The sequence below is a fragment of the Dermacentor silvarum genome, chromosome 11 (assembly GCF_013339745.2).
Source record: "Dermacentor silvarum isolate Dsil-2018 chromosome 11, BIME_Dsil_1.4, whole genome shotgun sequence".
Taxonomy (NCBI): domain Eukaryota; kingdom Metazoa; phylum Arthropoda; class Arachnida; order Ixodida; family Ixodidae; genus Dermacentor; species Dermacentor silvarum.
Window position 1 is genome coordinate 49462124 of NC_051164.1, and position 72089 is coordinate 49534212.

The 72089-nt window shown below is 47.2% G+C and overlaps 1 protein-coding gene across 1 annotated transcript; it reads left to right on the forward strand.

Annotated features, from left to right (window-relative positions):
• Positions 1–10855: 10855 nt before the first annotated feature.
• On the forward strand, positions 10856–32305 carry LOC119432571 (PHD finger protein 24). Its single transcript, XM_037699732.2, has 7 exons — positions 10856–11020; positions 14578–14689; positions 16283–16486; positions 21128–21418; positions 25241–25380; positions 28219–28308; positions 31668–32305. Exons 1-7 carry the CDS (start codon positions 10887–10889, stop codon positions 31873–31875), a joined length of 1179 nt encoding a protein of 392 aa, XP_037555660.1. The 5' UTR covers positions 10856–10886; the 3' UTR covers positions 31876–32305.
• The last annotated feature ends 39784 nt before the right edge of the window (positions 32306–72089 follow it).

The following is a 72089-nucleotide window of genomic DNA, read 5'->3' on the forward strand; positions in this document are numbered from 1 at the left end:
CCCAAGCGCGAAACACTTTGTAGCCTCATTGATTCTTCAGACTGTAAGCTCCTAGTACTAACAGAAACATGGCTGAATTCACCCGTCGATAACACAGAACTTAGCTTATTCCTCCAATATTTTGATATTATCAGGCGGGATCGTATAGGCAAACGCGGAGGAGGTGTCCTGATAGCTGCCCATCGCAGCCTATGTTGCTCGGTTGTTGATATCACTTCATCTCTAGAAATTTTATTAATTTTGTACAGTTGAATTCATACTAACAAATTCTTATCGGTCTATGCTATCGACCCCCCGACGCAGATGCTTCCTTCACTATTCACTTCCACGAGGCAATGCAATCTGTCACGGCGTCATTCAGTCATGCGCAACTACTCTTAACCTTCCCGGTATAAGATGGTCTGAACCAGCCATAACTCTGTCTAAAAATAACTTCGAAAGTAATTTCCTTAACACATGCCTCACCTTTGGTCTGACGCAGCTAGTATCCAACCCAACGCGAAAAAACGAACAGTGTTCTAACATAATTGACCTTATCTTAACATCCGATCCCGACAGTGTTTCTTCCATAACACATCTAACGGAACTAAGTGATCCCTCGTTACTGCATCCAGAATTATCTTGTCAACTACCTGAGAGCAAAAAAAAAGAAAAGAAAATAACACTTTACGATAAAGGTGATTACGTCAGTATTAACAATAGAGAGGTTTAGCTTGTCCGGTAATCGGGTAAACGCGGGCGGATCGGGCGTTGGGGCGTTTTGCCGGAACCGTGAACGTGAGCGGCCTGTATGGTGCTGCCACCTGGTGGCGCAGAAATCCAACAGACAAAAAACAGCTAATATTGCAGTAACCATGTGCATTCTACTTCTCTGCTGGTGTAAATTTTCGGCGGCAACACGATTACGCCACTGTCAAACATTTACACCAGCGGCGAAGTAGAATACACTTGGTTACTGCAACAGTAGCTTTTTTTTTTGTCGGTTTGATTTCTGTTCCACCAGGTGATAGCACCATACAGGCCGCTCACGTTTACGGTTCCGGAAAAACGCCCCAACGCCCGGTCCGCTCGCGTTTACCCGATTACCGGACAAGCTAAACCTCTCTAATGAAGAAACCGAGTTTTACAGCTGGTATATTATAGATTTCCCGAAGTGCACAGTTGACAGCAACTGGACGCTTTTTAAAAATAAAATGCTCGAACTGGCTGAGACTTACATACCAACTATCACCTTAACCGAGCGACCTTCGTCCCCATGGTTCAACAACTCATTAAAACGACGAAACAATAAAAAGAAAAGATCATTTCGCACAGCCAAACATTCCAACATCGCTCCTGCTTGGGAAAAATATCGCGCCAATGAAAAGGCATTTGATTCTTCGGCCGCAACAGCGAAACGAACCTTTATCTCACCAATAACGCTCCCTAGCATGCTGCAAAACAATCCCAAACAATTCTGGAAATACATTAACCCAAATAACTATAAACTATTATTATTGTATGATGACGACAATAACCGTGTTCCTGACCATAAAGCATATGAAGTACTAAACTCTGTCTTCGCTTCCGTTTTCAGTTCTGAACCTAACACTGACCTCCCAGACTGACCTTGCCTCAACCACCCAACCATGCCAGACATAACACTTGACGCATACGGCATCCCCAAGCTAATAGAATCCCTCAAATTAACATCGTCGGCCGGCTTCGATGGAATCAATTCCAAAATGCTTAAGAACACTGCGCAGATCTCTAGTGTAATTTTGTGTCTTATATTTCAGCAATCATTACCATCTGGAGGGGTGTCAGATGGTAATGATTGGATAGGTAAGATAATTCCAGTGCCAAAAAAAGGATCATCGTTATCGTGCCACAACTGCCGTCCAAATTTCCCTCACCACTGCTTGTTCCAAACTAATGGAGCACACAATCTATTCTCATATTGTAAAGTTTCTAGCATCAGCTAATTTTTTCAATCCTGATTTCGACACGGCTTTCAGAAAGGCATGTCTTGCGAGACTCAACTAGCTCTCTTCGTTAATGACATAAGCTCACATCTTGATCAAAACGTACCTATAGATGCCCTCTTTCTAGATTTCCAAAAGGCATTCGATAAGGTTCCTCATCAACGATTCTTCCTAAAGCTATCGCGTCTAAATCTTAACCCTTTTGTTCTCCAATGGGTATGCAACTTTCTGACTAACCGTCAACAGTTCGTTTTCGCTAACCAATGCTCGTCTAATCTATCACCCGCTATCTCCGGTGCGCCGCAAGGCACTGTCCCAGGACCACTACTCTTCTTAATATACATTAACGACTTACCGAGAGGTTGTTCGTCGAAAATTCGTTTTTGCGCTGATGATTGCGTAATCTGTCGTCCTATTACTAACGACGCTGATTCTCGTTCTCTCCAGTCCGACCTTAACATCATTGAAACCTGGTGTAATAACTGGCTAATGTCTCTCAACGTCAAGAAAACGTCGTTACTTACTTTCCACCACCGCCAATCATTTATTTCAGCTAAATACGTTATCGCTGGTGCGGAAATATGTGCCGCCAATTCTTATAAGTACTTAGGTGTTAACCTGTCCAGTAACCTCGGTTGGTCTTCACACATTTGCAACATTAGCAATGATGCCAATCGGGTTCTGTGTTACCAGCGCCGTAATCTTCGTCTTATTCCCCCTTCAGTAAACCTACTAGCATATTTAACATTTGTCCGACCCAAACTGGAATACGCATTCTCAGTGTGGGACCCATACCAATCTAACTTGGCAACAGCACTAGAATCCATACAGAATCACGCTGCAAGGTTCATTCACTCCGACTACTCTTACCACACTAGTGTCACTAAACTTAAGTCATTTCGGAACCTTCCAACCATCGAGCACCACAGCAAAACACCAAGGCTATGTCTCTTTTACAAGTTTTATCACTCGTTGCCTCACCAGACCGACATCATACCTGCGCATCGAGCTTGATCCCGTCCTAGCCATTCAAAGACTTTATCCCCCTCCAGCTCGCACCGCCGCTCATCTTAACTCTTTCTTCGTTCAGACAGCGAAATACTGGAATCATCTACCTGCCGAAGCGATGCACCACTCCAGTCATTCATCGTTCAAGGCATTCATCGAAAATGTAACCTACTATGTGCATCCACCCCTCATGTAAAACCCCCGAAAGGGGTATTTGAGGTACTAATAAATAAATAAATAAATAAATAAATAAATAAATAAATAAATAAATAAATAAATAAATAAATAAATAAATAAATAAATAAATAAATAAATAAATAAATAAATAAATGTCGACTAAGGTGGATTAAGGAGGACTAGAGTCGATTAAGCTGGACTAAGGTATATTAAGGTGGGTTAAGGAAGATTAGGGCTGGTTAAGGTGGATTAGGGTGCATTAAGGTCGATTAAGGTTGACTAAGGTGGATTAACGTGTATTAAGGAGGATTGGGGTTGATTAGGGTGGTGGTGGCGTGGAGCAGAGGTAGAACACCCGGCGTCTAATTTGAAGGTCGTAAGTTCGAATCCTCCTCCAATGCACTACATCTTCAGGCATGGAGTGGCGTTGACACCGGCCAAAAAAATACATAGCCGAGAGCTAGTGGGGCTACACTAGCCCAGGAGCAGCAAAATTCCTAGGCCCACTAAGCTTCAACAAAGTCACTCCCTCCCCAGAACATGAATTGGCCTCCCTGATGCAGTATTCGGCCGCTACCTCTCATGACTCTACAAATAATCCATGGCCTTCAGTCTCCACCGGCTGTGGAGCACCTGACCAAGGCGGTGGTCAGACCTGCAGCGCGGCAGAGGGTGCTAAGAATATCTATGTCCGGACAGGCCGCCACTGGAAACTGAACCTGGCAACGTTCAACACGCAAACCCTTTCGAGTGAGGCTAGCTTAGCAGGGCTATTTGAGGAATTATCATGCATTGCCTGGGATATTATTGGCCTTACTGAGTTTAGAAGAACTGATCAGGCTTATACAGTGCTAACGGCCACATCTTCTACTGCAGAGGTCTTCCAGATAAGAGAGAATTCGGGGTAGGATTTCTAATTCATAAGCACATAGCGGGTAATATTGATGAATTTTACAGCATTAAAGAGAGGGTAGCAGTCGTCGTAATCAAGCTGAACAGTAGGTATAGAATGAACGTATAGTACAAGCCTACGCCCCAACCTCCAGTCACGACGATGAAGAAATAGAACAGTTTTATGAAGATGTTGAATTAGCAATGAGAAAGGTGAAAACGCAGTATACTGTAGTCATGGGAGACTTCAATGCCAAAGTAGGGAAAAAGCAGGCTGGTGAGCAAGCAATCTGTAACTACGGCATCGGCTCTAGGAACACTAGAGGAGAGATGTTGGTCGAATTTGCCGAAAGGAATAGACTCCGAATAATGAATACTTTCTTCAGGAAGCGCATCAACAGGAAGTGGACCTGGAAAAGCCCTAATGGAGAAACAAGGAATGAAATAGAATTCATACTCTCTGCCGATCCAAGCATAGTTCAGATTGTAGAAGTGTTAGGGAGGGTAAAGTGCGGGGACCACAGGTTAGTAAGGTCTGGGATTTCCCTCAATTTGAAGAAAGAAAGAATAAAATTAATTAAGAAACAGGCCAACCTAGATGCAGTAAGGGTAAAAGCAGACCAATTCAGGCTGGTTCTCGCAAACAAGTATGCAGCCTTAGAACAGGAAGATAAACACAACATAGAGGTAATTAATGAAACCGCAACTAGGCTGATATCAGAAGGAGCAATTTAAGTAGGAGGTAAGGCACCAAGGCAACCAGTAGGTAAGTTCTCCCAAGTAACAAGCACTCCCAAGTGACAAAGGACCTAATAAAGAAACGGCAAAACTTAAAAGTATCAAACTCGAGAGATCAGATAGAATTCGTTGAACTGTCGAAACTGATCAACAAGAAAAAAGTAAGGGACATCCGAAATTATAACGTGTCAAAGATTGAGGAAGCAGCAAAATATAGACGCAGCATGAAATCAGTGAGAAGAAAACTTGGCATAGGAAAATGTACGCACAGAAAGATAAGCAGGGTAGTATCATCACCAATTTCGATGACATAGTAAAAGCAGCGGAAGAATTCTATACTGACCTGTACAGATCAGAGAGCAGCCAAGCTACGTTCATTCAAAGTAGTGATGAACAGGATACAGAGGCTCCTTCTATAACTAGCGACGAAGTTAGAAGGGCCTTGAAAGACATTACCAGATCAAAAGTTGCTGGAGAAGATGGAATAACCGTCGATTTAATCAAAGATGGAGCAGATATCATGCTTGAAAAGTTTGCGGCCCTTTATACGCAATGCCTCACAACTTCAAGTGCACCAGAGAGCTGGAAGAACGCCAACATTATACTAATCCATAAGAAGGGATCCGTTAAAGAATTGAAGAATTACAGACCAATTAGCTTTCTTTCAGCATTCTATAAAATATTAACCAAGATAATTTTCAATAGAATCAGGCCAATACTTTAATCAACCAGAAGCCAGCTAAGAGAACAGGCTGGCTTCAGGAAGGGATATTCTACGATGGATCATGTCCCTGTCATCAATCAGGTAATAGAGAAATCTGCGGAGTACAATCAACCTCTCTATATGGCTTTCATAGATTATGAAAAAAGCATTTGATTCAGTAGAGATACCAGCAGTCATAGAGGCACTGCGTAATCAAGGAGTACAGGAGGCATACGTGAATATCTTTGCAAATATCTACAAGGATTGCACAGCAACCTTGGTTCTCCAGAAGAAAAGTAGTAAAATACCTATCAAGAAAGGGGTCAGGCAAGGAGACACAATATTTCCAATGCTTATACAGTGTATTCACTGCATGCGTAGAAGAAATATTCAAGCTCTTAGACTGGGAAGGCTTAGGAGTGAGGATCAACGGCGAATATCTCAGCAACCTTCGGTTTGGAGATGACAATGTCCTATTCAGCAACAATCGGGATTAATTACAGCAAATAATTGAGGACCTCAACCGAGAAAGTGGAAGAGTGGGGTGAACATGATTATGCAGAAGACAAAGATAATGTTAATTTGACTGACAAGGGAACAAGAATTCAGGATCGCCAGTGAGCCTCTAGAGTCTGTAAAGGAGTCCGTTTATCTAGGTCGATTACTCACAGGGGACTCTGATCATGAGAAAGAAATTTGCACAAGAATAAAATTGGGTTGGAGTGCATACTGCAGGCATCGCCAAATCCTGACTGGAGCTTACCACTGTCGTTGAAAAGAAAAGTGTACAATCATTGCATTCTACCGGTACTAACATATGGGGCAGAAACGTGGAGGTTAACAAAGAAGCTCGAGAACAATTTAAGGACCGCACTAAGAGTGATGGAACGAAAAGTGTTAGGCCCAACGTTAAGAGACAGGAAGAGAGCGGCGTGGATCAGAGAACAAACGGAGATTGCCGATATTCTAGTTGACATTAAGGGGGGGGAATGAAGCTGGCCAGGACATGTAATGCGTAGGATGGATAACCGGTGGACCAATAGAGTTACAGAATGGATACCAAGAGAAGGGAAGCGCAGTCGAGGACGGCAGAAAACTAGGTGGGATGATGAAGTAAGGAAATTTGCAGGTGCAAGTTCGAATGAGCTAGCGCAAGACAGGGTTAATTGGGTATCACAGGGAGAGGCTGTCGTCCTGCAGTGGACATAAATATAGGCCGATGATGATGATGATGATTGATTAATGTGGATTAAGGTCGATTAATGTGGATGAAGGACGATTAAGTTGGATTAAGGTGTCTTTTTCGTGATGCTGGAATTGCATATATATATATATATATATATATATATATATATATATATATATATATATATATATATATATATATCGTCTTTTTATAAGAACACATAACAGCTTCACTGGTTGTCCTTCTTTACAGAGTCAAAGGGCACTTAAGTGTTTTAGAGAGTTCAATAGCTTGTCCGTATAAGGTATTTCCGTTTACGAAATACTGCCTGGAATCGAGCGAACTCAGGCGAGCGAGAAACTAGGGGCATCATGTATAACACCCCTGTTCTGAATTCTTGATTAACCAGTTCCTGTTGGGTTGTTCTAAAGTGCCCCGACTTTCGGCCACAGCGACGGGAATGTTTTCTCAGCCGCTCAATACTTCCGTTCACGTTCGTGCCACGTATTTCCCTTTTGCTAAATTCAGTTCGATTTGTGTTTTGATTTTAATGTGAGGCTTTCCTTGATGCGTCTCAGGCACTTTACGATGGCAGGCTCCTGTCTCGCATCATTCAAGTTCAACTGAAAAGTTGAACTTAAATGATGTCCCGAGCTGAAGCCACGCCCTGGAGGCAACTCCAGACCAACACCTATCCTCACCTCACGCTCCTCCACGCGATGTACCCCACCCTTTAGCAAAGCCTTTGTCCTTTCTGTACAGAGCGAGCTACCCTCTACGATAACACATGGGCATGTCAAAAAATCACTAATAACTACCCTAACCGAAACGCAACGCACGAGCAGTGGGAGATGGTGCTGACCATCAAGAAGGAAGGAAGGAAAATAAGAGGTGAAAGGCAGAGAGTTTAACCATGTTAAGTTTCCGGTTGGATACTCTGCACAGAGGGATGGGGTAAGGTCAGAACATATTAGAAAACAAGAGAAGATAAAAAAAGAAAAGAAAAAGAAACGCATCAGTTCGCACATTTTATAGTTTTTCAATGAACCCTGTTTCTTTTAAAAAGAATGTTTGCAAGTTTATATAGTGGATAAAACTACTATCCCTACTACAGCTGTCTCCTTATTTGCTATCACAATCGATGCTTAGCCTTTCGGGCGAGACTCCTACTCTTTTTCAGCGTTACTCACTGTCCGCTGTGTAGTTTCCATCTAAAATACATCTGTACTTAAGAACAGACTTCTGTCTATATTAATAGCGAATCTATAATTAACATGAGAGGCCGAGATCCTACAACCTGCAATTCTCACGAACGGAACGCTCTGTGAAATCGGCCATTGATGCGGTGATCTTTTCACTTGTAATACGCTTTCATTCACCGAAACGTGCTTTTAAATGTGTTGTTTCACACACGAGCTTGGTCCTTCGATGATCATAACTTTGAAAGCAGCTACACTCAATAGCCAAGGGCCGTATCTAACGAGATTATATCAGTATACGCCATCCAACTGACAGGAATGACAGGCACTGCAAATCCCACGAATCAAGGAAAAAATGTGGTTGATCCCTCTTATATAGGAATCGGTATAGAACACGAAAGTGAAACGTGTCTTCATAGAAGTAGTGTAATGTTTATTGCACATTGATATATAATGTCTATTGGTTTTTTGTGGCTAAAGCGCCCTTAGGCGTTGATGCACCCACGCTGACGCCTGGTGGCACGTCTCCTCCATCACGACTACCAACGTCGATGACCATGAGCAACCGTCGTGCATATGGAAGCTGCACTACGCTGCACACGCTAGCACAACGCGAAACCCGAAGCACGTAACTTACACACTAATACAACGCGCAAGACAAAGCACGTAACTGAATCGTCACCGAGTCAAATCAGCGCGTACAGCGCGTCGTAATTGCAGCCTCCGCGATCAACTTCAGAAACATTTTCAGAGCTAATTGCGGAGGCCACGCTCCGCTGTGCTGAGTACGGTGAACGCCACCTAGGTGGCGTTGGTAGTGCTTCTTGATGCCAGCGTCCCTTCGAATGCTGGCATCGAGGCGTCGTAGTGCTGAGACCACCGAAGCGTTCACTGTCGGTGCGCGTTAGTGTCATAATGCAGTACTTCTCTTTTCTGCTCGTAGGCGGCGGCACCGCCCCGAGCAAGAGCGCGGGTACACGGAGGAGTGTTAGATATATAAGGCGCGTCTGTGTAGCTCTCTGCAAATGCGTTTGTGGCGCAATGGGTTAAACGCTCGGCGATCTATCGTCGCGGACCGAGAGGTCGTGGGTTCGATTTTCAAATTTTGCATGTTTGTGGAACTTTTTCTTCTGGTTTCTTTCTTTGTATTATGTTCGTGTACATTGTAAGCTGACGTATTTCCGTGACGGAAATACGTCAGTGAAGTCTTGGTGGACCCCGGCATAAAACACTTTCGTGTTAAAAGACCAACTCGGACCATCTCGGCATTGGCGGATCAGCGAACTCTGATCGCCAGAGCCGAAAGTGTTGCCACCGCCGCTGAGGCCCCACCCACCGCGGAGATCCACCTTTTTCCGTGCCCCAGCAAATAAAGTTCTGTCTCTCTCTCTATCTCATGCCGTAGATCATTATAAATCGCCTTCTTACTTCTGCCGTTATGCACACGCAGGCGTAACGCAGACACATTAGCCTGGCGGACACAAAAACGTTGCTGGATTACCAGCTGCCAGCAAAATGACTGGCACAACATTGATTCCCACAGTGCGTGGGTCTGCATTTTTTCTTTCGACACTAACGTCCGTATACTCTTCTCCTTCACTTTTTTGTTATTTAAATGCACTGTGATTTCTTATACTTGAACTACCCGGTTTTCGGCCAATGTCCGAAAATAGGTACGTGCCAGTGCCACTACCACAAGGAGAGTCCATCATAAGGCTACTCTGCAGGCGTAGGAATTTACTCACCATCCCTCGATTGGTCTTTTTCACTTCGCCTGCCAGATTACACATCAGTTTTTCAGGCCGAACTTCCGGCAATAGTTCTTGCATTGCGAAAGTTACCGCTAAATGTTACAAAAGTTGTTATAGTTACAGATTCCCTTTCTGTATGCAGCGCGCTTAACGCGCCTACAAATTCGACAGATTTGAACACGTTTTACACATTAGCTCCACCCCACTTAACGTTAGTTCATTTAGTATGGGTACCAGGCCACCGAGACATCCAACTTAATGAAATAGCTGATTCTTTAGCACGAGCTTCTTTAAAAGGTCCGGCGATATCTGTGCTGCCGGCAACTGCGCATATCACTGCAGCCAGATATAGGCAGTTTTCTTTGACCGAAGACAAGAAAAGCCTCGCATTAGCAAAATCTACAGATTTTATGCATCTAAATTATTCTTGGAACCGACAGTGGTGTCCTAACCGGCAATTCGAAGTAACATTTACAAGGCTGCGTTGCCGTATTCCACAACTAAATTTTTATTTACACAGGTGTGGTCTGGCGGCATCCCCATTATGCTACCTCTGCAATGAACCAGAATCCATCGATCACTTTTTATTATCGTGTCGGAGGTTTTCTAATCATCGACAACGATGTTTGGAAATCCCACTTCGCAATCTAGGACTGCCATTAAGCAGTTCAGTTATACTCTCACTTGGAGTCACGGTGTTAGGATATGACCACGGGAATGTTTGCCGATCCATTTATAATTTTCTTTGTGATACAAAAAGATTGCCTCATTAATTATTCCCATTTTCCACCATTGATTTATTTATCCTTCAATAAATTATAGATTTAACAAATTCAGAAATTAATGTCACAAAATCATAATTATATTATTATTAATATGATTATTCAAAATTTACGTCTATCCTTTACTGTATGTATTTTATTATTAAATTCATATTACTAGTCCTATCTAGGCAAGGCTGACTAACTTATTATAGACTACTTAGTTCTTTTATTATTGTTTCGTTTCCCATCTTCAATTATTCACTTATTTTCCTTTAATATTTATTACTCATTTATTTCTAAACTAATTTATCTTAAATTTCGATCACAATACCACCCGGTTCGTGGCCTATCCCCCACAGTGGTTTGTGCCATTGATTGAGGCATCATCATCGTCATCATCATCATCATCGTCATCATCATCTGTTCGTCTTGAGGCACGAAGAGGAAGAGGAAGAAGGCTGTGCCGCGGGGAGCGGCAATCAGCGTGGGACCACGCGTCCCTACGATGAGCCGTCCAGCCGGCAAGTCGACGGGCGGCGTACTCTACACGAACGCCGAGAGGGCCTCGTTCAACGAACGCTGGTCCCAGCCATCGTCTTCGCACCGGCACAAGTTCCTCAACAAATTCGGATCGCCTCTGTGAGTTGCGCCGCGTCTCTGTATTTATGCGGGCGTGATTCGCAAATTAAAGCACGCGGAATGCTGGGCACGATTTGACGAGCAGCATAGTTAAAGAGACGAGTACGTAGAAAAGAGGATCACAGCGCACGCGCTGACTCTCAACTAAAAGTTTATTAATGCGAAGGCGTATGTCCCATGAGGCAGAGAAGCCGGCGTTGTCCTTTCAGAAGTGCTAACAAAATCATCATCAGCGTGGATTAAGGTGGATTAAGGTTTGTACAAACCAGAGCAAGGTGGATTAATGTGGAATGAGGTGGATTAAGGTGAAAGAAGTATGGTACAAATAGAGTAAGGTGGATTAAGGTGAATTATGGTGGATTCAAGTGGACTAAGGTGGATTAGGGTTGGTACAAATTAGAGTAGTGGTCGTGGTGTTCGGAAAGCCAATTCGCGTTTGGCCATGGCAAAATACACATATGAAAAAACAACGCTCGGGCACAGGAGCAGCCACGTGTTCGCGCAAGCAACACTGGCACGTATCCCCAAACTGTACTCAGTAATTACCAGCGGCTGGAATTTAAGATAATCAACAAGTGTAGCTCACTCAAAGGACAAGTGAGTGCGGTCTACAGGCAAAAGTACATCTACCTCACGATGGAGTACGCTTACTCTTTAGGGCGAAAGCCTGCTCTGCCACTCTAATTGTAAGAGTCCCTCTACACCATTTTAATAGTGCATGGCGCTCTCCAACTTTACGCGTTGATTCAGACTTTAGGATTCGTGTTTTTTCGATGGGGGCGAAATGCGAAAACGTGTACTTAGATTTAGGTGCACGTTAAAGAACCCCAGGTGGTCCAAATTTCCGGAGTCCCCCACTACGGCGTGCCTCATAATCAGTACTGGTTTTGGCACGTAAAACCCCATAATTTAATTTTTTTTTTACGATTCGTGTTTTGTACTGCCCGTTTCGCACCACCAACTCGACGCGCGCGGCGGATTCCCCTTTCTCGGTTCGCCGTTCATCCACGCACTGAACCATACATGTAAGATATTGAATCCGCCGCCGCTTCGAGATTACCCGTTCGCAAACCTGCAACGCAATAACCCCCCCCCCCTCCTCCACCCCTTTCCCATGCCTGAGGTACGTGTGGGAGTTTTTACAACTCCCACGTTCCCGACTTGCTCGTAGTGAATGAAGCGCGTGCGTAGGCGTGGCACCTGCCAGGCCATCCTCGACATCAAAAGCCACTCAGCTTGTAAATGAAGCGTAATAAAGCATGCTCTCCATTGTTCGCAAGACATCTGTCTACGCTCGTCATTTCTTATATATGAGGAAGACGCGTGCGTTCTTCGGCTGCACCAGAGTCCAAGGTATGTGGGGAAGTTCGGCAATCTTGCAAGTGACGAGAAACGCTAATGGATATCTAGCTTGCATTTTAAGATTTCGTGTCTCAGGTTTTTAACCCGTATTGCGGTGGCTCCGAGGCTACGGTGTTCTGATGCCAGACACCCTCCAGGGCGGCCGTGATGCGATACGGATGAGAAGTAACGCGTTCTCGTATAACTAAATCATCCCGCACAGTATTGAACGCCACTTAGTTCAAGTTCCTTCGAAGCTCTCTCTCGCCGCCAACTGTGCAGCTTCCTGATGCAAGTTTCTCTTTCTAACTGAATTATTAACGATATATCACCTCGTCTTTAGGCACTACAGCTTACGTTGTATAGTCATTGTACCCGCTATAAGCTTAGGATTGCCCCGAACTGCGTCTTTCTTTCCTTTTTTTTTTTTAGTTATCTTGACAGCAAATAAAGAGCAGGTATATTACGGAAATACATGAGCTTGGAAAAACAAGCCTCTGGTACCTAATCAGTTGCAGCTGCGGTACCTTGCCGTCTATACCTGGGCCTTTGAGGACCAGAACTTTTCACAACCCCAAAAAATATGACACATGCGGGAAAAAGAAAGGACACTTAAGAACCATCGGTTTACGTTGTTCTGCTCGCTGATTTTAAAGTCAGTTGACTTCCTGTCTAGTTTATTATTTAAGAAAAAGGAATACATTCCGTTTATAAAGAACCAAAGAGTAAAACACTCCCGAAGCCTCCATTGTGTAGTTTTCCTGCGCTGAAAACACCGGAATGCGAGAGAAGACAAGAACACGTGAATTCCCAGTGGCGTACTCACGCTGCCATTTAGACGGAAATTTCACATACGCAAAATATAGGCTCCTCTTTTTTTCTACTACTAGTGAGCTTTGCTTTCTTTTTATTTTTCCTGAACAAATTAAAATGCAGTTTCGAAACAGCAATTCGATAGCCAGTGTAAGCTGATTGAGTGCTTCTCTTCAATGTCCCTTTGAAGTTAAAGGCATAGACAAATCAAGCGTAAATATAAATCTTGAAACGGTCAAAAAGAATGTTCCCAATGTTTGTTAGTGCGAGCAATAACGCGCATCGGTAACTCATGTCAAAGTACCACGTATTTGCACAGCTTCTCGTCGGTATTGTTCAATTACACCAATCCTGAAACGCCAGTCTCAAACTCCGGTGATAATGATGACGATAATTATCGATAATGCATTACGCTCAAATTTGGGTGACGACAGATAGCGACCGATAACATGTGCGCAATACTTACTGTGCTCGCAATACGGTAGTCCAGAATTTTTGCCCTATTCCTGCTTTATCTTGTTAAGTTACCTACACATATCACGATCCCATTCCCATATCTTCCCTGCTTTCTTTGCTCCAACATTACAATCGGCTCTTGCCGCCTTCAAGTGATTCCAAATTCACGCTCATATATCAACTCTGAGAACCCCGGTGCTCTTGAGAGGTGGACATTTGCTGAAACTTTAGCTGGGCTATCTTCGTCTCCCAATTTATTGTAACATTATCTCCTGTACGCCTTAGTGATCATGCAGCCAGCTTGTGTCTCCCTTTGTGTTCCACAAATTTTCGTTCAGGATTTCTTGTCTACCGCCCTTGTAAAGCCGGATGAACTTTTTTCTTTGCTACATTCCTTTGAATCCAATTTGCCATCTTCGTTTTTGTCTTTTTCATGACTCTGAATGGCCAAGTTTCCCGTCCAACTACCAGTACTTGGTTGCCAGTTCTGTTTACCTTTTCCTCCATTACGTGCCTACACTTTTGAGGTACGGATGTTTCTGCACCCTAGCTGCCCATTTCTTATCATCTATGTTTCTGACTCTGTCCTCAATACTGTGAGCTACAAAATCAACCTCGTAACCACTCATTGCCTACTAAAGAGTACTTGAAATAATAAAAAACAACAATCGGACTATAAAAACGGTGCTGATTGAGAATACAGTTCGCTTTTGCTTAGAGTACGTGTCAATGTTTCGTATTGTTGTTGTGGTGAGAAAACGGCGTCTTATATTTAGTTTTAATGTTTATAGGTGATGCTACACTCAGCTGAGCTCCCTCTGCTGTTTGCCACTGTGTCCGGCTTTTGAAACACGGGGCTTACTGGGGAGTTTCGAAAAATGATGTAACGCAAGTGCTGTGGTCATCGTGCGAGGCTCCTTTTGCATGTGGTTGTGCCTCGTGTGCAGAGGACGCAAGCGTCGTCGCAAGCACCGCGACCCGGCGGGCGACCACTCGCCGGGTACGACGGAGCCTGCATCCAGCCCGGACTATCTGGACTACGAGCAGGACTTGCCCATCGTGAGTATGCGCGGGAAAAAAAGCGCGCAGGCCGGAAGCCGTGCACGCCAGGCACCTCAAGCGAGAACGCTCGTCTCTCAACTGGCATATTCGTACTAGCAGCTTACCTGAGGTGGCAACTAAGGCGAGTAGGTATATACGCGTTCATGTTAATGATTACAGAACGGAAATACAATGAGCTTTTCTTCTCTTCAAACTGGTATTTTCGTGCAATGAATATCAATGCGAATATACCATCAATCAATCAGAATATCACAGACCCCATAACGCACATGCCGACAGGGTTTGTACATTGGTGCCTCCTGAGCAAAAAAGTCGCCGTTTAGCCTGAAAGGCGAAGCATCAATTGCGATAGCAAATTAGTAGAGAGCTTTACGGAGTAAGGATAGCAGTTTTATCGGCTGCATAAACTTGGACACATTCGCTTACTAACTGAATTAACAAGCATGCTGCCAGCGCGCACAAGCAAACATGAATAGATCACACTCGATGACCGCAGACAACCGCTGTCAAAACGCTGGCGTGAGCAAGCGCGGCAGCAGCGACGACGAAGGTTCGTGTAGTCTAACGCTTCAACGGAAACTGAGCGGCGAAAGCACAGCGCATACAAAGGTAAGAGCCGTGTGGAGATTGCTTGCAAGATACGGTGCGCCTGACAGCCCGCAGTCGCGCAAAGTACAAGTACGCGGTTGGTGACAGACTAGAAGCCGCACCTCTCCCTTCCGCGCTGCCTTCTGGCTTTCCTCCTCTCGCGTGGGAGATTGAGCCGCCAGTTCCCCTTGCGCCCGGTCGCAAGATACGCATTTGGTGCCGCAGCTAAACGTCGCCTCCCCTCCCTCTCTCACATCCCCCCCAAGGCCTTTCGCACGACGGCAGACACCGCGTTTGCTCTCCGCCGTGCGTTCGCTCTTCGTGAAAGCGCGCGTCCCTCGCGCGCTTTCAGAATATAATTGCTATCGCAGTAATATTCTAGTACAAGTACAAACACAAAAGATGCATCAAGCTGGGTCGACAATAACGAAGTGATATATTTCCTGCTCTCAGTATACATCCAGTATTGTTATTTAAGTTCTTCGCGTGGTCAGGTGTACTAAGTTGTGAGGAACGCAATGACGGAATCTGGAACAGTTCAGCTCACAACCGCCAGGGCTTGATGCCTTGGCTGTTTAAACAGCTGGCAACATTCTAATGTACCCCTTTTCATTTTCTCGCCGAGTTGACCTGAATTAATGTGTGGAGGACGCAGCCTGCAACCGTGCATCGCGAGACGGTTCCCTGTGTCTTTTCGTCGAGAGGATATCGCTCCTTACGCGTCTCTAGATCGGGCCCCTATAGGAACCATTTGAACCCCTTCGAGGAGCTTACGCACAGCGCGCCCGAAGCCTCACTGCAAGAGGGACGCAGTCGCACAAGCATGCTGCTGTCCCTGCCACTCTCGTGTAGTCCTGCGCAGGATGGCGTATTAACGAAACCGACGTGCCACCCCAGTGGCACTGCAGGGACCACCTCGAGTCCGCTGAGGTACCAGTTTATATATATATATATATATATATATATATATATATATAATCTTGACGGACTCGTTCGTTGCAGATGCGCGTGGTGGGGAAGCCGCTGTGCGAGGTGTGCCACTCGCACGGCCACCACCCGCCCCACCCGAAGACGCTGCTCGAGGACATGCTCAAGTGCCGCATCTGCGGAAACAGCTACCACCTGCGCTGCCTGCGCGCCGCCGGACTGCCCAATCAGCCGCGAGGGGCGCTGCTCGACCGCCACGCGTGGTCTTGCATGAAATGCGTGAGTCTGCTTCGCAACTGCCCACCACGGCTCCCGGAAAGCGTTAGCATTTAGTGTCGATAGCTGTGATGCAGGTCGGGAACCATTGTTTGTGTAATTGCTTTCCTTCAATTGGTCGTCCGGCCTTCCATCTAAGGAAATCGCTTCACGGAAAAAAAATACGGTAGAAATCATTGCCGTTTATTATGACAGTCATCGAGAGCTTTCTGGAACTCCGCTGCATTAACACGACACGTTCTTTTTCAATCCAATTACCTTTATTTCATGATGCAAAGATATGAGGGTGCGAGATAGAAGAAGCTACCATATATGGGCAGCGTGACGAGCTCTCACGATCAGTACATAATTCGCACTTCGGCAAGTTACATATATCCGGGAAGCGAAACAGACGTATAATGGCATGTAACGTAGAATGGCGTAGTGATGGAGCGGAATTACAGAGAGATGTCGCTGACTTTGGTAATCATCGGCAGTGGTTTTACCCAATTCTTCACTCATCGCTTCTTGACGACTACGATAATGTTCGTGTCTACGACGACGATTATTTTACTTCTCGTGTTGACGCATGGACACTTGACGTTCCTTATCAGGTTCCCCTCAACGCTCTCACTGCTCAATGCCTTCTTATCAGCCTAACAATGACATTGTGCGCGAATAGACTTATGCCAGCAGGACTGAGTATGCGATCAGGAGACATTTTTATTAAATTTAAGGGCAAACAACCGACAAGCACGCGATTCTAATATCCTAATCTAATGATTCTGATACTCTAATAACAATTCTAATAAAGAAGCCGTTGACGAGGAGGAGGAAGAAAATACAGAGAAAAGCTATAGAGAGGTTAGCCAATGTAAATACCAATTCGGGGATTGAAGGGAGTGTGCTTGAAAAATTACACTGGACGATATTGTGAGTACAGGTTTTACGTCGTTGCTTAAATGTTTACGATGAACACAGATGCGTGCTCACTGGTGCTATTATTTAATGGTCAATTCTGTGGTATTTATAGGCCGGTTTGCTGTCTACAATCAGGCGAGGTATCCACCGCCGACCCACTCACGGATGCGAAACTGCGGTGGGCTACGGCCAAGAAAGCTTCATTTTAAAACCGAGGCTTCTTGTGACGTCACCCGATAATGCCCTCCCAGCGTTGCGGCGCCCACCTATTTCCTCATCTCCCCCCTTTCACGCTCCGTCGCTACACTTTCTTGCTCTCCGCTAGTCGACACCCTTTTCACGCTCCGTCGCCCTCTCCACGTCTCTCGTCCAATAAGAGACAAGCTTATGCGGTTAGAATCGAACGACGACCACGTAATCGCACAATGAAGCCAAAGATTAAAGCTCTCGCTGTAAAGCTCTTTCTTTGGTAGAAAATTGCAACTCATTCCAGCGCTAAGGGAATGCAGTCTATACCAGCCCCGGAGAAAGCAGCATTTAAACAACTCGTTAATTCTGATCAGCAGTTTGTGATAAGACATTCTTGGTATCAACAGTTTAGATTACAAAATAGTTCTCGTCGTCTCCTAAGTGTGACGGTTGCGCTTTATATCGCAGCCACGATAAAGTTTGGGCTGTAATTTTCTCCTTACATAAAACGGGACGCTTTTTAGTAAAGTATTCGGTATGCGTAGGGGCACGTGAAATTAAAGTATTAAAGCTCTTTTTTTGTTCTTTGAAAGAGAAGAAGAATAAGAAATCTTTATTCCGGCACAGTGTAATACAATGTGGTTGAAAGTATCATCTGGATCCTTAGCCTATGTGGCTTGTTTTGGATCCATACCATAAAAGTCAGTATAAATTACAATACAAAGCAAGACCAAAGATAGGTAATGTTATATGCACGGTTTAAAGTGACGTTTTAATGATGTAACAGTATTTGGAACTTTTCTAATGATGAAGCTGGCTATTTCATTCCAGATTTTAGCACCAGCAAATGATATATAACGTTGAACGTGTACATAGAGATAGTCATAGGGCAGAGGCCACTTCCCTACTCAGCTCCCTCATCTACCTGCAGTAAATAGAATTTCACGTTAAACTTAACATTCTAATCAGAAGTCAAGACTCCAGCGAACCCTTGATCAACTGCACTCAATTATTGAAAACAGTGTCTATGAGCTCTCTTATAACAGTCGAATGCGTTTTTGCAGGATCATTGATCAAGGACTCGTGAATGTGACACATTATCCCACCAAAATAGAACAATGACACCGAGACGCCCCACCGCGCTCTCGCACACTCTTTCCTTGACAGGACACACGGGGCTCACGTGATTTATCCTGCGTCGCCGCTGAGCATACCCGGCGATAAACAGAAATATTTTCGATTTTCGGAAGCTACTTTCTGCGTACACATATCCTTCTCGGTGGCTTCAACTATATCTACCTGGAGTAACTTTCTTAACTCCAAATCTTAATTCCTCAGCTACTATGAACAAGTGTAAAACAGTTTTCATTCTGTTGCACAGTGTTTCAGCGATTTTCGCAACTATGCAGTGTTAATTTTTTTCCTCTATACTTCAATTGCTCCGTGCGCTACAAATGTCGACCATAGATACCCTCGTGTTCCCATTGTGCTCATGTAAAGTTTATTGCCGATCTGGGTGTTTTTTTTTTAACGCGGATATGCTCTTAGTCTCTCCGGGATCTGTGTTTCGCACTCTGATTATTACGCTATTCATAACTTCTATTTGGCACTTCCAGTACACTTTTCCACTATGCTTTGCAATTAACCGACACACTCGTTTCTTGTTTGCTTTTTAGACTTTTGATCTGATAAGCTTAGCTCTCATCAATTAATTTTTTTTCTACAAGCATTTAGGTTGCTAGTGGTTGATTTCGATGATTTCTTGTGGCGCCCATGATTAACCCTGATATTTACATTTTACCTGCTTGTCATACCACATGCCATCTGTAACTCTGAAAATGTGCCATCCCAATCCAAATTTCAGTTTGCCAACGCACAACACGGAGGACGCTTGACGGCTTTCATGTGATAAACGAACAAACAATTGTACGGACTGTCAGGCCGGCACGACTGGGCCGTTTCCAATAACTTATAACTGCTCTTCCCGCAAAACAAAACAAAAAAAAAAAAAACAAGAAAGAAAAAAGGTACAAAATATAGTGCACTGACAGCTCCAAAGGGAACCTTTTTCCCATCGCTCATGATCTTCCTAATGATCCCCCATCGCAATACTGATCCCCCATCGCAAAACTAAAAAAAAAAAACACCGCCCCTTCCACTCCGTGAGGATGCTCGAACAGCGAAGCTGTGAACGGCGCTACTTGCGGGGGATGGGACGCGTCGGCGTCCACGGGCGACGGCGTTCCTAGCGCGTTCCTCACGCTTTTCTACTACGTTACCACACAAGAGTCCTTGACCGAAGCTCCATATATACAACCAATGCTTACGCGAACTCCTCTCACACCCAACTTCTCCGTTGACCTACTTTTTAGGGGCGAAGCTCCTTAGCGTGTGGGTCTGTCCCTCCTCTGTAGTATGTAGTAGTTGTAGTCATCGTCGTCGTAGTAGGTAGCCACGTCTACTTTTATGAAAAAAAATTCTACTTTTATGAAAAATGATAATTCTACTTTTATGAAAAACAAATTCCGAAAGTTGCGTCCGTAGCGCGGAATCGAACCAGGGACCCCTCGCTTCCGAACGCGCGGCGCTAGCCACTACGCCACGAAGCGCACATGGACACACGCAACACGATGACAATAAATACCCAACATTAACGAAAGACTGCGCGTTTCTAACGCGTTTGTGCTAGCGCGTTACGGCCCGTGTAAGAAGCTGGTGTAAGACGCTGTGGCCTCTCCGCCTTACCCCCGTATTCATAAACGCTCCTCGACTTGAACTTGACTTGCCACCGCCTTGGGCAGCGCGTTCGAAACGCGTTGAAGGCGGTGACAAGTCAAGTTCAAGTCGAGGAGCGTTTATGAATACGGGGGTTATACTCTCTCAGCAGTCATGTGATGGCGTCGGCAAACGCGGTGCACGTTCCGGCATGTGTAAACGGCTGCGTAAGACGCTGTGGCCTCTCCCCCTTACTAGAGAGTACTGCACGTTTCTAACGCGTTTGTGCTAGCGTCCCCTTAAGCGGGAGATGGTGCAATTATAATGAAGGGCACTGTTATAAAATAGGAATGACGTCACATATGGCGCGTGTCATTGGTGGAAGTCAATCGTTCGATTTAGTGCGGCGAGACTGGGCGAATTCTACACGGAAGTTTCGCGGTTTACTGATGATTCCCTCCGGAGCTTCGCCCACTCATCATCCTTCACCCCGTGGATATGCGGTGTTTTTTTTCGTACACCGCCATTGGTTGGCGCGCCTCACGGTCTGCCACTCCAACGCGAGTATTCGACGGCGCGGCTTACGTCAACCCCCCTCCCCATTCACCTTTTCATCTGCACCCTCTCACAGCATTCTCACAGGGTTGAGCCCTTCTTTTCCTCGTCTCTCCCGCTAGGTCACGTGGGTTTTAGCGAACGGACGACGGCCCAAGATCCGCGGAAACAGCTTCGCTGTAAAAAAAAAAAAAACATTAAGCTACAAACTACATCTTCTTATTGCGCACTGGAAGTTTCAAAGTGAACCTATTCCCATCGCCAATGCGACGCCTATACGCGCAGGAGACGCTGGAGCTCCTGCTGAGCGACACCGAGCTGCACAGCGCGCTCGACGCCGTCGGGATGGGCGCGCAGCAGGCCGCGGCCAGCGCCCTCACGTGGCCCTGCTTCCTGGCGCTGCACGAGCGCCTCTACGCGGGCGCGCGGGACGAGCAAGGGTCGCTACCGCACGGAGTGATGGGCCTGCTGCGCGAGGACTTCGCGCGCTTCGACCGCGACCACGACGGCTGCATCTCGTGGGCGCAGGTGCTCACCCGGTTCGTGCTGCAGGTCCTGCGGCAGCGGCACACTGACGTGAGCGAGATTTCTCTCCCCTTGCTGCGCGCTCGCTTCGCCCAATAAACTTCCGCTGCGGTCTCTCTCTCTCCTTCGCACCTCCAATACATGGTGACGACTTGGAGCATGGCCTCCAATATACTTACGCGATGACTTGGAGCGTGGCCTCCAAGATTTCCAACGTGCGCAATGAAGATCTCGGGGGCCATCCTTGCGGTCTCTCTCTCTAATATATATATATATATATATATATATATATATATATATATATATATATATATATATACCACGTGACAGATTTTCCGCACTTCCCACACATTCACTTTTTCCACTTCGCCACTCCTAATGCTAACGCATTAAAGAGAGTCAAATAATTTAACTAATAGTGTACTCTAACTTCATTTGTAGAACTGCTAAGGTGGGTCGTTCGGCATCGCTTGCAGAACGCGTCTGTCTGGGTGTGCCACGTGAGAGACGCTGTCAGACGCCGCTCGGCGCAGTTTCAGCAAGCTTGTGGGTACGACCGCAAAAATAGGCAGGCCAAGCAACTTCCATGCGGAGGAACAGGCGCATAGGTAGTGTCTTAAAAACTTGCCGCTCCCGAGGTATTTCCGGCTGTTGCAATGCCTTCTTCTAGCTCATGTTGCGGCACATAAAGTACGGCCTCCGCGATTGGAATTTCTTACTTCGAGGGAGTCTGCGCCGTACACCTTCAAGTGGCCTTGAGCCAAAAGCCAGAGCCATTATCCGGGCGCTCAAACGAGAACATCCGCGCACGTAGGCGTGGTTTTGACACCAACTATAAACACACGAGTACTCCCGTTCTGTTCACGAGATTCTTCCCAACCTTGTAGCATTCCTTGCAACCTCGCCACTTTGCAACATTCTCGAACGGGTTCGTGGCGCGTGCTTACGCCGTCTTCAGTCGCCGATCAAGCGTGAAGGAAAGCGTTGGGCGTACGCACTTCGGTTTTCACTTTTCATCTACACCCAAGGCAATGCAGATTAGTGTACGAAACCTTTCCTCTGGAGGTTCGGCGACGTATCGGCGCCGAAACTCCAGCACCGGTGCGTCAGCGCGACGTCGCAGAGTTCATAGTGTTTTCGTGCAATTGGGTAGTGTGGCCTAAGTAAACGTTCTTTAAGCTTACTTACTTCAGTCTTTGGGCCTTTTAGAGTACACTGCGGACCACCTTCGCCTATAAAAAAATTAACTAGGACTGAGCAGGCGTCGCCAAAATCCGTGCCATCACGGTGAGCTGGTGCGGGAACTTGAATGCGGCGTCGCCATCCGTGGTTAGTCATGGCGTCTTTTTTCTTCTTTTTTTTTTCTTCCTTTTTTCTTTACTAAGTCACTTCTAACGGTATAAGTGGCCTTTCGGGCATTCTGGAAGGATAATTTACTACTACACCACAAAAAAATAATAATAATACCTCTTTAGGGTACGTTTAGATATCTAAGAGCTATATGAGTGTCACAACAAACGGACACACTCATTGATAGCTTTGAGTGTGAGTGAGGGAGGGTAGTATAAAAGTAGGTGTTCTTCACGTCCACGCCCCTGTGACGGCTCTCTCTGGGTAAATGAAACCAATCTCAAAGGCCACGCTGTTGCTGACTTTGTGCGCCGGAAGCGATTTGCGGAGTCAGAAACGCGTGATAGGTACGATGCTTTCTTTGTACACCACCTACGGCGCACAAAGATCAGGAATGGCACGCAATTTTAAAGAGGTAATGGCGAAAGTGAGGCGAGGACCAGGCTTGTGTGTTGAGGGGGAGGGAGAAAAACAAACTGGGGGCGTTTGTCTGTTTTGGTTTCGAGTGCGAACAGTGGAAAAAAAAAGCGATAAATTGGGGTGTTGGCAGACGCGGTGGCGCACTGATATTGTAAGCTCACGCTCCGTTCGCTGTCTTAGCGCAAGGTATGTCATCTTGTGTTGGTCAAACGATATGGGCGGAACGATCTACTCGGGGAACTTTTTTGTTTGTTCGTACTATCTCTAGTGATAGAAAGCGATAACTTCGCATCTCTCGATCCTTACAGCTAAGGAAGCAGGTAAATCATCCCCTCCCTATTGCTATACAATTCACTCACAGGTGACGGATAACAAGTTTCTGAGTTAACTTCCTTCAGTGCCGCTTTTTCCAGCGCTCTATGCCCTGCGACTAGAGCAGCACTTGCCACACTGCAGTGGTGTTTCGTTCCTCAAAACAAAATATTGCTTTCTCCGTTACCCGCTCCGAGAGGAAAATAAATAAAGGAAAGCAAACTGTCGTGGCGAACGTCTTGGCGCTAAAAGCTGACGCAGCTGAAGGCAAACGTCGGGAACGCGCTCTCCGAACGATGGGGCGAGAGAACAAAGAAAAAAAAATGAACAAAAAAATACTTTTTGCAGCGGCGAGAGACAGCGCTCGCTCTACTCCTGACGCGAGCAGCTGACGCGCACTTAGAGCCGCGCGCGCTCGCAACGCCGGTGAAACAGCCCGCGGCATTTGCATATAACGGCACGAGCGTCTCGTCCTCCTCTACTCTATCTCTCTCACTCGCCTTTCAGCCGGCTGTGCCGTTCTCACCCTCTTCAGCGTTTCATCCATTTCGGGCCCTTGGGAAGAACCGCAGCACCGGCGGCGCTGAGGCTCATGCTGTCGCCGACAAAGTGCATCCGCCACTCGGCGAGGACACTCGCGCGAAAAATGCGTGCCGCGTCGACGCGCATGCTATCAGAGCGGGGCGTCCGCAACAGGTCTTCGTTTCAGCCGCGAAGCGCCAGCTATCGAAGCTGCCACGCTTCCGTGCACGTTTTTGTGGGTTTCGGTGTGCGTTGACCGCCGTCTTCGAAGCAACATGTCCCTTGTACAGGATGCCTAACTATAGCCAAGCTGATCAAGGGAAAAAAAAAGAAAGAAAAGAAAAGCAAAAGATTTAAAAGACACGGTGCAACATACAATTACAAGACGTACGGTGTTCGTTTGTCAGACCCTGGGCGACCGAACATCGCAGGTCTGAAAATCATGTCTTGCAGCGTGGCTTTCCTTTTTTTTTAACAACTTGGCTAGAGTTGGCTGGGACACCCGACATATACCATCCTGTGAAAGGGACACTACGTCGAAAATACGTTGAGTTGGCAATTACGCTTCTACACTACCAAAAATGCCACTCTAGCAGCGAGAGAGACAAAGAGAAAGAGTGCATAGAAAGGCAAGGAGGTTAACCAGCTGTAGTTACGGTTGTTATGGTAGTTATGGTGTAGTTATGGTACCCTGCATGGGGCGAAAGGCGTTAGGGCATAAAAAGATAATGAGAGCGGGAGAAGAGAGGCATGGTAAGTAGCCGTTTCATTTCCCTCTATTAAGAAGTAGAAGTAAGGAAGTATTTGACATTCGATTCGCTATATTCCAAGCAAATTGTCTCAAATATTCGCATTCTATTTCATAAGGAAATTACGCTCTTCGAACAGCCCTCTATCTCAGTATGCGCGGTCTAAAGTGCTGATACAAGAGCAGTTGGCCGCACACTGCGAACTGGGTCTGGTACCGTCAACCGCAAAAGTTCACGGGATGCAGGGCCCACCAGGAAGCTGAATTCTCGCGAAGCTGGGTACAAAGCCTCAAATTAAATGTTCCAGCATGCAGTATAGCCTTCGCCACCTACACACCGACTCATTAATTTACAAGTAACATGCCTTAACAGTGCAGGAATTCCCATTTGCACGAGAAACCGCATCCCGTAATCTTTTGGGGTTGACTGCACGTAGTATACACTGAACCTGCGGACGCGCAGAAATTCCATTGCATTAGGCGAGTGGGTTAGCGTGGAAGTGACCTTTTACGCCACGCAGAAGGAGCTGGTGTCGCTGCTGAAGCCCGCGGAGGTGCGCCTGCTCAAGGAGGAGTTTGCCCTTCGAGACACCCACAACGGTGGCGCCATCAGCGTGGCCGACGCGAGGCGCGTGGTGCACGAGTGGCGAGACCACATGGCGTAAGTGGCCGTGCGTGATGCTCCATGCAAGCCTGCGTTGCCGACATTTATCAAAAACCGTTTGCATGAACTCGACCAGCGAACTCGACCCGCGAACTCGACCCGCGAACTCGACCCGCGAACTCGACCCGCGAACTCGACCCGCGAACACGACCCGCGAACTCGACGCGCGAGTGGGTCGAGTCAGAAGTCGTCGAGCTCACCCAGACGGACCCGTCCGCGTTTACACGCATCTTGCCAAACAGGATGCGTGAGTCGAGTCGACCCGCTTCTTGTATAGACGGGCTCACCAAACTCGCCTCGACGCTCGCTGTGATAACATACGTCCAACCCGATATCGATTTCAAGAACCCGACGACAGGCTTTCGGCCTGAAAAAAAAAAACAATTCGGCTCGACTTTTATCGATTTGCGTAAATGTATCTTACGAAAGTGCTTACTTGAGCTGGACAAAAGCGGGTCGAGCCGTCTTGTCGGGATGACATTTGTTTCGTCAAGCTCTTGTGGACGCTGGCCGGTCGAACAGAGCGAGCGTCGAGTCGCACCGAGCCAGCCAGTCGTGCAGGAGTAGGTTGATTCGGTCCGACCCGCTTGCAACGCGCATGTAAACGCGGGTGCGTCGGTTCAGCGGTTCGCAGAGCGATGAACCTGACCCGCTCGCTGTGGCAGCAATCTCAACTCGTAAGGCGCGAGTTCGGGTCGACACTGTCGAGTCGGGCTGTCTGAGCCCAGCTTCTGACTCGACCCGCTGGTTCCTGTAGGCTAGGAAAAAGGTGTAGCAATCCTAGATCAACGCCACGACTGCCTCGATCTTACACCTTATTGAAAATGTTGTACATAGTCGACACACGATGGCGTGCAAGAAGTACCGAGTATAATGAGCAGCAATGCCGATATGGATCGATGGTTAATCAATTAGTAAATGAGAGCTAGGCGATATCAGCCCTATAGGGAAGTCCCAGCTTGGTTCTGGGCAAACAAGTAGCATTGATCTCTTGTCGTGTGAAATAATAAATGAACCACATCACGGCTGAGAAAAGGTTATACTCAGTGTTATGCTATAACCAGATTTACATGTCAAGCTTATTTGTGGACGAGGGCTTCTCTATAGCAGCCTGCTTTGAATTAGTTCTTACCAGTCGCAAGACGTGGTAAAGTTATGTTTTGCAATTCCAAAAGCTACTACCAGTCGGAGGCATGGCTCACAGAGACTTTCGTTCATATAGCATGTAATTTGCAAGGACTTGGTCACGATTTATTACTTGTTGTAACGACTGACCTGAAAAACTATTCGTGCTTCAAAACTGGATTGTTATTTCATGCTCGCGTGCACACAGCCCTTCGTGTTTACACGCTCGCTCACACGTGACGAACTGGCGCAGCTAGCGATTTGATTCCGTAGGTCGTACGCTTCGTGCAGTTCGAGAAACGTGTCGAAAACAGTGCCTCATGATGATGATGATCATCATCATCAGTAGTAGCCAGTTTAGGTACACTGCCGGCCAGAGTCTCCCTTAAGTTACTCCAGTCGTCTCTCCCTGTGTGTCCTCGCAACTACCGTAAATGCTCATTTAGTACACAGGCCATTTTAATTTAATTTTTGCAAAAGGCCGGGTAGCCAGGGTAGTTTGTACGAATTGCACCAGTATTTAGAACTGGTGGTAGGCTGTGAGCGGGAAATTACAGGTCAATATCCTTAATGAGCAAAAGGATGGATAGTTGGGCGAGTTGGTACAGTAACATATTCTTGGTATAAGCGCGAAGAAGACACAGACGGTGGCGGAAGAAGACAGGACGAGCGCTAACTCACAACTAAATCTTTATTGGAAATAACAAACATATATAAGTGATTGCAAAAACCGTAGCAAAGAAAACATCACATGGTCGAAAGGATAACAGTTACCAGGAAAAAAAAGACAAAGCAGAAAATGGCGAAGTCGCTAGAATTTAAACAAGAAAAAACTACTTCGCACTGACGCACCTGCCGAGAAAATATTGAACTTCACCTTCTGACAATGATAATGATGCCTGGCTAACACAAGTTTCTCCTAGTCTTTCTATGTGAAATGCCTCAATTATTTCGCGTGTAGTTTGGCATTTGTGTTTAGAAAGGACTTTTGTGTCATCAAACAATGGCCTACAACCGCACGTAAAACAATGCGAGGCTAGATGAGAAGCATTGGGATTGTTAAGAGAATGCTGATGTTCATTTAGTCTAACATTGAGGCACCTGCCGCTCTCTCCAATATAAGCTTTACCGCACTTGAGTGGAATGTGATAGACTACGCCTGTATCTTCCGCCCCGTCCGTGTCTTCTTCTCGCTTATACCAAGAATATGTTACCTTAATGAGCCCTTGATGGAAATTATTAGAGCATACTATAGGTGGCCACAGAGCATTCAAGGTTTGACGCGCAATAAAACACACACGAAGATGGAAACAGGGCAAACGCCTTTTCTCTACGTGCGTTTAAGATTGCATGTAAAACTACGAATTGTGCTTATGGCACTGTCCACAGATAGGTACCCAGGTTCTGTTTCACCACGGTAAATGTGGGTTGACTGTGAGTTGCGACTGCGGACTATTCGAACTGGTCTGAAGCTGTGATAGTTTTGTAAAGGAAATGCCCAGTGGCACTATATAGCCATGTGCATACTCTTGACATCTTGTTGCCCTTGAACCAAGAGAGCGAAAGCGCATGACCATGACACCCAACGTCCGCATGGAAAGGGCACGAAATCGCGTATGTCGCCTGCGAGCTTTACGTAAGCGCTGAGGGCAAGGGCAGCCATTTCGCTTGCAGGGTGTGCTTTGCCTAAATGCCACTCAATCCGCGCAGTCTGACCACCAGCGTGGAATTTCTCGTGGATCGGATTCGCGCCGCCAGTGACCATCCGGACCCCGACAGGCATCTGGGTGACGTCGACAGGTGGGCAAACTCCTGACCCTCAATCAATCAAGAGTTAACCCCTTAGGTGCCACTCAGAAATAGGTAAACAGGAGTTCAGAAACTGTCGTTCTGTTTCACCAGCCGACATAAAGTCACTTTCGGGGACAATTACGCAAGGTATCGGTGTAGAGACAGACTGTGTCGGGAAGAAGGCACGCCCTTTCGTTCAAGGCGGAACGGCCTATACTGTGTGACAAACTGAGAATACCTGTGAACCTAGGAACCATCCGTGCTTCTACGCCCCGAAACGTAGCCCCCCGAGAGACGCCGATATTGAGAGAAGTCATTCGTGACTTGACGTCACAGAAATCAGCCGTGACGTCACAGATATGAGCTAGCGTGATTGCCTGGCGCATCTATAGAAATTATCGGTCAGTTGGATAGTGCTGCACTTGCGACTGCATTTTTAGGCTGTCATCGACTAAGAGCATGAACGTTTTCGCATTACGATCCCACTGGCTGCTGGTACCAAGCCAAAGCGCAGCATTCGTGTTTCTTTGTTATATTTATTTTATAAGGGATAAGCTGTGACACCGCAGCAGGAAGAAAACACAGATATGGTAGCTGGGCTAAAGCGTAACCTTCAATTTTTCCCATAGAGTTTCGCACAATAACCACCAGGGGCAACTGTGGCGCTAGTGTTTACGTGAACTGCAAACAGGACAGTTCAGCCAGCGTGAGAATGATGGTTAGCTCATGGATTTGTCTAAACTTCGTCCTTCTGGCTTTGAATGGCTTCGTGACATTGCAAGGGGATCATTTTTAGGAAATTACTGCGTTATAAATATATAAATAAACAGCATTAAAATTGTCCGACAGCAGGATTCGTACGCAGGACCTCTAGCACAGAAGCGCAATATTGTAAGCGTTACGCCATGGAGGCCATAGACAAGCAGACGCATTGCAAATAGCAGCAATTATGCGTGTTCGCAGAGTCCCATTGCCTTCTGCATTTAGAAACGTGTACATCGCTTAGAATACTAGGCCAACATAGGCAAACAAAGCGTACCATAAACGAAGCCACCGGAGCGTCTGAATCCACAAGCACGAAGATCAGACAAATACATATACTGCCCATCATTCCCCATGGGGGCTGAACAATCACAGCGCCAAAGTTCGCTGTAGTGGTTATTGTAGGAAAACTCCATGGATTTTCCGAGAGAAAGACGCACATCTCGATCTAGATTACAATATTTTTTTTTCGTTTTTTTTTGGCTTTTGTTTCATCTCCTCGGTGCTCTGTGGCGTCAGATGGGATATATTCACAACTATGGGATATAATCGCTCTTCAGAGTAGTTTTTATTGTCTACTGTTACGTTATGGACATGACAAATATTTTTTAATTGAAATACCATGGTTGTATGTCGAAAGCTGCGTCTCCAAGTACGTGAAAAAAATATCTCCATCATCTCCTCACGTTTGCTATGGTAAAAGCTTTCGTTGCTTAAACACAGAGATGGATATGGAACTATGTGTAGTACATTGTCATGTTACTGCCGCGTCCGATATTTTCACGCAATCTCGGGTGATTTCAAAACAAACCTCCAGGTTGCGCTCGTCCATCTGGGACGACACAGATGTCTAGACCAATTGAGTGTCAAATTCCTCGAAAGCGGATGACACGAATATGAGTAAGGCACTTCTTGACAGTTACACATGCACCGTACTTCATACCCAGAGTGAATTTTTTGCGTAATCACTTGCGAGTGAATTTGGAAAAAAGAATGTTGGAGGCAATGTGCAATGTATGGTCTTAGGAGGATATCACTGCCAATAAAGGACTGTAATTGAAGGACCCCGTCAATACTATAGAAGGTCCGCGAAATGCCTACACATTGTCAAAATGTTCATAAACTGTAGCCGCTGAAGTGACACGGTCACTTCAGCTAATTTATGGCAGCCGGAATAAGAACTCTCGGGTGTGTTAGCGATTCCATTACGCGCCCGCCTTCGCCAAGCTGCACTAGCTCCAGGCTCCACTAGCGAGGCCTCTACTTTCCTTGGCTCCGCACATCACCCACCTCGCGCATCTTCTTCAGAAACCAGCCGGTGCCTCCTTCGCGTTCTTGTTATCGTGTTTTTCAGTTCTTTTTTTCAACTTCGCATACTTTCGACGCGTACTAAAGCGATCGATGGTCTCACGTACGCGGACTTCAAACTTCCTTCCAAGAGTTCCCTAGAGCCAGTTAAGGCTTCTCGCTCACTAGACCACAGCTGTTATAGCCTGCTTCTCGCCACACGGCAACGGCTAAGCAAGGGGTGTCGACCCAGGAACCGCCGCAAACAGGAGCTTCGCTGTGAATTTCCTAGGGCGCTCGGGGCATTCGGTGAGAGACGAACGCATGCCGGCTGCGGGCGGGGGCCCGCGTCGCGTCAGCTTGCAAGTTGATAGCAGCCCGCCCAGACCCTGCCGCGGCACTCTCGCTTAAAAACTGCCCCGCCCATCCTTCCGTGCACGTCGAAAGCGTCGCCATCTTGGATATGTACAACTATAAGCTCGCAGGGCGGCATACAAATGACTGTTTTAAACGTCGCAACGAACCCGAAAGTCAACGTCTCAGTTTCGGGCTGCGTTCTTTACGTTCGTGTCTGTTTTGTTCTCAGCGATCTTCGTTTTAGTTCTTTCTTATACGCGACAGACGACGATATATAGCTGCGTAGTGCACCCGAACTCGGCGTCTTTCGCTTCCGTCAAGCAGCACATGACTCCCAGAACCGATTAAGACGTTACAGTGCATATTTTTTCTTCTTCTACTACTTTTTTTTTCTCTTACGCGTCTTCTTTTTTTCTGTCGCCCCTGGGTGCGTAACGTCGTTCAAGGGAAACGTGCCTCGCTCGGTGCGATTATCAAAATCCTAATTCGCTGAGAAACCAACTATTTCAGTATAGGCTCCGCGCTAAAGACTACACTGCATCCGCCCACTGCGCCTGCGCGCGCTAGAGGCTTAGTTTCCGAGAGACGCCGATACTGAAAGGAGTTCGTCTCCACCGTGACGTCATAGAAATGGGCGAGTTATTGGCTGGCGAATCTGCCATGTGTCCCAGCTAACGTTAGCCAAGGTATTCAAAGAAAGGATTACAAAATCACGGTGCGAGGTATGATTATAATACCTACGGTGTTCGATCGTCAGAGGTCTCACGACCGAACACCGTCGGTCTTAAAATCGCATCTTGAACAGTGTTCTTTAAATCTTTTTGTTCATTGAACACCTCGGGCAAACGTTAGCTTCAGGGGCACCCTATATAGATATTCTTTCTGAGTCTTACAAAGGTGAGCTTGCGATTCCATTCTCGGGCTGTCGCCCACTGTATAGCTGGTCATGGCTTCCCGCGCAGATTTGTGACGTGGAGCCGCTTCCTGTGCGTCATGGCGCTTCCGGTGATCGCCGCGCGGCCAAACACGTGGGGAGGTCCCGACTACGTGGCCTTCTTGGAGGACGACCACGTCGGTCTTCTCGGCTCGATGCGCTTCCCATTCGACGGGGTCTTGGAGTCCAAGAGCGAAGCAGCGGCGAGCGCCGAGTCCGAAGACGAGGACGACTGAGAACGGCGCACTGCGCGTCAGCGACTGTCTTAAATCTCCTGTTTCGAAGGGCGTCGCGCATTAACGCTTTAAGGACCTCTCTCGCGAACCAGAAGCAGCGAGAACTTCGGGTGGCGCAGCTTCGGCCGTCTTAGTGCCGTGACGTCGCTCGCTCTTCATGACGTCGCTTGCTTCGCTGTGACGTCTTTTGATCCCGGAAACACAACGTTTATAACTTTACGCGGTAAACTTCGAGGCTGGCCACGGTATGACGGCCGTTTATCTGCAGTGCAAGGGCCAGAGCGATAATGTGGAACAATTTGGAATAACGACGATCAGAATATGACGGGGCTCTGTTCAAGAGTGTTAGCACAATATTTTTCGTTATGTTTTGTACAGGTTCGTTAAAGTATCATGCCGCAAGTAATATGATGCTTCGTGTTGATCAATTATTAAGTCGTTCTCTAGCTGGCTTTTTCGTCTCCGGATAACCCTAGTCATAAGGGATTAACAATTCACGGTGCGCGATTCACCTAACAATCCCAATCGAACACGATTCGTACTCGCCAGTCATACAATCTCACTTGAACAGCTTGATTTGGTGTGTGACACGCACGTTCGGAACTTCCAGCTAACGTTTTGCAGCAACGAATGGAGCCAGCAAAGCTTCGACTGTCCACAAAACAAGTCTGCTGTCGAAGTCGCTGCGTACGGGGTCTGTTTATAACTAAGAGCATTTACAATTACTTTGCGGGAGTGCATCTAAGCTTTGAATGCTTACCCCCATTTTCGACAGCTCACGTGCCTACTAATACGGCAAGTTCACTCTAATTTGGCACACAAAAAAAAAACACAAGAACAACAACAACAACAACAACAAAAAAAAAAAACTAAAGTAGCTTGCAATGGAGGCACAATGCTAAAGGGACAGCGGAGCTGATGGACACCTAGCTAGTCCTGGCTATTGGGCTAGATAGACTAAGCGCTACCAAGTCATCCCCAGAATTTTCCGGAATTTATTGATTATTGATCAACTATTGATTAGCTATTGATTGGCTATCGCTTGGCTACCGATTGGCTATCGAGAGGTATTGGCCACATATTTGGGCTAGGCTAAGCACTACAAAGTCATCCAGAGCATCTTACGGAATTTATTAATTATTGATTGATTATCGATTAGCTATAGATCGGCTATCAATTGGCTATCGATGACTGACTAAGCTTTAATCCCAACGATGCTTAGCTAGTCTTAGCCAAGCTCAGCTTCGCTAGTTCACAGGGGTATGTGACTTTGTGCTTGGATCCTTTGTGTACTACCACCAGGATCGGCCCACATTTTTTGTGGATGACTAACGGAATAATGGCGGGCTTAAACAGCTCCGCTATTAAAAAATAAAAAAAAAACGTGGTGTATATTTCAGTATTCCTCTACGTATGACAGCGAAAGCGGTTTGTGAGGAGTTCGTTATCCAACAGGATTCGGCGCCCGATATCGCTGATCGCCACTGCAATCTACCGGAAAACGACGCCTAACTCGGAGCTGTGGATCGCTTGCGGGGATTCCTTGTTGTTGTTGTTCAATAAAGATATGGCTCGTACTCTCTATGAGATTGGCCAAGAGTTGCAGGGACTGTTCCGAGTGGTGACCGGAAATACATTTTCAGGACTGCGACGTGGTAAGCGACGTGGTAAGCGACGTGGTAAGCGACGTGGTAAGCGACGACGTCGTAAGGGTAAGCGACGTGGAAAGTCGAAATTGCGTCTTAAAACGAAGGGAACAGGAACTGTATGAGAATCCGCAATGACGTAGAAAACAAGATCGGCATACAGAAGCACTGGCCTGCCAAAGTTAGAGCAATGTTCCACTGCCCACTTTATGCAAACAATCCCACTTGGCTGCACTAACGAATGCTGGACCACCGGCAGCTTCCCCCCGCAGTGGAAAAAAAGTCCAGGGGACTCTCATTCCTAAACCAGGCAAACCACTAAATACTAACAATCTTAGGGACGTTACGCCTGACAGAGGCATACGATTGGCACTACTCTCTCAAGGCTGCAGCCGTGTAACTCAAGCACAGCACCCGCTTGTTCTTGTTCAGCGACAACCATTATGGAAGTGCGATTCTTTGGTGTTTACAGGTCAGGGATTTCTCTCTCTCTATCTCTAAGAAGTGAAAATTTCTCTGGCAGCATTCCGATTACACAGACCAGCTTTTTCCTTTTTTTTTCTCTGTTACATATTTGCATTTCTTTAATTGTCTTAAATTCCTCTCCAACTAGATATATTTTATTATATTTTTCGCGCATGCGCACTGGTTCCTGCGGAGGGCCCTCATGGGCACGGACAGACGTTTCGCCTAGGCATAGACAGCGTCGCTGGAAAGCACGTATAGCATACCTGATTAAAACAAGCAGGCTAGGTGACTATTTGTCACCGCCCCGTTTCAAAGGGGATGCCATTAAATCATCATCATCATCATCACCTGAAGTTTCTCTGGCGTGAGCGACTGCAGACGGTGACGTTCTTCCTCGGACTCGTGGTCCTGCGACGCATTTTCGGCTTTTGCATGGTCCCGCTTTCGCTGTCTGTCTTCACGTTGTCTGTATTCACGTTGCTGCATTTGTCCTCCGCTGTGAACCCGCTACGCAGCAACCCTGCCTTTTGCAGGTAACGGTAAGAGGCAACCGGGTGCACCCCGAACGGGAATTAAGTTAATCAGTTGCGAAGGCGCTAAGCGGGGACATGGGCATGCTTGACAAAAGGGACGTGCCCTCATTCGCTCGACGCCGCCGACGGGACGAGTAAGGCACGGCCGGCGCCATGAGGTCCAAGATGTTCGTGAGAAAGAATAACTGCGGCAACTTCGCGACGCCACACCCCTACAGAAAACAGCTAAGCTTGTGAGCGAGCTAGCTTTACTTCTGCATGGCTGCTACCACTGGTACTTGCGAAAATACCCTTGAAATACCCATACGTATTCGTAGTGTAGTGCATGCAATAATCGAAATATCCAAGTAATGGATATAAAGAAGTAATTCTGGTTCCCCCTTCAAATTCGTTATAACGAGGTTTTCCTCTATGTGCACTCTCAATGACATCTTTCCGAATATGCCAGAGCATTTTAAGAATGCTGGTGGTCATAATTGTTTTTTTTTGTTTTTGTTTTTGCGACAGGGCCATCGCCCTGTCAGCGAGGGGTGATGCAGAAATTGATGCAGGGGGGGGGTCAGGACATCCGGCCATCCCCCCCTGGATCCGCGCGTGCTTGCGGCGAGCCGCCGAAATCGCCATCTCGTTCCTCCTTAATCATAGAGCAAGCTGCTCCGCGGCAAAGGTTTATAAAGCTCGAAAAAGGCACGTTGAACTTTGCGTTTGCTCCGTGCAGTCGGTGTTAATGAATCATGGATAGACAATGAAAGCCTTTATGCATGAGTTTGAAACACCACTTCAACCACCGGCTCACATTCATAAATCTATTTTAGGTGTGCTGATAACAAATTACCTTTTTAAAGTCGCATAGGAAAGCTTAAGCTTCCGTGATCAAAGTCTCCTTTATTGGAGGCTTTGATCAAGGAACCTGCAATGGTACACTTCAACGCTTTACCGCGCCATCTGAACTGTTGCAGAGTACTGCGAAGTCTAGGCTTCTTTTTCCTAAATGTTATATATTTTGGCTACTTATCAGCTTCCTCGCTAACTGAAATCACCCACTAGATATTAGCGTGCAAATTGAAGATCAGCGTCACCGTTGATCCAGATTAATTCACCTCTTTTCTATATAGGGCACGAAACGAACCGGCAGCCTGGGGAAAGAAGCATCGATGTAACATACGAGTGGGGTCCGCTGTCGACACGGCCGGTCCTCGAAAGAATGATTGGCAGCCCAACGAAATCGCTCGCGCCAACACTTTGGTCCAAAACGAAAATAATAATAACGAAATAAGAAAGAATCAAGACCGCGACGACAGCGACGGAGGCTGTGCAATTTATTCACCGACCGTCCTCTCACTACTGAGCCGTATGGTAGCCGGAGCTGGGAACGGCTTGCGCTTCTAAACAGATTGCGCGAGGAAAAACGTTGAAATTCATGAGGCACCGAGCCGTCCCGACGCCGGTCCGAAGAGGAGCGCGCAAGCCTCGGCGAAATGTGAAGGGTGATGAAAGGGAAACGGTTGCGAAAGGGAAGGGCAAGAAGACTCCTTCATAAGGCCCAGAAACTGCCTAGTTTGCTGGCTAGCCGGCAGGCCAGGGCCATGTGTTCGTCAATGCGGTAGCTGCGGGTCGCGATCGCTCGACGTGCGATTGCAGCGCCCTCTGCGTGTACACTCGCAGCCGCCACTCTTCTCCGCTAGGGGGCGCGGCGGTCGGCATGTGCGCGCCCGTCAAGGCGCGCGCGGCGCCTCCTGCGCGATTTAATAACGCGGAAGGAAATTTCTTCGCGCGGTTTCTTTCGTGTTGCCTTACTTACTTTTTTTTTCTTTTTCATCCTTCTCTCGGGGTATCTTTCGCCCAGGAAGCGCCCGCCCGCTGTCGCGTCGCTATACAGCGCGCGCGAGGCGGACGACGCGTTTGAAACACGGGCTCATAATTAAAGTCCCCGGGGTCTGGGTTTCGGGTACCACCGCCGCAGGAACGACATTTTCGCTCGCTACGTTTGCCGCCTCCCCATAATATGGACGACAGTCGCGGTTTGTGTGAGCGGCCGTGACGGTTGTCGCTACGGGAGGGTCGGTGATACTTGCGCGGTGTTGCAGCTCTGCCCCCCCCCCCCCCCCCCCCCCCCGCGCGCTATTTGGGCGTTTTGCCGATTCTGTTTCTTCCAGGCTGTTTGGCGGCAGCCTGTCCGCAGCCACGAAGTAGGCGTGCGCGCCGGCTTTCTTATAGCGTAAGCGAAAAAGCTTGGCCCACCGAGTTGAGATGATTTGAGGTCCAGGTTGCGCTTGGGGGAGCGGTTTTGTTTGCGGGCGTCCCCCCCTGTGGCGGGCGACGATGGCGTGCTACGTACACCGAGGAACGGGCGATGCAGGGGAAATTGAAAGGCGCTTGAGAACCGGTGGGGAAGGGAGGGGGGAGGGGAGGAGGGTAGCGTGGATGTCTTTACTCCACGTCAAGTCCAAAGCCTGGAGGCGCGCGTGTCAACACACACACATATACGTCGAGGAGCGCCGAGTCGGTTGGTTGGGTCGCTGACGTATGCGTCGCGCCTCTGCGTCGTCGCCTGTTTTTCCCGCGAATCGGCGTCATTTCTGCCGCCTTAAGCGAAACAGATTTTGTAGCCCGGCCGCCACCGTTTTTCATTCGAGGTGGCCTTTACACCGCCCCCCCCCCTTCCCCCTGCTCACACACACACACAGCTCGCCTATTGCCTCCTCCTCTTCGTCCTCAATTTGCTCACGCTCCTCCTGTGTTTTCGCCCCCGACTTGTTTTCAGGCGTAGACAAATTGTCTTTTGAGTGGTGACTTTTCCGCGACATTTGCGCGGCTCGAGCACGTGCTTGGCCCTTGCGCGCTGCTCACTGGCATCCGCTTCGCTTATTGAGCTCGTAAAACGCAAATGCGTTTGGAAGTGCTTTTTTGTTGTTGTTTTCTTTCAAGTTTGTTGCAAGTGCGCGGGTCCCTGACCGAAACGGCGTGGCTTGTAAGCCTAAAACGCGTCGGTTGCTTGCTTCGAGATTGGGCGTTGTATCGCTTTCTTGGGCTTTATTGCGGAGCGAGAAACAGAGCCCGGATAGTTTCGTATACCTCAAGAACAAGAAGAAAATATGAGGCTAGTGTATGCGCGGGTAGCCAGTGCGACAGGTAAGCCGTCATATTAGAATGATCGGCATAATGCGTGGCTTTAATAAAACACCTTGTAACTTCTTCTTTCTGGGGTTTTACGTGCCAACTAATTTGCTGTCGGAGAGCCCTTTACCAGCCCATGCGGCTCAGTGGTTATGGCGTCACTTCTGAGATCACCCGCCACGAAGTCGCGGGTTTGATTTTGGGGCTACAACGACCCCGTTTTGATGGGGCGGAATTACAACTGCAGGTATACTAAGGTATACCTCGTTCGTTTGGAAGCAGACACGACGGAAAAGACGATCTCTCTCGTCTCCGCCAACTGCACCACTAACCCCCTCCACTCAGAAATTACCTTAACACCGATCGCATCGCTCGTGAACCAGCAGATCACAAGTTTGTGTGCTTTCTTACAACGAGGGACCTTTGCGAAAGCCTCTGACTTCGTGACGTATCGCTCTTTCTCTTAGATATGTTGAAAGCAGATCCTCTCTCTCTCTCCCTCTGTCTCTCCCTCTCTCATTTCTATGTTCTACTGTGACTGAAAACCAACTTGCAACGAAAGCTTGGACTACGTAAAGAGCTGTTGATTCAGATAGTGTATATGTAGAGCGGTCTCCGTACGAAATTTTGCGCTCGAAGTAAGAATGGATTTCTCGGAAAGCTGGCAAAAATGAACGTTCCTGATATAAAAAATAGAAGAAAGTGGAAAAAAGAAGAAATGCTGTTATTATCACCGGCCGGAAATGACGCACTAGCTACGCAACAATGAGCCCGACTCCTAGGCATAGCTTCCAAGATTCGCGGCGTCCGAGGGGCGCCGAAAATCTCGGAGGCGATGCGCTAAGATTTGCGTTACATCCTCCCCGCCGGCTACCAGACGCACGCTTTGTGCGCTTAGGTGTAATGCCTCTCAGTACGACACTTACACAATTACCAGCCTTGTAGCCTTGTCAAAGTCCCTTCAGAAGAATTTATACTCATACATAACCGATTTAGCCAAGGTTAAATTTCGGTGACATTTAGACATCTCTGCCTTGCCTCCTTCATTCTCCTATTTCCGCGTTGTCCAGCAGCTCGTTTCTCACGACACTCTCGCCGCGAACGACATTTTATTTTCGAGTGTGTTTAAGGGGAGGCGCCAGTACGGAGAAAAAAAAAAGGAAATGGGAGAAGGAGGGGTGAGGGAACTCTTTAGAAAAAGAAAACGTGAACCGCGCAGCCGTTCTGGTTCGCGCGAAACCGCCGTCGATTCAGTTCTGGCGCGCCGTAACGCGCCTATATTTTCGACGGGCCGCGCCGTCGGGACATGACTTATGGCGATACGAAAAGAGACGACGCGCGTTGCATTTATTCAAAACCTTTCTTTCCGTGTACTTAGGCACGCGACCGTCGTCGCCACTTTCTATCCCCCCCCCCCCACCCACCCCCTTTCTAGCCCTTTCCCGACCCGATAACCCCCCCCCCCCTACCCACCCAACCCTCTTTTCTAGCCCTTTCCCGACCCGATAACCCCACCTCTCATCTGAGCATCTGGAAGTGGAGGGGGGGACTCTTCCGAGCGAACGCCCTTATCTCCAACCAACCGAACCACCGGGGTAGAGAGAGAGAAATCGCGCCTCGCGCGCAACCCCGCCATTTCGCATCTGTACGCGTTCACTGCCGTGGTTCGTCGGCGCGACCTACGATAAAAAAAATAGAAACAAAAAACACACACACAGAAAGCGAGGCTCGGGTTACGCCGAAGACGCTCATGCCGCAGGTCCCACGTTTCATTTTTCTCGAAGCTTTCACCGTAAAAAACGAGAAAAGGAAAAAGAAACTGTCTGTTAAAGAGGTGGAGTATAATGTAACGTAGGAAAGAAAGGCCCGTAGAATAGGAACGGGTGTGCGAGCGAGCGCGTGTTTGTGTGCGTTTGTGTGAAGTGCGTGTGTACGCGTGGCTGGGACACAACATCGACCTCGAATGCGGATGCATCGATATGTCGAGGGTATACGAGAGAGTGAAGACAAATAAAAGGGTGGGGGGGGTGATGACTCGGGGAGGGGGGGGGGGTTATATCATGCGTCGCTGAAACACGCGATTGATGTCGGGCCGACCGGCCGGTCATTTATCATTCGCCCCATGCAGGGAGCTGACTACACTATAGGATGGCGTCCTGGCGCCGCGAGCCGCGTGGAAGCGAATGCGCGGGCGTCGATTCTGTGCCACCCGCGAACAAGAAAGATGCTCGCTTCTGACGAAGCCGCGACACTGACATGACGTGCGTACAGCTTTGAAACGGCATCTACAGGAATGCGCTGTATCAGTTTAGACTGGTAAAATAATGTTTCGCAGCTCCATTTTCGTTAACTCTCCGGTACAACGTTGTATATCGGAAGCGAAAATGAAAGTCAAAATTATTTTTTTTTCGAATTCAAGCCGGAACCTCGGAGTAGTGGATAGGCGGGAGGAACGGCACAGTTCTCACATTTGAATTTATTGCATAATTAAGTACTCTAAAGTTACGTCAGACATTCGGCTACAATAACGCGGAAGCTCTTTCTTCGAGGACGTTCACGAAGCTTTGAAAAGGAAAAAATAAAAATAAAATGAAAACTACGAAATGTAACGCACTCCATCCTTACTATCGGAAGGAGTGGGACGTCACGTTGGAGTCATGGGACACTTTATTGACCATAAAATGTATCTGCACGCCCGAATGCGCGGGCAGGTCGACATTGAACTAAAACAATTGAGCTCAGTCGTATAGATCGTCCTACCAATCGCCGCTCTGGCAGATTCGGAAAGATGCCATTGAGAGTGCACATAGAGAAAAACCTCGTTATAACGAACTTGAAGGGACAGCCAGAATTACTTCTTTATATTCATTACTTCGCTATTTCGATTATTGCATGCACTACACTATGAATACGTATGGGTATTTCAAGGAGAATTTCACTTATTTCGTTATATCCATTTTTTCGTTGTATCGCGTTTAGTTTAACGAGGTTTCACTGCGTACAGACTGGCAGAAAAGAAGAATTTCCATGTTTCTTCTCTTCATTACGCCATCGTCACAACTATATTCGTGCCATCAGTGCTCTTGGCCTTCCCCTTAAAGAAGACCACTGACGTTTACTGCAAAATCGTACAAGCACACGCGACAAAAACAAATGTACTTTCTTAAATTTCATTTTTAATCTTTCCCTGCATGAGGCCTCTCGTAAGTCAGTTGCTGCCAGGATCTGCGGCTTGTCTGGGAGCATTATATCATTTTACAACCTGGCGTCTTTTGCCGTTGAGGAAATGAATTCGCCACTCGGTCTCCCAAGCTCTCCGTCGAACGTCAACGTTTTTCGTAAGTCATTTTTTGTCAAGAATACTTGCGTGCCATAATTGCGTTTTAAAGAGCATTTAGGCCAACGCTGTGCATGTGCAAGAAGAAATGGACAATTTTAGAAAGTGTATATACGTTTAAAATAAGGACAAATGCATGCAGTGTGGTTAGGCAGCATTGACACAGCGTCTCACACTTCCCATTATTGTGCTGCCTATCTCATTCCTCCCAAGAGGGCACGGTAGATCGGAATTTATTTTGATGTGGAACAGCCATTGATTATACTGAAGGACACAACGGCAGAAGATACTACAGAAATGTGCGTTTTTCTTCGTTAAGTCCACCATGCTGCTTTGGCTTCAGAGTGGTAGCAACAAAACCGTTAGGCATACTTACTTCGCGCAGTCGAAAAGGCTATTTTTCGTTCATGCGCACTTCTTCATGATGAAGCGACCACAGATTACGACGGAGACCATATGAACGGTGGCTACGTATGGGACTGGTTCCTTCAAATGTTTAGCTCAAGGGGTGTTAAAAATGCTTGAACTGTTCCACTCCTCCATCCATTACTCTTCCCGCCTCATCTCTACGTCAGTATGACGTCACGGATTTCAATGCATTTTCTCGTACTTGGGCCCTTGTGGGCAGCAAAGGATCTCAACCTTGCTAAGTTCAATCTTTGACTCCTTTAGGGCACAATGCAATCTATCTTTGCGGATAATCATCTTTCTCGGTGCAAGTGGACGTCGTGAAAATTCATGACGTCACGCCGGGATAGTGTGGGAACTTCACGGTGGTGGCGCCACCCATGTCTCGTTTTTGCGAGTTCTCTGGCTTATCAAGCCTGTTACCGTGGTAAGAGTGTTTCGTTTCTTTATTTTAAGAACGTAGTTTAGTAATACAGCTCAACAATTTTTTTTCTGCAGTGTACAGACGCTAAAGAGCAACACTGCGTCCATTTACATTGGCAAATCATATTTAAAAAAAAACTATTATTAGTTTGGTAAAAAAATGTTGCGTGTCACTGCATAAAATAGACGATAAAATCTGTTTGTTTTTTCTGTTATTTCGGAAACCTCGATGGCATACAGCGGCGTGACATCTTCAATTACGAAGATATTTTCTCGTATATGGGCCACTCTGACACCCTTAATGTTACCAAAAAATGCCGCATTGAGTCACTGAAACATTCAAATGATACTTACTGCTTTCTTGCCCCCCCAAAAAAAGAATTTCTAGACCTTAGTACACGCTATACGAAAGTCTGTGATGTCACTGAAAGCTAGTTAGTGCGGGAACTTTGAGGCAGTGTCAGCACCCGGCCTTCGATATAGCATGCTTTTTTGCCTAACAAGACTTCTCACACGACGAGATTTCCGTTTTGCTATTGCATAAGCGTAAATATTTAATTTAGTAATATAGGTTAACTTACTGCTTCTCTTTTATCATCATCAGTGCAAACAGGATCCTATTTTTATCTCATCTGCAGGAGGGAGAGAGAGAGAGAGAGAAATAGTTTTATTGAGGAAAAATAGGGTTAAGGGGGCCGGAGGGTGGGTCCTTAGTGCAGGACTATAGTGGCCACCACCACGCGCCGTGCCTGGTCGAGGAGTCTCAATTCAGTCTCCAGTTCAGTCCGGGCGAGGACGCCTGCCCAAGGCTCCCTTAAGGACTTTTGTGCTAAACGGGGTGGATTTGAATTTTGAGGTCGTGATTGGCACTCCCATGTCAAATGGGGGTAAGGATGGCCTCCCCCCCCCCCCCCCCCACCAGGGGCGTTGATTGGCCTATCTGGTTGGCCAGATGACATGCCACCGCCCCATATGTGGGTAGGTGTTTGTCTGGATTTTTCTGTATAGCCGAACCTCCTCCACTGTTAATTGCGGGTTTGACGCGGAGACTTCTTGGCGAGAGCGATGTTGATGTTCTAAGACATCGCATGCTAGTATTTGATTGTTGTTTCCGATTGGGGTGTCATTCCTTGTTCGGATTGAAGTCTCGCGAGCAAGAGCGTCTGCCTCTGTGTTACCAGTGCCCCTGTGCAGGAGGAAGGCCTCTCCCAGCGATCTCCAAAATTACCCCTCCTAGTTGATTCCAAATGAGGTCACGTCTGCAATATACCTACGACTATAGATAGGTGCGATACACCTGACACTACAGAACACGTGTCGTGTGCCTTCCCGTGGTATGCCGAGAAAATGCAATCACTGGCTGAGCTCACCGGCCAACCTTCGCCTGAAAAAGCTCCCCTTGGGACCTTGGTCGGGCCCCTGTCACCGCCACGATATTACGAATACTATTAACAAATTCCTGCACGATGGTGGTGTGGCTTTGATATTTTTAAGTTTTTAAAGTATATTTGCTGTTCGTGTTAATTCGTACCACCGTTTTCATCCTCATAGTCCACACTTCTCGCTCTATTTTTACAGTGATTAACTTTCCCCAACCTTCAGTAGCTGGTCAGAACTTTAACAAAGGCCGACCTCTAAGCCTTCCTATCAATAAATCCCTCTCTTTCTCTGCTTTTCAAACGTCACCGACTCTTTTACACCTTCTTCGCAAAAGATAAGCTGCAACGTGGACACTCCAGTTTGGCTATGTTAGGACTATAATATGTGGCCACCTTCGAATCGATGCCGACTGTCAACAGCAGAAGCACCACTTTCCTCACTCCTTCCCCTGTCGACGCCTCAACTCGAGCGATTCGCAACGAGTAAGCTATTTGCTGCGAGAGTTCAAAACAGAAAGAAAAGAACAGTCGGCTTTTCCTGTACACGCGACGGTTCTCGGTTTTCGAGCAAAATCCGAGGAGAAAGGGCGCGCGATAAAAGGATTGCGTCGGTTTCCGTCTGTACACTTGAACACACTTTCTTTTCTCTCTCTCTTTCTTTCTTTCTTTTTTTTTTCATTTTTGTCCTCTGGTGTGTTTTCAGCTTTTCTAATAGTTCAACTCGTCCTTTTCTTTTTCACTTCTACCGCGCTCTTTGAGAGGGAGTCATTTTTCCTTGTTCCACCCTCTCCTTCCTAAAAGCACCCTTGCAGCGTAGAACAAGCACCCCTCTTGAACCCGTCGCGTGACACCCACCGCTTTTTTTTTTTTTTTTTTTTTTTACTACGCTCTCTGCGTATCGGTTCAACGCGTATTTCACGCCGTCGATGAGGGGAAGACAGGGTTTCGTGTAGGGTGTTAAATGGCTCGAGGATTATATTCGCACGCCCCAGCAACCCTGAAACCCTCCTCCCGCCCGTAAGTCGCCCATATAAACCGGCGTCCCCCGCATCGCTGCCGTGACGGCGACTTGGACACCGAGAAAAAACAAAACAAAAAGGAGTAAAATACGAGTAAGCAAAAAAAGGGAGAACAAAGGGTGTGATGGTTTGATTTCTTTCCCTGTTTTAGTCCTTTTATTTATGTATATCTATACACCGCTTGTCTGTTCGTTGTCATAGATGTCAAAATCGGAAGCCCACCCATTAGCGGTGTTCATATTGCATCTGGCCGGAAGGCGTTGATCTCCTGGCGAGATGCGACCGGATTTCGTACCGCCGCTATCAACAATGGTGGCATACAGATAATGCTTGTGCAATGTATGCGCAGCAAGTTATCAAATTCTGAATTGATAAAGAAGTATTTTTTCCTTTCTCTCTCTTTTCCTGTGAGTAAGAAAAAAATGGAAACAGGGAGTCCAGCAACGGAGTACACAGAACACTCCCCATGAGTGGATAACTATCGCCGTAGAATTAGGTCTCTGGAAAAAACGCTGTGTACTTTTGCTGCTCCTTTGTAAGAAAAAAAAAAAAGAAGACATACCTCAAATTTTTGCAGGATCCTCCAGCGAACGTTCCGCACCGATTCCGTGGCACCATGGCGTTGTATATTAACCTGTTTGGGGAAGCAAAACACCAGATTCAAAATCAGGTTTAGCACGAATATAAAGAAAGGGGCTTGCATCAACAGCCCACATGCCTAGAGACACTGCTAAAATGGTAAAGATGTTAATGTTCTAAGTGTTGCTTATCACCCAAAGCGCAAACGCAACGAGAAGGTGGGGCTCAGTTTGAATGTGCTCAAGTCTACCGTCTGCCACCTAATTTCGAAACAGGCTAGGAGGAGAAATTACGATTTTTTAATTGGTTAAGATGCATGCCTTGTGCAGTTGAAGTTTTTGCATGTTGGAAAAAAAGAGCAAATAATTATCCCTGCTCCATAGTGTGCGTCACTTTTTTAGTTTATCTTCTCACCTGGATCAATTCAGGCCCATGCCATTTGTAACACAGTAACATGTCGCTGAGGAAGACCGCCTGCGTTAACATGGCTGCTTCATTTAAACCTTATTGTACTCAAGTTGCCAATTGCATCCGTTCTAGACAAAGACACAGTGTAAGCTTGACTTTCATACCTGCGACGTTAATAGCGCACTAATTTAGGCGCCCGCGCTACCACATTAGCCGTCAATGAAGAAATTTGGCACATTTACATTGAAGATTCCGGGTGAATGTATAACCCTGGCATACAGTACACCAGGTCATCATAATCATCACCATCAGCCTATATTTATGTCCACTGCAGGACGAAGGCCTCTCCCAGTGGTCTGGCATTACCCCTGACTTCCAATAGCTGATTCCAACTTGCGCCTGCAAATTTCCTAATTTCATCCCTCTATCTAATTTTCTGCCATCCTCGACTCCGCTTCCCTTGACACCTATTCTGTAACTATAATAGTCCACCGGTTATCTTCCCCATGCTTTACTTGGCCTGCGAAGCTCCATTTCTCTCTAATAATGTCAACTAGAATATCGGCTATGCCCATTTGCTGTTTGATCCACACCACACTCTTCCGGTCGCTTAACGTTAGGCCTAACATTTTTCGTTCCATCAATCTTTTCCTGGTCCTTAACCTGTTCTCGAGCTTCTTTGTTTAGCACCAAGTTTCGGCCGCGTATGGTAGCACCGGTAGAACGCAATGACTGGGCAGTTTTCTTGTCAACGGCAGTGGTAAGCTTCCAGTCATGATTTCATAATACCTGTCCTATGCAATCCAAAATTTTTATTCCTCTGTCAATTTCCTTCTCATACGCCAAGTGTATGCGCCTAAAACCACGGTAATGTCCGAAACAAAATTAACGGAAGGATAGTTGTCCACCAGGTAGAAATGCCTGCTGTGTACGCCCGTAGAAAATCGTAACCGTGAGCGAACATAGTATTTAAAACTGAGAATAGAACAAAAGCTTAATTTCTGTAAGAATCCTAAAAGCCATTGCCTGAGGCGAATGCGAGCGGTGTGAGCGAGAAACAACGGTCCAAAAAAAAAAAAAGAACGCGGCACCTCATAAAGGCAAAAAAAAAAAAAAAAGCGCGCCAAAGCCCATAAATGGCGGATGAGCAGCGGAGAGCCACATTTGCGGCGCGAAACCCCCTCTCCGCCACCCCGTAGCAGCAGCCGCTAATTGCGCCCGCGGCGCTTTTAAGGACCTTCGGCACCGTCGGGCTCGCGCTCTTGCCGTCACCCCGGCCTCTCTCCGACTCGGCAGCTCGTCGATCTCGCCGGCGGCAACGGCCCGCGTCGTTAATTGCAGCCTCAATGGAAAGTCGCTTTGGCGCGCGCAGTGCTGCGCGCCTGCGGGCTCTGCGGGCGTCGGGCGGCCACGTGACGGGCCTCATGAAAAGCGCATCGCAGATCACCCGCGGCAACGGGAACGGAGAGTGAGAGAGAAAAGTACAGCGCCACTGCCGGCTACACGTGCAGGCGTCGACGCAGAGGCGAGGGCCACGATGCAATCCGACCTCTTCGGCCGCTCGCCATCTCTCTCTCTCTCCCTCTTTCAATGCATGCCCGGCAGCCGGCTAAGCAACGTGGCTTTCGAAAGAGCTCCGCACGCCGTACGCCGGAGAAACAGAGAGAGAGGGCGAAGACCTCCGAGAGGAGAAAGGGTACGTAGGGAAGGGCGAAAGGGAAATAGGGAAAAGAGCTTCTCGGGGCGGCGGCACGTTCGCCCTCCCATTTCTTCCGAGCGCCCGCAAAGAAACGCTGGCTGGGCTCTGGCCCATTAAAAAGGGCTCGGCCGCGAAACGACGCTTTGAAGAGCACCGAATCTGCCTGCGCTCTGGCGCGCGCGCGAGCGCTCGGATCCCGGCACGGGAGAGGCTGCGACGCGACCCGAGTCGACCGGGTCCTCGCTTCAGCCCCGCGTAGGACGTCGAAGCCCTACCGCCTCCATCGGTGGCACGAGTCACGGGGCAGGGTCGCCGAAAAAGAAACCCATACTCCCCCTCCCCTCCGCCTAACCCCACGCAGCCTGCAGTCTTCACCCTGCTTGGCACTGCTGCAACACCTACCGCAGTGCGAGCGCAGGAACCATAGGTCAGAAGTGGGAACAGCGGTGCCGGCGAAGTCCGCAGAACCAGAAGAAAGGGAGAGGAGGACATGGCCGGGGAGTGGTTCTTAAACGAAAGCTATAGCGTCAGAAAAGGCAGCGGAGAAGGAAGCGTACAAGATTCCTTTTTTTTTCTTCTCTCTCCCTCTTAGCTCGGGCTTAGATCCCGCTGCACCCAGTGACAGATTGCGCGGTCCACCCGCCCGGGGTCACGATGGGAATGCGCACCCTAGACACGTCGCCAACTACGCGGCACACGACGAACCTGCGCCGTCGGCGAGACCCACTGTCAGGGTCCGAGGTTTCTTTTTTATATTTTCTGGCTCTCTCGCGGTCAGTCCTCTTTTCCGCAAAACGAGCGGGCTAATCGCGGGAATCCATCAGCCTGTCAGTGGGGCTGACTCAGCGAGCGGCCGGTACCCCCCGCCCGATGCCGAGAAACATGGGCGCAAGACACTGGCGGAGGCTGAGAGAAGGCGTCCCGAAGCGAAACGAACCGCGGAAGCCCAAGCGAGGTGCAACGGCTCGTTCGAGCGTGCCCGTTCGTTCGGCGCACTCCTCCAGAGGCACTCGTTTTCGAAGTCTGGGCACGTCCGCGGTTTGCTCTTCGCAGGTCGTAACCGCGGCCTGGCGTCGAGCACCCGCACCACCCCCCTTCGCGTTCGCGGCTTCGCTGGTCGTTGAAAAGAGAAAGGGAGAAGTGGCGAAGAGATGCCGGGGCGATACGACGCAAGTGCGGCAGATGGGACCGCGAGCCTGCCCACTTTCCAGCGGAGGCTCATTATTATACGCCACCGATATCCTCCCTCGGACCGCTGGGCGGCTCAACCAGGAGCTAACCGCGCTCCGGTTCAGAAAACACTCCATAATCCTCGCTCCTCACCCGGCACTCCGGCCCTTCTGCAAGAAGCTCCGCGTAAGCGCCGTAGCGTTACAAACTACCGGCGCGTTCGAGCTCGAACCTTCCTCGCTGGCTATTCTGGCTCCCACCGTGCCGTTTCTTTGACAATCGCTTGCTTTTGTTTTTCAGGTTTCTCGTGCCTATCACGTACGTCCTTTTTCCTTTTTTTTTCGCATTGTTATGATGCGAGGGGACCTCCGTCCTGCTTTGATGGATGGCGACGTGGCGATTATATTGTTGGTGGTCTCGGTAACAGCGGTTAACAAGCGACCAATACCTCCCCGCAGCCGAGCCTGCCTTGAGTCACGCTGCAACTATGCTCGCGCGGATCGTTTAGTGTCCCCCCCTTGAATCGTTCGGCTGAGAGCCGCGAAAGGCGCGGCCGGGGTGGCACGGACCCTGGCCAATATGTTCTTCTTTTATGACCGCCCGCCCTTCCTGGCGACTCGGTCGTGGCAGTCTGTTCTCCCCGGTCCTGCTCTCGGAGCGTAGGTCGAGACCCGAGTGTGTTGCTCGGGGAGGTGGTGGCCCCCACCACCTCGACTGCTTGTTCTCGGACGCAGCTTAATTAACGGCCTCCCTCTTTTTCGCGCTCTCACCCATACGCACGCATTACATGAGAGTGTTCACGGTGAACGCATGAAAACGTCTAGACAGGCCCACGATTTGATTTTTGCATTATATTTATTTTTTAGTCATTTTTTAAAATTTATTTCTCAGTTGACGTACCGCGTCAGAGCGCAAAGTTGGCTTTCTCGCACTAAGGGTATATGCGCGGCGAAGCACGCTCTACAGGCGCTCAACGACTGCGTATCGGAGCATATCAGTGTCAAAGAAGGATTTTCGCTCACGACTGGAAGCTTCTGCCACTGTCAAGGCGCACACTCGTTGGATCAGTTAAGTTAATGATAACTGAAATATCTTCGCGTACATAGCGCCGACGCAGGCCTTCTTGCTTTGTTGCTGAGAGAAGTGTTTGAAATAAGGGTGAAACAATCAGTTTTCGATCTCCCTTAGTCACTGTCACCACTGCACAAGATGTTCACAGGGTAGTGGATGTAGAAACAAGGTCATACCTCTGACGTCATTGCTATAGCTTGTGCTCAGGATGTAAGGTGTCAGTTTCTCGGACACCATGAAACACGTTGCAGCCGCTGCGGCATACATACGATGCGCGGCCTTTGTGTGGCTGTACTGCTGTTCTGCCTGGAAGTCCTCAAGGTACGCTAAAGGAAAATATTAAGCCTAGCTATACTGGAAGACCAGGCTTCTGTATTAAGGAATTCGTAGTTCGTAGTAAGAAAACAGCTTTTGTTACCGAGAAAAATACGAAAATAAGAGAGGTGCCACTTGTTCTGGACTATACTACCTCGTGACGTCAGCGCTGGCTGATTCACAGAGAGGGGCATAGAGGGAGTTCGCGTGCAGATCGCGCCAACTCATCTGTTTTGGCGGGGGCGTATCAAATAGAGGAACAGCAACAGAGACTTCCGCGGCAATTTTCAGCGTAACAAAGTGATATTTGGCACACAGAAACTGATGATACGCTTCTAGTCGAACAATCTATCGATCTAGCTCGACTAATATTTCAGTGTCCTTTTAGGCTTTCCCATAACCTGTTCATTTCTAAGAAATTGCAAGAAGAATAGGCCTGAACGAGCGACGGAGATGCGTTCTTTTCGCACTATAGGGTGTGTCATATGAATTTATATCCTGTGGCAGACAGGCAATTGTACGTTATTGCAGCCAGCGGGATTTGAAGCTTGGATATGACCTAAGTCACAGTACTACTAGCTGATATTCCAAAACTACCACTAGTTTCGATTTGACCATTCTTAATGGGTGCCACGATTCATTGGCATTCCATCAAACAGCTTTGCAAAAGCCTCGCGCACTCAGTGCGGGAGGAAACTAACTGGAACACCAATGCACTTTTTTGAATATTTTGTGAACAGATGTCTTAAAACTGTTGCTAGACTCAAGATTCATCTACGCATCTTCTCACTAGATTTATGCAATGAAAAGATGTGTGGTAAAGTCAACCATTGAAATGTAAGTAACAGAAAGTTTACTATTTAGCTATAGAAACACGGTAATTTGTTATGCAAGTAATATTCATTTTTGTTTTTTCAAATAGGCTACCTGTAGTCGAAACAATGATATCAGCCTGTGCACAATGAGACCGGTGTAGACTAATAAGGTATGCATATATGCCTTCTTCTTCGATATATATATATATATATATATATATATATATATATATATATATATATATAAATTTTTAAAAAGTTCAAGATTTACACCCCTAATGCTCACGCATTGAAACAAAAAAAAGTCCGGGTGCCTCACTCCATACTCCTCTTGCCGTTATTGACAGAAATGATTACTAACGATACCACAATTGTTTAATGCATCAGCATTCTTTGGCGCGTACCTCAGCAAAATCGGTACTTCCCACGAAAAGCGTAATGCCTTGCATCTGCACAAAAATGTGTAATTTGCCAAGTTAAGAGATTTAATCGTTATGATAGTGTAAATGTAGATGACTGGTAGCTTTATAAGCGATAAGGAACAATTGAAACAGACATAATAAAATTGATCATACAGAATACCCATATGATCAGATTGATGCATACCCATAGGGATATATAGGGCTCCATATAAAAAGGAAGGGGAAGCCTATAGTAAGGGTTAGCCAAGTTAAATTTGAGGGGTGATCCAACTTGAAATTTTGGCGTGGGCCAACTTAGATTGTGGGGTGTGAGCCAACTTGAAATTGGAGGGGCGCGCGAGCTGAAAATATAGGGGTGACCCAACTAAAATTTGGGGGATGGGCCAACTTAAAATTTAGGGGTAGGTCAATGGAAATTTCGGGGGTCGCACAACTTGAAATTTGGGGTCGGCCAACTTGAAATCTGGGAGTACGCTTACTCATATTTGGGAGTGGGCACAACTGAAATTCGGTGTTATGCCTATACATACTTTGACAACTCCAGTGGCTATAGGCATACATTTTTTTTTCTTTTGCGTTACATTGCAATGTCCCTAGCAGCATGCATGTAGCCTCTGTTTCAGCAGCATGCCTTCTTACTCTACAGATCATGGATCCGCGCCCTGTAAGAGGCGTGACGTAATGCTCCCACATTTCTCTCGCATTGGCCGCTAAATTTCCATTGAATTTTTTTTATTTCCCTGTAGATTCGACATGTCCAAGCTGAGCTTGTGGATTTACTGTATCTGTACAGCGGTTGGGGGTACATGTCTTTAAATAACACGTTCTCTTAGAAACAGCACTAAAATGTAATAATGTGTACAGCTAGGTCAGCATTATGCCACGCAGTTACCATTTTGAAAACGAGTATTTTGCCTTTTCACTTTTCGTGCAACTACAAAATGAAATCTCCGCACTGTTTCGGCTACATGCTGTTCTTGTGCCGACAAGATTCATCACTCCTTAACTGCCGATACCCGTATCTTTGATCACACATATGTTAATTCAGACACTTTTATAATTAGACAACGTCTTAAAAATATTTAACTGCCATGCCTGTCGTTTGTGCAGCGCTTGTCGCACTCGTACCTCAGTTCGAAACATTCTGAATTCCAAAAACCACTACGAAGGCGCGACCAAATAAAACTTCGACAACTTTCTTTTACCCGGCCGGATGCCCCTATTTGCCTCTTCTCGTTGTCGGTTTCTTTCTTTTTTTCTTTCTGTTTTGCTAAAAATTGGCAGTCGTTTGCCATCTATGCGTATGCCGCTGAGGCGCCAATTTTGTGTTTGCTGTTACCGCTGAACAAGAGCCATCATTCACACGCACGTCTCCCCTCGCCCCCCCCCCCCCTCCCCACCAAAAAAAAATAAAAATAAAAAATAAATAAAAAAAAAGACACGTCGCAGCAAACGGATCGCATCCATGCGGCAACAAACAGCGCTCCGAGTCGCGGACAAATGCCGGGCGGTCGCGCGCACCATTTTTCCGTTTTCAATTTCTTTCCATTTTAGAGCCGACGAAAAAAGGACCAGATTGATGCCCGCAGGCTCGCCTCAGTAAATGTTTAAAGCTGGGACGATTTGGCGACAGTTTTTCTCGCGTGCACGCCAGCGCCGACGCTTGGACAGTGGGGGGGTGGTGCAGCGGGGAGATGGAGAGAGGGGGAGGGGAGCGGTTGCCTGTGACCGGCATAAAGGCGACGATATGAATGGCCGCCGCCATCGGTATAGGAGGATGCGCTGCTTTTATTCGCTCCACACACACAGAGCGTGCGGTTCCGCAGTCATCGCCGGTCGGTGGCTCGCCGCTCTTGCGGTCAATTCGGGATGTATGAAGGCTTTCCTAAGAAGGAGAGGCGTCGCGCAACGCCGCTTGGGAGAACTTATGGTCTCCCCTTCGAAATATACAGCGACGCGAAATTTTATGACGACTCTGTCGTCGTCTCGCGGCATTCCCCCCTATTACGGTTGCCCCTTGAATATATCACCCGACAGGCTTGTAGTCTTCGAAGCAAACTTGCGTAACCGTTTTTCGTATGACTAGTATTGAACGGCGTCTCAGTGTGATGTTCGAATAAATGTCGGTAGGTATAGTAAGGGGTAAGTGGGGGACATCAAGAGAGATTGTAACTTACAAGCACTGCCGTCTGTCCTGAAATACCACGTTGATGCTGCTGCTGTTGGTTGCAGAGGCACGCTGCGTGCATACGCGAGCGAATGCGTGATAGTTTATCTGTGCGTGTGTGTGTGTGTGCTTGTGTGCGCGTGAGTGTGTGTTTGTGTGCGTGTGAATGTGCGTGCGTGCGTGTGTGTGCTTATGTGTGCGCAGGACTGTGTGTGCGTGTGCGCATGCGCGTGTCTGTGTGTGTGTATGTGTTTGTGTGCGCACGCTCGCGCGCGCGCGCGTGTGCGTTAAATTTTGTAGTTTATGTGCCAAAGCCGCGATATGATTATGAGGCACGCGGTAGTGAGGGACACAGGAAAATTTGGACCACCTGGGGTTCTTTAACGTGCACCTAAATCCAAATACACGGGTGTTTTCACATTTCGCCCCCATCGAAATGCGCTGTGGCCGGGATTTCATCCTGCGACCTCGTGCTTGAGTCCAACACCATAGCCACTAAGCAACCACGGCGGGCGTGTGTGTGTGTGTGTGTGTGTGTGTGTGTGTGTGTGTGTGTGTGTGTGTGTGTGTGTGTGTGTGTGTGTGTGTGTGTGTGTGTGTGTGTGTGTGTGTGTGTGTGTGTGTGTGTGTGTGTGTGTGTGTGTGTGTGTGTGTGTGTGTGCGCGCGTGTGCGTGTGCGTGTGCGTGTCATTTTTCGCTCCTTCAACATTAATTGTATACAGCTAGTTGAACTTGCAATCTTAACGAGATCGTTCAGATAATGCACACATTTCCGGAAAGCATGGCACCGCAACTGTGAGTTCTTTTACAGAGCACTCCTGGCCGCATTTATGCATAAAAAATATCAGGCCAGAACCTGCGATGGCGTCATATCTTTATAACTTTTTCCCGCTATTTTCCTGATTATATTCTTCGATTTCTTTGATAGTGCGGCTTGATTCTTCGTGCAGCCTCAATTGTTTTGGATCAGAGGGTCCTATCTTTCTGTAGTAACACGTTCCAGCACAGCCTTGCTCTTGCTCAACACAGCGGGGAACGAAAGAAAAATAAATAAACAAAAACCACATATATCTCCTTAATAACTTGATACTGTTTCTTTGTACCTGCATTTAATAATCATAATTACCGACACGAAACGCAGAAACGACAAAACAAAACGGAAGGCGAATTTACTTCGCCTGCATACAGGTGTGATTCCTTCAGAAACACTTACACTTTGGCTTAAGAATACTAGACGTGCGACTTCACAAGAATCGCACAGGAAGATTACAAGTAATTAGGCTTCGGCAATATACTTCATTTGCAACTGCTCGCATTTCATTCCAGCATGATACTACTAGGTATAGCTACTATAAATCAAGGCACGATAACCAAACGGTCAAACGGTTCGTTCTGCAATTTGGTTCTGATCTTTATTATTATTATTATTATTATTATTATTATTATTATTATTATTATTATTATTATTATTATTATTATTATTATTATTATTATTATTATTATTAAACCTCGCAAGTTTTATGACACTTATCTCCGCGCCGGTACTTCAAAGGGGGCAAGTTGACACCATTTATTGCGACTTCGCAAAGCTTTTGACGTGGTCAGCCACTCATTGCTTCTGATCAAGCTTACGCAGTTTGGTATTGAATCGTCAATGGTAAATCTCTTGCGGAGTTATCTTATTGATAGATCATGTTATGGTAATGTCAACGGCCAAACGTCTTCTTCTTACCTGGAAACTAGCGGCGTCCCTCAAGGATCAGGATTGACCACTCCTTTTTTAAAAGTTTTTATTAATGACATCCTTTCCGCCATTCGGGATTCTTCATTGCTTCTATATGCCGATGACATCAATATATTTAAGGCAATTAATATCGTTGATGACTGTCGCATCCTGCAGTCTGACCCGTTTTCTTTTTCTAAATGGTGCGCAAAATAACCTCACATGGAATGCGGCTAAGATCAAAGTTATGACTTTCACCCGCAAAACAGCAAGCATTTTTTTTTCTTACTCTGTAGATTCTGTAGCATTGTGTAAGGTCTGTTAGACCAATGATCTCGGTGTACTTTTTGATACAACCTTACACTTTTCAGCTCACACTAAACGCGTTACAATGATTGTGAGGCACGCCGTAGTGAGGGACTCCAAAATAATTTGGACCACCTGGGGTTCTTTAACGTGCACCGAAAACCTAAATAAAGCCGTGGCCGATATTTGATCCCGCGACCTCGTACTTACCAGCCCAACACCATAGCAACTAACAACTACGGTGGGCGTGTGCGCCCTCTTGGCTCTGTTGGCAGACTGTCGAGAGAATTCAATTCTTCTGCACCGTTCCGCAAGTTGTACACAACAATCTATCTTCCTGAACTCGAATACGCGTCGGTCGTCTGGAACGGCATTTCTAGATCCAATAGTGACATTATAGATCGGGTCCAGAAAACCTTTCTAAGCACATATCATCACCGCTTTGCTAACACGGACCCCGTGAACTTTGTTCTGGCACTGTTGGATTATTGTCATTGCCCTTACTTCGTTGACGATGTAATCGTGCTGACCTTCTGTTTCTTTTCAAACTCTTTCACGGTATCCTCGTGTGCCCCGAACTTCTCAGTTGTGTCATATATGTTCCGTATACCGCGCAAGATCACAAGAGAACGTCGACCTTTTTATGTTCCTGCCTGTCACCATCAACACTCAGCCGTCCACAGAATACAGAGTCTTTATAATGCCCACTTTCATGATCTCGATATTTTTCACAACTCGCTGTCATTGTTCTGTTCCTGTTATTTTAATTCATTGTTTTGTTTTACTGATATTACCCTGCTGAATTTTTGTTTGTACATGCGTGCACTAGCACTTATACCTCATGGTTATTCCTAGGTGCGAGAAATAAATGATTGACTGATTATTATTATTATTTTCGCATGCAAGACATGAAAAATTTGGGCACAGAAAGTGCACGCTATTCCAAAATCTTAGTTATGAAATACAACAATAAGAAAGAAAATATAACGATGCTACAAAACCTTCTCAAAAGTCTATACAGAAATAATAAAGCCCTAACAGAACAAGTCCGCTGACCGGGGAGAATATACCGAAAAACAAGAAAGAAAACATTACAGTACTAGAACACAAGCATGAATGGCTTAGGCGACATCATATAATACAGTAGTTTACGTGCATGGGAACCCGCATATGAACTACTTTTTAGAAAGAACTTGTCGAGTGACTGTCCACGACAAAATGTCATAGAGTATAATCCGTTTGATTGGGGCATGCAACCACATTCGCAAGCCACGTTGTTCATTAGAGTCCGTTGCCATCGGGAAAAACCGAGGGCAATGGACTCGAACGGTGCCTCCACACAGAAAGCGCGGTGCTGCCGCTCCCGAAAACTGCTTGCGCTGAGCGCTCGCGTGCGCGCACTTTACGGCAACAGTCACGTCGGGCGCGCACTTTTAGTGCCCGCGAGGAGCACGCGACGCGCCGGGCTCTCTCGCTTTGTGGCCGACCGAATGAGCGATGGCAGCGGCGATTTGCTCGGCGTCGACGGGACCGCGCCAACGCGTCGTGCTTCTTTTGAGCGCCACTTGCGCCCGTCCGCGCCTTCCGGAACACCTCCCAACCTCCTCCTCCCCCCCCCCCCTCCCACTCCCACATAGCCTGCAGCATCCACCGCGCAATCAGCCTCTTTACCCTGGCTTCTTTTTTACCCGCCCTAAGTATTTTACTTATCTACTGGATATACATATGTGCTTGGTGTTCCCAACGTGTACGGAAGCGATGTATATGAAGGGGAGTGTAAGTGCGTATAAAGTGCGTTGCTCGGAGGGAAGGGGCCCTCCTGCTGGAGGGGGTTAAGAGGGACAGCTCGTTCGACGAACAGTCAATGGCACTTCGTCACCAAAACTGGCCGCAGCAGGACGAGACGGGCCGCAAAAGACGGCCTGCCTACGTTACGGTCCGAGTCGACGGTGTGTAAGAAAAGCGGTGCGAGCGGCAATAAAAACAGCGGTCAAATGGAGCTCCCGCGCGCTTGTTGTCGCGTTTCCCGACAAATGCCTCCGAATCTCGTTCGGCTTCGGCAGTTGCCTCCGCGTTCCCCTCTCCCCTCCATCCCTCCTTCTCCCCAGACACACCCCTAATATCGTCGCTCTGTGTGTGTAAGGCAGCCGATGTGCCTTCAATACAGTTCTCGGAGACCGATGCTCTCGATGCTTCGTTTCCCGGCAGATGCCTTTCTCCCATCTTAGCGTCCATCCGCACCCCATACGCTGCAATCCTCCGGCTTCCGTTCCTGGGGTGTGTGTGTTACTAGTTTTTGACGGAGCCCCGGGCGCTTTGTGGCGCGTGGTGGTTGTAGTGATGGCCCATCGGTGCATAGAGCTTTGAGTAAGTGGGCCCTATTTCGACCTCGAATAGAGCGGTGTGTGTCCCTGGTTCGACCGCGAACAGTGGCAGTGCGACCACGGTAACGTTTAGTTGAGTAGCACTTCTTATTGGGCAAATTTTTGGGGTATGCTAGAAATTATTTGTGGGTACAGAAAAAGGAATACGAAAGAAGAACAAACACGCAAACACACACATCATGCCTTGTATAAGCGGTGCGGTGTGTGCGTGTGTGTTGATGTGTGTTTTTTTTTGTGTGTGTGTCCTTCTTTCCAATGTGTCTCTTTTAGCATCCAAAAAGAATAGTAACCCTTTTGCTAATTCTACAAGCCCGCTTTCATTAGGCTATTGCGCAGCTGTGGAAACAGCAAATGCGAAAGCAACCGGCCAGTGTGCATATTCACAAAAAAGAAAAATACGGGTCGAGCGTTGCACAGGTTATTTGAACAGCACGCTCATTTGGCAAGTCTCAGCTCGCAGAATCGAGACATTCAGTTACGTCCAGTAAAGAAAAAAAATTTGATATATTTTTTTCAGGAATCAACTGTGTATCAAGTCACCGAGGGTAAGCCGCAATATTTACATACATGCCTCCCCATATAATCTGTCTCTACTGTTCTTCAGCGTCGCCCAGCATGACGGAAGGTGTTGATGAAGGAAAGTTGTCCAATAACTTTCACCATCACTCATTCCTCTCGCGGAGTGTGTGCACAGTTTTACTGTACAACCTTTGTCAGAAAAGTTCCAGGACATTTTTTTTGTATTTCTGAGTTTGCAATACATAAAAAGAACAAATGTTGTGTTTATGTTACCTGGTATGTGTTCTTACATGACATGACCTTGGCCATGTTTCCGCACAAACTCACTAGGTGGCGAGGCTGTGCTTAACAACACATTGTTCGGGTTGTGGTCGCATTAGTTAAGGTGACACAATTGATGCTGATTGTGAGCAAAGAGTCAACGTTAAGTTCTGCGTTAAGCTCGGGAAAACCCGTAGTGAAACGTGGAACATGATCAAGCAAGCATATGCAGGCAAGGTACTTTCAAGATGTGTTTTCAAATGGCACAAAAGGTTTCGTGAAGGCAGTGATTCAGTGCAGGACGATCCCAGAGCTGGTCGCCCGTCTACAGCCCATACCGATGCAAACGTGGAGCGTGTAAGGCAGTTATTGCAAGAAGACCCGTCGTGTGACTGTGCGTATGATACGAGAAGAACTGAATGTGAATCGTGATGTGTGTCACTAAGATTTTACACGAAAATTTATGGAAATGGAAACTTAATGCAAAAATCGTCCCTCACTCACAAACAGACGAACAGAAAGAGAAAAGACGAAGAATTTGTGCTGACTATTGGATAGAGCCAGACGTGATGCCACATTTGTGTCAAAGATTATTGCAAGGTATCAAAGTTGGTGCTACCAGTATGATCCTTACACGAAGCGTCAAAGTGCTGAATGGTGGAGTCGTGGATCACCAGCCTCGAAAAAAGTCGAACGACAACCTTCGAGAACGAAGACAATGTAGATCGCATTCTTTGCTGATAAAGAATTGGTCCACCATGAGTATGTTCCTCCACGTCAAACAGTGAACAGAACCCTTTACATCGAAGTCTTGAAACATTTGCGAAAAGCAATTTGATGTCGCCGCCCTGATTTGTGGCATTCTCAGGACTGGTTCTTACTGCATGACAATGCAAGACTCCATATTGCTTTATCTGTTAACGAGTATCTGGCCAGACATTCTGGTATTGCCATCCCACATCCTCCATAATTCGCCCGACCTCTCACCGAGTGATTTTTTCATGTTTCCGCGAGTGAAAATGCGACTCAAAGGAAAGCTTCATCAAGATATCGCAGACATCCAATGGGCTGTGACAAATGAGCTTACAAGCATCGCAGCTACAGATTTCCCTGCTTGCTTCCAAGACCCCCAGAAACGTTGGCAATTGTATATAGATAGCCAAGGGGACTACTTTGATAGGAGCTAGGATCATTACTTGGTAAGTGCAATTTCCTATTTTTTACGACCTTTGTCCTGGAACTTTTCTGACAAAGGTTGTATGTTGCATTTTTTAACCACGTTAACATGACGGCCCCTTCGCCATTTCCCTGCACACAAAAATCCCAAGCCACAAACAATAGAGCGTCCACTTCGCCGCACTGTACCTTCCGGAGACCCTCGCATCATCTAAAACTTAATAATCATCTAATACACCTTGCCTTTATTATTTCTTAAAAATAATTAAATTTAACAAACTTATATATATATATATATATATATATATAGTGATTAATAGTATATAATGATAATATACTACACCAACATTGTAATGAGAAAAACTAGAACCAGGAGAAAACAGGAGCCTCGTCTTGCTCATCGTCTTGATTTTGCATCTCCCGCCTTCCCCGTGTTTTACGAACATTGTCATATATCTTAAATTAAAAATAACTATATACACCATCTACTACCTATACTAGGTTCCGTATCGCACCAATGTACAACGGTATAAAAGTAGGAAAGTGCAAGGGTCAATGTGTTTTCAGTTGGAATCGGAAATGTCTATTAAATTGCAACAGCAGTTCAGGAAAGAAAACAAGTGATGCGCGCAACTAATTCTAAAGAGATTCGATCTGGTGAAAACGGAAAACCTGTGCTTCCGGTTTGCGATAAAGAGCTTCCTGCAGAATGTAGCAAAGATTACGTCCGTCAAACGTACTTCGCTATTCGGAAATAAGTTTTCGCGACAGAAATTGTGCCGATGGCTCTGCGCTCACAGGAAGCTTCAGCGGGACCATCAAAGGTCTCTCGAAATAAAGCATCGTTCATTTCCCCGAACTGAAACGCTTCACGCTACAGGCAAGAAACATTCAGAGCGAGAAAGAATCGGTCATTCTAAACATTAACATAGCGCTTACGAACGACTTAAGTAGGCCGCGGCTCGTACGAGGGAACCCAGCCGCGCAAACATATACAAGTATCGAGAAGCGCGCAGTTCCGCGAACAAACGCCGGCGCCATCCCAAGACAGCTGTTTCAGGCTGGCCAGAGGGCGATCAACAAAGCATCCCGTAGCGTCGGCAGCGGCACGCATGGAACCACACCATCTCCGGCACCGCAAAGGGCCGCAACCCCGCCTCGGTAGAACGACGCGAAAACTCCGAGAAACGACGGCCAGCAAGCATGCAGGAGCGACGGCTGAAAGGGAGTAAAAAAGGAATAAAGACAATAACGAGACGCCGGAAGGAGTGCCGAGCGCACGGGGAGGGTGTTCTCCGATATAAACAAACCGAGAACAAACGACGAGAGCGCCCTCTGGTCTTCTCCGCCGCCCACGGGCGCTGATTTAATAACGGCCGACTGACAAACGCGAGGCAATTTGCGACCACCTCCCCCCCCCCCCCCCCCCTCTCAATCCGTGGCCGCTTGCACACTACCTCCCCCCCCCCCTCCCCCCTTGCACACGAGACGAACGACCATCGCAGACGGGCCGCGCGGCTGTTTCCTGATGCCGCCGCCAGCCAGCGCGAGCTTCGCGTTTTCTCACTCCCGATTCTGCGCCCCCCACCCCCCGCCCGAAACGCAGCCGCGACGGCTACGGCTGGCTTTCCAAAAGAGAGTCAGATTTGATGCGCGTTGATTTGTTTGGACTCTCGCGCGTTCTGCTTTCGCTCTACGACTCCTCTTTCGCTCTTGCTAGGCCTCTCGACGACCCCTACCGCCCTCTCCCTTACATCGGTAAGCATACGCGTCAGAAATGCGACCGTCGTGCCGTTTTCCACTTTGCGGCGTGACCCGAATGCGGCGCCGTCTAGCGGTTCGCGGGGCCGTGCGCCTGGTAGCTTACGCCATCGCGGCCTGTAGCAGCGGTGCGACGTTAAATGGGAAGTGGCGGCGATTCCGGCAGGAAACGTTTGAGAGACGCCGTTATTTCTTCCCGAAGTATCTTTCAAGCATGCCCCATATCCAAACGCGTCGTCCCTGCAACCATTATCTTAGTTCATCTGGCGTCGCCTGCCTTGGCGCTGCTGATTTCAAGACATTTGAGGTTATAGGATTACGTTTCATTTCAATTTTTCTTATTAAAAATCTGGATTCCAGAATATGTGACGGGCTTAGTTGTAGAAGTCACTATTTAAAGCCCTAGTGAACACAATAATTCCATCACGACTTTCACCATGCACACGAAAGATACCCCTAAAACGCGAAAATACAGAAATAATAATAATAAAAAAACTGTTTGCGTTCCTGTGCGAACATTCGCGCCATCAGCCGGAATGTGCGAACAATGTGGCAGCGTCTGAAAAATATTGGCAATTTTGTTTACTTAAAAGGCTCGTTTACGACAGGCACGAGATGATACTGCGCTCGTGGCAACAGTCGATGCATCTTCTGGCTAAAGAAACCTTGTTTTGCTCTGTATCTGGCCGCTAGAAGCATTCAGTGGCAGCATACTTGCACAAGAATAATGCGACTTTACTATTTTGCGGCGATGTTAGTGTCACCGGACGCGACTATTCGACGGCGCATTCCTTCTTACACCACAAACCGTGCAGTGGGCCTCTCTCGAAGGCAGCGGGGGATTTTTGTAATCACTTCGACGAAGCTGAACAGAACACGCAGCCGCGGTAAACAACGTCAGGCGGCGACTCCAGGGGCGCGTCGCGTCCCCGGCGCTCGGTCGGGGACGCGACAGTAAGTGGACGGACGCGCTAAAGGGCCGAGTTGCATTATTCATGGAGAGAGCGCCGACAGCCACCAAACGAGAGCTCTTATTCCTCGACCCCACGTCGCCGCATCTCCTTCTCCCCTATTCCCGTGCCTCACGACGTGTGCTCCCTCGCACTCCGGCTCCGCTCCAGGCTTTGCCTTGAGGAGGGCCCGTCGTCGACGGCGGCAGCGGTCAGCCGGCGACCGCGGCAATTGCGGTGCCATCCCCCGTCACCAGAGAGCGCCTAATGGGGCGCGAACTCGATCCCCCCCTCTCCCCCTCTCTTTCCCTTCTCTGCGTGTACCCTCTTCGCTCTCCCTTTGCAGTGGTCGCAGGCGCCATTTTGCGCGCTCGCGTTGCCCTGGACCAAATCTGGGAGGCGCTGGCTGGACTCGGTCCGGCTCGGAACGACGAGGCACGCCTCCTCTTCCCCCAACCGTTCTTCGACAGAGTTCCTCCTACGCGCTCTGACCTATGCGCTCCAGTGTTTCCCGCCCATCGCATTTGGCTCAGAGCAACTGCTCGGTGGCCGAGTTTCAGTCGTTTCTTCAGCTGCGCGTCATTCCCCGATGGCTAAAAGGGGCACTCAAAGGAAGCGCCGAATTATTGTGATCAGTACAGCATTGTTTAAATGCTCTATTCGCGTTTATTTGGCGCAAAATGTTTAGTTTCCATATTCGAATGCCACGAATGACACGCTTCCATATTCGAATGTCACGCCGCAACAGCAGCACGGGTAACGAATGCGTGACGACGCGGATTTCAGCGGATTTCGGAATGTTTGGGTCATTATTACGCAGTCATTACAAAGGCAAAGTTGACATAAGTGGATAGGTTCAGTGTTCGTTTGTCTTCGAGCGCTGTGTCACGTTTCTTATTGATATAGAAGGAGCCACACTGAAAACGCTGTCAAAATAAATCACAGCATGCATAACTAGAGTAAGAATCTCAATTCGTGTTGAGCTTTGCATCTTGCTCGTTAGAAAGCGAGATACATTTATTGGATCCTGGAGCGCTTTTCCAATCGGCATGCCTGGCATGCTACTCCAGATGGATAGGGTGAAAAGCAGAATGATCGATGCGCACAGTTCACAACTAAGATGCACAACATACACAAAACACAGCACCTAACACTCAGCTGAAGTGTCTCACAGAGACCAGTGTCTCTAAGAAAACACAAAAGTGCGTTCGTTGCGTGAGATACAAAGACAGTGCTAGTGCGTGGGCCAAGGACGTGTCTTGGTGTAAAGGATGACAATTGGCGAATGTTGAGTGCGGACAATAAGGACGTTCTTTGTATTGTATATAGCTTTCAAGCGCAGAATAGGTGGGCTATATCTGCCCGCACTTTCCATCCAAGGGCTCAATGGGGACGTTTTCCGTTTCATATTAAGTAGGAAATACATCGTGTTTTGCACGTTTAGACGAATTCGGTGTAGACTTGCCTTTGTCGCGCCTGTTAAGGCCATATGGCACGCGAAACTCGCACATAGGATCGTGTATGAGAATAGGTCCGGACGGCTTTTCCGAATCAGTTCAGAGCTCACGTTGCGCGCGCCACGCACGCCAGATCTGAGCCATCACTCTTAGAGAAAGCGTTCGGGAGTATCTCTGTAGTGTTGTGTCCTGAACCTACATAGTTGTCTGCGTGTGCATTGCCCGCTACGCCGCAGTGAAAAGGCAGCCACTGCAAAGCAATGCTGTGCTGCACACCACAGTCCTCGGTGTGTAAGTATGTTGATCTTGTAGATGAACCGGTCGTAGGCGCGTGGAAGTTTCTGGGATAACCGGGCAGCACGTGAGCCTGTATAGATGCTCCAGAAGTTCACTGGCTGCTTCAAGATGTAAGTGAAAGCTGGTCGCAGTGCTGCCAGTTCCGTGGCGACGGAAACGGTCCTGTGGCTGAGCTTCGCGGAAATTAACATAAGGAAACCTATTCGTTATTCAGAAACGCTGTTTTATGTTAAGGCAACTTTGAATACTGACACGAAATTGGTTAATTCTGCTGAAGTATTGTTTGGAAACCCAACTTATTTTATTCGCAGAGAAACCTTCAGTGCTAGCGACGAAAATCAACGCAACGTTTCCCCTTCTTTTTCAAGTTTCGTGCCCTAGCTAGCGTGTCGTGTCGTCAATGTGGCGTCACAGGTTTCAAAAGCTCTTCGTGTATTTGGGCAGTTCCACTGCTTAAAGCATTCGTGTTGCTAAATACTTCGTTTCATGAATACAAATTAATACACCTCTACTCAAGCACAGACAAGCAGAGAGAAAGCTGTGGAGGTAACCGGCAAAGCATGAGGAAGTCTAGTCGGCTAACCTACACAAGGAAGGCAGAGGAGGGACCAGAATGATGAGAGAGAGAAAGACAAGGTTCTCTAAGACATGTGCATGCAAGGCAAATTTCATCTGGTCCAAAGGCAATCGCAAAGTCCCATTGGCGTTTAAGAAAATGCAAAAGCACCTTCAAAGTCTTGTTTCGACAAATAGTTAACCAGCCCGAGGCAGGCGCCGTCAAAACCTATGACGGCACGAATAGGTATTGCGCGAACTTCAACGTGGCGTCGCCACCTGTATTTCTTGCGCCTCCTCTGGCTTCGCCTCCGCTCACGGCGAGGCCTATCTTCTTATGGTTTTTCAACAAGGTAATTTAAGTATCAAGATTGATAGTATTCCTCCGCAATATACTTTTACGTCGATATTTTCTCTTTAGCGCACCTTTAAAGTTCTCGTACCACCTTCAGTCTTGCACGACATGCTGTGTTTCCCTGGCGACGAACTCATGCCCATATTGTCACGTGGTAGTGACAGTAAATAACACAGTAGCAAACTGATAATGACGAAACTCTTTACTGGGTGAACCTGTGCCCACAAAAGCAGGTTGCACTCGAAGCACAACGATAGCGGCGAACACAGTCGGCGATCATCGAAATCTCATCAGTTGGTCAAGCGGGTCGGCTTTATATATACACGAGTCATCGAAGGTTTCAGAGTAACCGCTGGTGCCCGCGTGTCTTCCAGAAAGTACTACACAATTCGCGACGCGCATACATACAATCGTACTACGCAAGGTTCGATGACAATAGACAGCGGGTATAGAACCATCGAAAACATTCGAGAGACTTTCGATACATGCAGGCGCGTTCTGCGCTGAGCGATAACATTTGTTAGACGGTCAACCGCGGTCACCAGAGAAAGCTTAACAAGTACACGTGTCAATATATGCCTTCATGCCATCGATCCGCATGCAGGAGCAAGAAGCAATCCGGCGTGCGCGCGCGGCACGCACAATAAGTTCGATCTGAAGAACAGAATTGAACGGAATCTGAGCATGTAAATTATCGGTGGCAGATGCTAACAATGAATATCGAGAATAGGTCGTAGCCCTGGGTTCAGCACGCGGTCTCTGCGGTTCGCTGCTGCAGTGCACACTGCTAAAGTAAAAGTCAGGTGCGCTAAGCTTTTAGCGTCAATAAATGGGGCCATCAATAACTATACAGGAATGTCGTGATACATTCGTCGTCACACCGTCTCCGTCGTTCCAGTCGACGTAGTTCCTTCTTTGTCATCCACATTGTCGTCATGCCTGTCGTCGTCGTCATATCGCCTTTGGCTGCGCCAGCGCGTTTACCGAGAAGCCGATGAGCGCTCGCGCATCGAAGAGGAGCATAGTAGTTTAAGCGAGAACGCTATGAAACGTTCCTTAACACGAAAATGTCACGGAAGAAGCGGGATCTTCAGACCCCCAAGAGATTCCGTTCGAGATCGGGAGCAAAAACGCCAAGTTCACACCACATGCAGATAATTGCAATTGTATAGTCCTTGAGCTTGATTACTCAAAGTGGCGGACATCCCCTGCACGATAAATCGAAATGCATAATCGACTAATATCAAATTACTGTAACTGACCTTTTTAATTAATTACATTACGGCGCATATTGGTATTTACGAATTGTAGCCAGTGAGTTTGCAAGGCATATCGACTTGGAACGACTTGTGTAAGTGTCGCACGGGTTTCGAGGTATGCACCGCGAGACTATCGGTAAAAATGCACAATTGTTCCACTTACACTTTTTTTTAGCCGTTTTATGCGTCGAAGCGTAAAAGTAACTGGGATGCCCATTTATTTCGTCGCACACTTTGGGAATGAATACATAGAAACTGGTGTCATCCCGAGAATTCGTTCCAAGTGGATACACCTTGCGAACTCTACGGCCGAAATTCGTAAATCTCAGTATGTGTCGTAAGGTAATTAGTTAAAAAGTTAATCTGTTAAATTATGTTAATTAATCTATTGCGCCTTTCGATTTCATGTGCAAGTAATGTCCGCCTTTTTGAGTATTCCAGGTGAATGACTATATAAAACTATGCTATCTGCCACAGGCGATTTTTAAAAGTTCTGTATGACCTCAAAAAAAGAAAACAAAGACAAAGAAAAAAACATTTGGTATGTAAACACTTGTGAATCTAAAGGCGCCTCAAATAGCATACAGGTCGCTCGCGGCTGCTGATCGTTTACGCCGCCATTTTTTTTATGTTATAGCTGCGCCCCAACGCAGCACAGGCTGAGAAATTTCGCAGCAGAAATAATTACCGAATCAAGCGAAATATTTCGTAACACGAGTCACAGCAACACTGTATCAACTCATAAGTGGACGAGCGACGTCAACGCAGACGACCGACGAGGCCGAACCGTGACAGGGGCGAAATAACGAATTTATGTGCAGCTAAAATATCACGTGGGTCGATGAGCCAGCACAAGAGTCTGCCCAATGAATGACGGCTGACTGAAGAAAGGAAATTACCCGCCACCCTGGCCATGTGAAAGTGGATCTCCAGCGAAGCTGTTGCAAGACCACCACTGCAACTGCTTAGGGAGGTATCCAATGCTTTACTGATGGTTCGGATGCTTGTCTTGAGCTTGTTCTTTATTGACACGTATGCTGTTCTGTGTGTTGTATGGGTGATTTCAATGAATGGATGCACTGTTCGCGTCCCTCCACTGAGCACTTGTAGCCTCAGACTTAAGGGGGTATAAGCCATTGCATTTTTGCTTGCTTCCCTCTTCCCCTTCCCCCAACGCCGAGTAGCTGACTAGAGGAATTTACCTCAGGCCGACGTCTCTGCATTTCGCATCATTAAACTTCTGTCTCTCTCTCTAGGGGGATATGAGCCATTGCTGAAGATGATAATCAGTGTTCACGGACTGGGCACGAAAAATAACCGACCACCGAGAGGCTAACAGCTTCGCTGTAAACTTATGGCTGCTAGATGCCTACTGTTTCACCTGTCCTTGCCGCTTCTACATCGGAATCATGTGTTCGATTTAATATATCGGATTAGGTTTGGCTGCACAGTGGCGCCAAATTGCATTTCAAATTTGTTTTCACAAATGGGCAGTGAGAGCATATGGCTCTCGTCAAAGCGTATACGAACGCCTGCATTCATTTGGAGAGAGAAGACAGAGAGAGAAACATTCTTTAATAGATGTTGTAGGTGTTTGTGGGATCATAAGGGGACCCATAGCCTTATACAGATGTTGAAGGCGACGCATGAAAGTCACCCGCTCAAACACAGTACACAAAGACGTATAGCGTACACAAGCACGCACTGTTACAGGCAACAAGAGTGTCGGGTTCTGAATTCAACATACATGGCCTCGCATGAGACCATTGCTTAAGCAGCCGTCGAGAAGTAGCAAAACGAGGCAAATAGCCAGTGTCCGCTTCCGACAATCCCTGGACGTGCGAATCTCCCCTCACTGTGTTTTTTTTTTCTTCTTTAGGTTGCGTAGACTGAGGTCTATCATAAGAAGCCAACAAGCGATGACACCAAAGACACCATAGGGGAAATTACTTCTACTTATTAATTAAATTAAAGGAATAATAAAATAATGGAAATGAAGGTGGATGAAAAAAGAACTTTCTTCTCGTTCATTACTTAGCGAGGCCTCGAATCCGGCGGCATTGATGCCTTCAGGTGGCATGTGTAGGTTTATTAACCAGTTGCCTTCACCCAAAAAAATCCCGTACACCTGACGCCTGCAGCAGAAAGGATGTTCCACATCCGTTCTAGAGGCCGTGAGTGGTGGCGCTGTCTAATACTCCTCGGTTTAGTTCTAGCAGATAGACATAAATACCCCAAAAAGTCTATGGGAAAACGGCGCCGCGGTAGCTCAAGTGGTAAGAGCATCGCACGCGTAATGCAAAGACGTGGGTTCGTGCCCCACCTGCGGCCAGTTATTTTTTCATCCACTTTCATTTCCATTAATTTATGATTTCTGTAATTCATTAACAAGTAAAAGTAATTTCCCTATGCTGTCTTTGGTGTCTTTGTTTGTTGGCTTCTTATGATATGACTAATAAAAATCGGGCCCCCCGGTTTGCTTTCTTCTCGTTCATAGACTGAGTCCTATGGTCACCATATGGAAATTCGCCATTCATCGAGATGTACACAGTGAAGCAGCACTAATACATTTTCTCAAGATTTCCTCCCTTGTATCCCACGAATATCCAACGCTATGAAACGCAACCGACATGCGAAGTTCAGCAGAAACCGTACAATCGACTCTACTATTGAATGTGCAGAAATGAGCTACACTAGGCTAACCTCGAGTGGCAAAGCATTATTTCAATACTCTGTTTCCATACATTTGGCAGGAAAAGGTTGATTACAAGCATGAAGTTCGAAGCCGAGAGCTCCATTATTTTTTCTTTTTATCGCAAATCTGGTATGCCACTGTGACGCTTAGGTTTTCGAAGTAGTCACTTGAATTTGGGTTGTTTCTAAAAATTCATGACGTCACGAGTAGTTGGCATGAGAACTTTAACGTAGCATCGCCACGTGATTTTCGCTTTTTGAGTCTTTTACTTGCTCAGCAAGCCTTCACTGTCGATAAGATAAACGTTTACGGCATTCGAATAATGGTATTTACTTACTAAGCAACCCATCGGTCACGAATTATGATGGACCGTCACTAAACTTCTCAATGTTACACGATGGTGTTTGCCTTGACAGAGAAAACTTCGTTAAAAGAGACTGTAAACGAAACATTATAGTTTGTACACTTAACCTTCTATTCAGTCCTTGCGATGGAAGTGTAATAAAATCTCAATTTAGTGTGAAGTCGGCAATTTCGCGTTCTTCCGTGAAAGGAACTGTATCAGTGGCTCAAAGCAGAAGCAATAGTTAATTACAGCCGAGCGCCTCAATAACGTAATGACCTGTGTTACTAAGGAATAATTCTGTCTCTGTTCTATTGCGTTCTATTGCGGTGCGCAACCTTTACAACGAAGTTACCTGTATAACGAATGATTTCGGAGGCTCCAATACACTTCGTTGTAATAGCGTTCGACTGTATTCGCAACAGACATTACGAGAAAGAAAAGTTACACAGGCACTCAAGTCTCATTACGTGCATTGAATGCGAAAGCATTCTGGGCGTGTCGACTATATCGACGTCCATATCTATTTCGACGTCCATGTCACGTGGCATTGGCACATGACGTCATCACTTGGTTATGTGACCTTGCAACTTAAGGTTCTTACTTGGTCACGTCACTATGTCCCATGACGTGATCACTTGGCCATGTGCTCGAATTGGGCGCAGTCAAATTTCAAGTTGGGCCACCCAAACTTTTGGGGTGGGCCAAGTCAATTGTGGGAGTTCGCCAGGTCGGTTTTGAACGTGAGTCAACTCAATTTTCTAATGGACCAAAGTCAATTTTTTTTTTGTGTGTGGGCCAGGTCGGTTTTCATTGACAGTGAAACGTGACGTCATCGCTTCGTCACGTGGCTTATGGGGCACACCATGCTTTCGCACTAAACACAAACTGCCCTTACCATTGCCGAACTTTTCACCGTTGAACTTCCGCTTAAACATGGTAGTGCGTTCAGCAAAGTTGTGCTGCGTAGCATTAAAATTCTCATTTAAGTGAAACGAAGCCACATTAGGCAAGCAGAAAGTTTAATTTACTCACAGCTTAGTTTCCGCGTTTTTTTTTTATTCTGCCCACCAGAGCACATACATGGAAAAACAGAGGCGCGTGCACAAATTTGCATACCATGACTATAAAGGGGAAGTTCATCTTTGACATTCCGGGCGCTTTCGGATACGGCACGGTAGGGAAAAAGTCACCACGACATGGTCAGGTAAAACTAAAGATAAACGGTTGACTGCACTTCTGCACTATTGAATTTCTAACTTTGCCGCTGTGTGCAGGCTTTCTTTATGCTGGAAAACGATGTGCTGACTGGTGGCGAGGACAGATTTAAAACTGTCTAAACTTAAAGTTACCTGTGACATCAAAAGTTTTGATGAAAACTGGCCGATTAACTTAAGAAATCATAATAAAGAAAGAGGTTACAATACAATCGAATCATAAACAATAAGTTGACTTCGCAACCGTTTATACATTTGTCAGGCAAAAAAAAGTATTTGGGAATAGGCCCGGCAAATACCCGCGAAATTTGTGACATAGCACACCGAAGTCTCCAGCATCGTGGTTTGGCTGTTAAATTAGAAGAGCGATGCTTGGCCTTCACCTTTCGGGCTAATCAATAACGACATTGAGAGTGCAAGTCGACGGTCTGGGAAGATCATTTCATTTAGTGTATTCTCTCAATTAATTCGTCAGACCACTTTCGCTGCATTTGGCGAGAATAAATCAGCACAGAATCATCACCGTTGAATGAGTGATTGACAGGGCATCGTCGTCGGAAATGTATGCCAGAGAGCAAAAAATACTATTTAGTATTTTTCATCATCAGTTGTGAGAGCGATGCTCAAAACAGTGTTGCTGGGTTTTTTCACGGCATCACTTCGCAACGAAGATCGTTGCGGAGCCATGCGAACAAAACCCGCGAGGTCACTTCACAGAAGATTGAAAGCGAGCACGTGCAAGGCCTCAGTTTTCAAATCAAACAGGGAAGTGTCGACGCTTCTGACAAATCCCACGCGCGCTTCCGGCCTCTCGCGCTTCCTCAGCTACCTCTCGCGCTTCCAAGTATCATATCACCAAGACTCCTTGAGCAGCGCGGCAGTTGCTCTTCGATATGTACTCGCAACGCCATTCCGTCTTCGGCAGTGGTCGTTCTTTCGCATCATTTCATTATTTTGTTTTCGTTGGCCCTGCCGCCGAGAGGTTTCGCAGCGTGAAGCAAGAACAACCACTTGCCGTTGAAGAGGCGCGACAAACTCTGTCGAACCGGAGGTCTTCGCTTCAAGATCTCGAAGCCCCTCAAAAAAATAGAGACCGCTCTCGGAAGGCGATCTTCCGTCTTGTCGCCATCGTGTCCAGCGAAGAGGGTCCCACACTGCAGGAGGCGGCGCCGAACGCCGGAAATAGCTACAGCGTTGCGCACGTGAGCGGCCGTCTGCAACCGGCCTCGTCTAGCAGACGAAAATTGGTCTCGGCGTGGCGCCGGATCGAATTTCATACGATGTCGACACAATCTCCCGCGATCATTCTTTAGTTCTTTTTTTTTCTTTCGTTTCCGACGAAGAATAATAAGAGAAGCACGAATGATAAAGTAAACAAATCTTAGCTCGGTTGTTTGTTTGCCTTGCAGGGTGGAGTTTGTTTTTCTTGAGGATTTTGCTTCAGCAGAGGCAGAGAAACCAACGAAGCGCTGTTCTCAGAACAAACACCCGGATTGCGCGCAAGTGGTGGCAATGCGACAGTGCCTCCGCGAGTTACCAAGCCGGATTTTTTTTATTTGTTTTGTTTTCGCTTTTGTCGGCTCTCCATTTCCTTTCCATTGTTTAAGCTGTCCCCAGCCCCTCCTCGTTCGAACCTCGACCAGGGACCGTGGCAGGCCAGGGCACATTTAATGTTGCATTCGAGTCGAGTCCGCAGCCACGTGACACCGGATACAACAGCTACGGTAGCTTTCTTTTCCCCCCGCATGAAACGTCGTGGAGTGTGAGCAACATTGAGATCCAAACAAGATGGGACGACTTGTAAATGCGGAGTGCTCACACGTCAACTTACGGTCCCGCGTTGCCGGCACTCTAACCGGGGGGCGAATGTTTCAACGTGTTTCGCTTGTGTTGTTGCATCTTGTCGCTGTGGCTGTGTACACTAGAGATGTACAGTTCCTGGATTCCATTACGCTGCGTCACTGCTGTTTGGAACTGCGC

What these genes read in the sequence shown, in the direction of transcription:
- LOC119432571 (XM_037699732.2), top strand. Translation starts at nt 10,887, where the DNA reads ATGAGCCGTCCAGCCGGCAAGTCGACGGGCGGCGTACTCTACACGAAC. An exon ending in TGCGGCAGCGGCACACTGAC is followed by an intron (nt 21,419 to 25,240) that starts GTGAGCGAGATT and finishes TACGCCACGCAG; the next exon opens with AAGGAGCTGGTGTCGCTGCT. An exon ending in CATCTGGGTGACGTCGACAG is followed by an intron (nt 28,309 to 31,667) that starts GTGGGCAAACTC and finishes CTTCCCGCGCAG; the next exon opens with ATTTGTGACGTGGAGCCGCT.